The sequence below is a fragment of the Abrus precatorius genome, unplaced genomic scaffold, assembly GCF_003935025.1.
Source record: "Abrus precatorius isolate BTA unplaced genomic scaffold, Abrus_2018 Scaffold3, whole genome shotgun sequence".
NCBI classification, from domain to species: Eukaryota; Viridiplantae; Streptophyta; class Magnoliopsida; order Fabales; family Fabaceae; genus Abrus; species Abrus precatorius.
Genome location: NW_020874373.1, coordinates 20,791,426 through 20,863,514, shown reverse-complemented (window position 1 = coordinate 20,863,514; position 72,089 = coordinate 20,791,426). Strand labels below are relative to the sequence as shown.

At 31.9% G+C, this 72,089-nt stretch overlaps 4 protein-coding genes across 7 annotated transcripts in view; 3 read left to right on the top strand and 1 right to left on the bottom strand.

Moving 5' to 3' along the window:
* The first annotated feature begins 2,237 nt into the window (after window positions 1-2,237).
* Window positions 2,238-3,322, top strand: LOC113862324 (myb-related protein 315). The gene is made up of 3 exons (XM_027495414.1): window positions 2,238-2,370; window positions 2,476-2,605; window positions 2,776-3,322. Exons 1-3 carry the CDS (start codon window positions 2,238-2,240, stop codon window positions 3,320-3,322), a joined length of 810 nt encoding a protein of 269 aa, XP_027351215.1.
* Window positions 3,323-20,408: 17,086 nt separating this feature from the next.
* LOC113862687 (peptidyl serine alpha-galactosyltransferase-like) lies at window positions 20,409-31,288 on the top strand. The gene is made up of 8 exons (XM_027495814.1): window positions 20,409-20,958; window positions 21,837-22,007; window positions 22,420-22,663; window positions 22,822-23,022; window positions 23,278-23,753; window positions 29,320-29,484; window positions 29,652-29,895; window positions 30,234-31,288. The coding sequence occupies exons 1-8, from the start codon at window positions 20,654-20,656 to the stop codon at window positions 30,861-30,863; spliced, it is 2,436 nt and encodes an 811-aa protein (XP_027351615.1). The 5' UTR covers window positions 20,409-20,653; the 3' UTR covers window positions 30,864-31,288.
* A 7,272-nt stretch (window positions 31,289-38,560) lies between these two features.
* On the bottom strand, window positions 38,561-50,068 carry LOC113862656 (protein RAE1). 2 transcript variants are annotated; one of them, XR_003504471.1, is made up of 12 exons: window positions 49,834-50,068; window positions 49,662-49,748; window positions 49,499-49,576; window positions 48,962-49,155; window positions 47,883-48,024; window positions 45,973-46,053; window positions 42,538-42,666; window positions 42,359-42,436; window positions 41,541-41,612; window positions 39,751-39,831; window positions 38,978-39,176; window positions 38,561-38,869 (listed from the first exon to the last, which is right to left on the bottom strand). XR_003504471.1 is itself a non-coding variant. In XM_027495761.1 (11 exons), the coding sequence occupies exons 1-11, from the start codon at window positions 49,879-49,881 to the stop codon at window positions 39,126-39,128; spliced, it is 1,041 nt and encodes a 346-aa protein (XP_027351562.1). In that variant the 5' UTR covers window positions 49,882-49,977; the 3' UTR covers window positions 38,689-39,125. The 2 variants fall into 2 exon arrangements, 1 of the variants encoding a protein (XP_027351562.1); XM_027495761.1 differs by having other exon boundaries at window positions 38,689-39,176; window positions 49,834-49,977.
* Window positions 50,069-67,772: 17,704 nt separating this feature from the next.
* LOC113861049 overlaps window positions 67,773-72,089 on the top strand; it is a 20,988-nt gene continuing 16,671 nt past the window's right edge. For 2 of the 3 annotated variants that reach the window (XM_027493652.1, XM_027493650.1), the window contains exons 1-5: window positions 67,873-67,985; window positions 68,184-68,789; window positions 69,479-69,727; window positions 70,520-70,710; window positions 70,787-70,958. In XM_027493652.1, the coding sequence (XP_027349453.1) occupies window positions 68,499-68,789; window positions 69,479-69,727; window positions 70,520-70,710; window positions 70,787-70,958 (903 nt within the window). In that variant the 5' untranslated portion in view covers window positions 67,873-67,985; window positions 68,184-68,498. Of the gene's footprint in view, window positions 67,986-68,183; window positions 68,790-69,478; window positions 69,728-70,519; window positions 70,711-70,786; window positions 70,959-72,089 lie in introns of all 3 variants that reach the window. The other variant, XM_027493651.1, reaches the window with a different exon arrangement.

Genomic DNA, 72,089 nt, shown 5'->3' with positions numbered 1-72,089 from the left:
TTTGCACCTTACAATAATGCTTGTTATGTAAAGTTGAACGTGAAAAATGAACTTAAAAGATACTTCTTAACTCTTCAAACAACATGAATGTTCGTTCCATTTGCACTGAGTGGCAGCACACCTTTCTCAACCTTCAATGAATTCATGACATTTTTCAGACTTACTTATCAACAACGACAAGGAATTCGTATTTTTAATACCACTGCCCTTAAGTCAGTGTGAGGAGCCCTTTTACCTGAAAAAAAAAAAGTGTAAATATAAATTGTATAGTTATATATATTATTATGATTATAAAACTTTAGAAATCACATAACTGCATGATATTTTTACAATGCATATAATAAGATATTTTATAATACTCTTAATGAAAACAAGATAATCAAATGTATTTGTTAATTTTTATACCACAACTTTAAATGACTTTTTTTTAAAACCAAAGAAATATTGTATTATAATTAAATTGGAATACATTAATGTATATATTTTTTATACTATTATTTAACTATAAATTGTTGTAGCATTTTTTATATTAATAATGATAAATTAAAATTCAACTATCATAATATATCTATGTCGTGTTTCTTATCTTTTAAAAAAATTATATTATTATTTTTTTTCGACATTGTTTACTACTAATTTCTCCTGTGCAAGAGTGTGATTGTTAATTAATTTTTAGTTTCAATATATGTTTAGTTCTTATACATTATTTGATTTAGTGCATATAGTTTTATTGAATTTATGTTTTGGTCTCTCCATTATACTATACATTAGTGCAAATAATTTTACCTTGCTGGGCATGTACTTTGGCATATTGCTGGTAGCAGAGATCAAAACCAAAATTTTGAAATAAGGATAAGAAGTTCAACTTTTAAAATATAAGAATCAAAATCAAAATTGATTCAGGTTTAGTTTAGAGAAATATTTCAATAAATATAAACAAAAATTAGGAAGTAAAAAGAATAAAAAAATTCAATTTATGTTGGTCAATTTTTATTGGAAGCCATCTTATTTATTTTTTAAAATATAAAATGTATAAACTAATTTTAATTTATAAAGGAATTGTTTCTTTATTTCTGTTCTATGTGAAAATTTACCTAAATTAAGCCGAAAGGGATCCAAGTTTTTCTTTCTTGTTCATTTGAAGGTCCTATGATCCTCTAATTTCTTGCCAAAACCATTTGTCGAAAGCTCATTGAGAGAAATAATGAACATTTACAATTTAGCACATTGCTTAAACCAACTCTAGTTTTAAAGTTTTACAACGTGGTCATTTTTACCGATAGGCACAACAAGTACATAGTTAATTCTTTCTTAACAATATTGATGATCTATAAATTAACAAAGATATTTATATGATATTTTTATTATTATTATTATTTTCTTTACATCATAACATTCATTGTGAATTACTTCAAGTTTTTAAATTTCTTAGAGAAAGAAGTAACAGGGCAATAAAGATAACATAGCTGATTATGAAATACTTTTTAATGATATCACTTGTTTACACCTTTTGACAATTTACATATACACTGATGTCCTTTTCCAAGTTGCATATAAATTTTGATCAACACCTTTACAATATAAGCTAAGGTGCGTCGTATTAACCACCAACTTGCTTAATTCATCAGAAGTAGTTCTCATTTAATTTCTCAAGTGAATCCACAGGTGGAATTTCAGGACCTTGGGTATAATGGGGTAAAGCATCTATATGCTGAAGGATAATATGAGGGTTGCCTGCAACGACAAAGCTGGCCAGCTTTTTGGGGTCCATGGAATCCCATCAAACTCATTTTTTTATGGGGGGCTACAACTTACATTGACTAGTACAAATAAGAGAAGATTTTGGGTACCAAATAATAAACTTTGTCAACGGCTGCTTCTTTTTTCTTTTTCCTTTTTTTCTCACGTTTCGGTTCTGTAGAAGCTTTAATGATTTAAGTGGACTCTTTCTATTGTCTCAACAAGGGTGGTGATGAGTAGTGACCAACATTTTATAATGACAACCCCTTCCATGCTTTTCTAGCCTTCAACTCAAAGTGCTTTCCGAGCAATCATTTATCTCCCCCCTCTAAGGACATTCTGCTTTTATTTTAATGTCTGAATGAACTGGCAGCATCTTTGCTTCAATCTTAAGCTCCTTTTTAAGTGTCCTGCTTTTAATGTTTCACACTTTGTTAATATAATTCTATCAAGGGATATATATATCTTATTTCCTAAGGTTAATTAAAGCTTCCATAATGGGAAGACAACCTTGTTGTGATAAGGTTGGTTTGAAGAGAGGTCCTTGGACTATTGAAGAAGATCACAAGCTCATGAACTTCATCCTCAATAATGGCATTCATTGTTGGAGAATGGTTCCTAAACTAGCAGGTAGTAATTGATTTCTTAAAAACTTGTGTTCACATGCTATATAGTTTATTACTTGGCAATAAAGGGGTGTGTTTCTAACTTTGTGCATTTTGCATGCTGGTGAAGGTCTTCTAAGATGTGGAAAGAGCTGCAGACTGAGATGGATTAATTATCTGAGGCCAGACCTTAAAAGAGGTGGCTTCACAGAAATGGAAGAGGATCAAATTATACAACTACATTCATGTCTTGGAAACAGGTAAAACTTGCATTTCTGAATTGTCAACAGGTCAAAAATATAATATTTGAACAATATTGTGTTTGTGTGAAGGAACCTGTTATATCATCATGATGCTTGGATTGGTACTTCTAAATCATGATGCATAGTGTATGTTTTCCAAGAGTTAACACAATGAAGCACATTTTCAGGTGGTCTAAGATTGCTTCCCATTTTCCTGGGAGGACAGACAATGAAATCAAGAACCATTGGAACACACGAATCAAGAAGAGGCTGAAACTCCTTGGTCTTGACCCTCTTACCCACAAGCCAATTGGGCAAAAGGAACATGCTGATGAGGACACAAATAAGACCAACCCACAGCCAAATATTTCAGGAGGTTCTGAAGAAAATGTAAAGATTACATCCTTGGACAGTGATGGTACCATTGGAATGACAAAAACAGAAGGGAAAAGAGAAGAAAACAAGGGGACTTGTGATGATACCACAGAACTTCTAAACAATTTCGAAATGTTATGCTCACAGTTGAACTTGGGATCTTGGAAGAGCCAAGAAACCAACACTAGTACTAATTCTTTATGTAGTTCTTCTGTCTCTGTGGATGACACAAGCCACTTTTCTATGGATGAGTCCTCTTACCTTCAGGAAAGTTCCTTACAGCAATGGGTGGATAGTATGGATTCCATTCTCTCATGGGATGGCTTCAGTTCTCTGGACCAAGACATTTTCTTCATGTAAAATAAGGAATAAGCTTAAATTAACCACCTCTTATAAACTGCCCCCACTTTTACAATCTCTCAAGCAATAAAATGTTATAGAAGATCAATATAGAGTATATTAGTGTCACTTATATTCTTGCATTTTCTTGTTTTTGACAGCTTTGATGCCTAATGTGAAAATGATTCCATGTTGAATGCGAATTTGTGTTTATATGTAATTGGCTGTTCCTAAAATATATTGCTTGGATTGAGCTCTTCAACAACACCCTCCAGTCCCACCGCATGAGTGGGGCTAAAGGCTGCAGGGTTGATAAGATCGTCTCTTTTTCTTGTCTCCTCTGTAACTGTTGATTTGATCAAAGTAGTCACACTCATCATCATGATTTGTCCAATGTCTTTTTACGGGCTAATATTTAAAGGGGTTATTTATTGTATGTCCACGGTCGTATGTGGTAAAAGGATTAAATATCTTTTATCATATATTTTAACTTTAGAAAAATCATATAGGAATAATTTTGGTTTTTTAATATAATAAATAGTTTATAATATTATTTTATTTGTAAAAAATAATTATAAATAAAATAAATAGATCAAATATGTTTTAAATTTGTTAAGATGAAATATATATATATATATATATATATATATATATATTAACATTGAGTGTCAAATTTATACACTTATTCTAATTAATAACTTTTTATAAAATTTGATATCAGTAAATATAACTCTTAAGTTATATTGTATCATCTATTAAATTTTACATAATTTTAAAATTTATAAATATATAATTTAAAATTTAATCTTTTTTATATTTTAAAAATATATTATCTGTTAAAATACAATAATGTGATGAGGTATTTATTATTAATTTTATTCTCATATGAAAGTTTGTTGAGTTAATTTATTTATAAAACTTTTTAAATTAATAGTTAAATTAGTTAATATTTTATCCTATTAAAAAATTATTAAATAGGATAAGTTTTAAAGTTTACAGTGTATAATAATGATATGTAGTGCGGAAAGAAGCCATAGTAATATCATATATAAAGCTCCTCAAATAATTAAGGATGTCGGAACAAATCGATGAGTAGGTGCAACTTTAAGATGTACATTGGGCAGATTACTTTAGAAACAATTTCTTTAATTGATATTTGGATTTAGATGATTGCGAATGAGTCGTGCCAAGCACTGAAAATTATTGATTTAGAAGAAGCACACCTTTTAATTTATATGCATGAATCTGTGTGCAATCAAGTTATGGGAAATAACGAGGAACATGAGCTCCACGACGGAATAATGTTTCACATTGGATTTATACTATTGACAGGCACACCACTGTTCAATAGTCAACGGTTAAGCACACCCAAATATGAACGAACCAAGTCTTGCTTCCATAGTATGATGGTAGATGCCATGTATCCATTTTTGGAGACCTAAGAATAGTTTTTCAACTAAACACTTTAAAATGGAGCCAAAAGGTTTCAAGGGTGATTCCCTAATACAATAGCAAAGCTGAACACTCAAAGGTTGTGATGTAGAGAAATAAAAATTTAACTTTTTAATACATTTAACATTGTACGGTTAGAAGATGTATATAACAAATTTTTATTAAAAATTGTAACATTTAGTAGTATCAATTAATTTTATTGTATAATATTTTAATTTTTTTAATTAAAAATTACTATATATTATGTGTTATATTCTTTTTTGAGACATCTTTGAAATCTGGTGTTTTAGATATTTTTAAATTCAAATAACATAATGTTTTCTTTTTCTCTCTTTTTCTTTTTCTTATCGATATTGTTTTTGCTTGGCCTCTGAGATGAGATGGTGAGTACTTACAAATTGATAAAGGTATATTTAGGTTAATAAAGGTATCAAGCAGATAGTTCAAGAATTTTTTAAATTTGCTTACAAATCATGAGTTAAGAAAACTCACTGGGCCTACGAATAATTTATTGATTTTATTTAGGAATCCAATTAATATTTTTATCGTATTTTATTTTGAATTTCGATAATGATTCTTTTATAGTTTTAATTTGTAAATTGATTAGGATTTTTCAATAGTGCTTTTGAAAATATATTCAGGATTTTTTAAATAAATATTAACATTTATTAGTTTCTCATTTACATAGTTTTTTAATAGTAGTGATTGTACATGTATATATAATCAATTATGTAGATGCAACTGGCCAGAGTTAAAATTTTATCTAGAATTGTGATCAACATGTCCAACCACATTTGCAAATAAAATCTGTTAAAAACTCTTACTAGATTTCTAATAAAATTGGTGAAAATCCTGATAAAATATCATATCTTGGTAAATCTCTTTGCAAAATAACATTAAATATTTCTTTGACCTTCTTAACTCGTAATTTTGTATGTGGTCTCATAAGAAAAATTAAAGAAATTATTTGTTGGAACCTACATGACATCATCAAAGATGGACAAGTATCATGTATACCTCTATTGTGTGCATTGAATTTACTCATATGGTCCTTGTGATGTTAAGGATATTAGAAGATGAAAGGATTAAGAGCTCGTTTGGAGACTTTCAAAATCCACTCTATTAAAAAATCTCGAAACTTCAGGACACATTTCACTAGAATGAAAAGTTTGTGTTGGGAAAACTTCATTTTCTATAGCTATGCAATCAATGCAAAGTGCAGGCCTTAAATAATTTTATTGATATCCAAGTTCATAGAGGATAGGTACAATTGTTAAGTCTACAAAATTCCATTGCCTCGACAAGAATTTTCCATAACTCTAGCATTGATGATGGAAATGATTACAATGACTTGTCTAGTCCCGGTGGGAGGGATAGTCTTTGAATTCAAAGGCATGGTTGCAAGTTTTTTTTATTGATATTTTTTCTTATAAGTTGGTATGAAAAAATGATAAGATTATATTTTGTAGTGTTTTTATAGCTCATTTTCATTGAGCTTTACTTGACTGGGATTTGATATTGATTTTACTATGAATTATTGCAGTTTAGATGAAAAGATCACTAGCAAATTATAGAAATATTTTGGTCACAATTGGAGGTCACTTTCCCTTCCCCTTCCCTGTTGGACACCCCTCCCTCATCCCATCTAGGAATGTTTATCGAATCGGATAAACCAATAAACTCGATAATCTAAATCGATACAAACCAAAAAATATCCAAACTGACACTTAACGGGTCCAATTCAATTCAAACTGATCAAACCCAACATGGTTTGGTTCGGATAATAGATTGACATTGTGCCAACCCGTAGACCCAATGACATATCTCAGTAACCCGTTGACTTAAAAAAAACACACACCTTCACATGCAGTGAAGTGCATTGCGACTTTTCACTCAGTGCCACAAGTTAGGGTTTTATTTCACATTTCAGAACACAAAAATAGAACCTCCACGCTTCGTCTTCAACCTTATTTTCTGTTGTTATTCTGCTATAGCTCAACTTGCATTTCTCTCACTTCTGGATCTCAGATCTAAATCGAGGTGAGTGTGTGTGCAATTTTCTCTTTGCTTTTTTTATTTTGTGGGTTGAAGATGCATTCAAACATAATGGTTGTGCATTTCTAGTTTTGTTTGTATGCATAATCTACTTTGAAATCTGTTTATTCCAAAAAAAAAAAAAAGACAAAAAACACTAAAATCTAAATAGTTTATAATAAGTGTAAGAGATTTAGTCCTCTCATCCCTTAGGTCATTGATTAACTTTGATTTTCATGTGTAAATTATCTACCTTGTTTGTTTAGTTATGTTTAATTTTTTGTATTCTGTTAAAAAAATATTTATGTCTTTTGATTGTTTTTTATGAATGATAGGAATGTTGATTTTAAATACAAAACAATCATCAAAGGGAAATGCATCAATGGTATGTTCTAACTTTGAGGATTAATACGAGCTTCAGTCTAAGTGCAGTGCATTGTTAGATGCATGAATTACCTCAAAAAAAACTATCTTTGATTGAACATCACTAGATTTCACTTTATTTCACAATTAGGGGCACATATTATGTACTTATGAATTATGTTTATGATTCTGCAGCCCATAAATGGCAAATAACAGTGAAGTTGCTAAGAGTGTCCCAACTAATTCTAGTGGCATGGAACTACAGCAAGGTGGATCTCAAGGTCTAGAGACTCCATTGCAAGAAGCTCCATCACAAGGACTAGAGACTCCTACACAAGGACAATGGACTTCTACACAACAAGAGGATCCTACACAAACACAAGGATCCAAGGTATTGAAAAGAAAACCTAGGAGACCGCCATCCAATGCATGGGCACATTTCACTATACAAAATGATAGCGCCATTTGTAACTATTGTCAAAGGTCATATGCATCTAATAGTTCTAGCCATAGAACTACAAACTTGAATAAGCATGTTTTGTCTTGTTAAAAAAACCCAAATAGAATAGTGGATAAGAGGAAAAAAAAAACACTTGCACTTGGAAAGAAGGGTGAGAATGCCTCTACTGTTAATTTTAAACTTGTTGATTTTAATTAAGAGCGAACCCGGATAGCACTTGCTAGGATGATAATTATGCATGAGCAACCTTTTAAGGTTGTTGAGGTCTAGGATTTAGAGAATTTATGCTTAAGATTCAACCGAGATTCAAAATTCTTTCTCGACAAACTATTGCTAGAGATTGCATGCTACTGTTTGAATCGGAAAAAGAGAAGTTCAAAGTTATATTGTCTAAGAATGATCAAATGGTTTCACTTACCACTAATTGTTGGACTTTAATTCAAAACATGAATTATATTTGTGTGACTACTCATTATATTGATGCTGGATGGGAATTGAACAAAAAGATATTAAGCTTTGGGTTGATTATTGACCACAAAGGTGACACCATAGGTAAACACCTAGAGAAATGCTTGAAAGATTGGAGAATTTCAAAGATTTATTGTGTAACTTTGATAATGCAAGTGCTAACAACTTGGCTATTTCATATTTAATTAGGAGCATGAGTGATTTGAATGATAGAACTTTATTAAATAGAGAGTACATGTATATGAAATGTTGTGCCCATACTTTGAACTTAATTGTTGGTGATGGTTTGAAGGAAATTTGACGTTTCAATTGCATTTGAGCAGATTTTGAGTGTGGAAGTTACTACAGATTCTGGAGATCTCTACCTCGGATCAGACGATGATCTCGATCTTGAAGACCTTACAGAAATAGATAGATGAAATAGGAATGACTAATATCGTCTTCAGTCTTTTGATTGATAGACTGCTCATAAGGACTTGTTATATTCAATATCTTGTAAATGTTGTAAATGAATCCTAGTGTATTTTGATCTTATATTTTGCAAAGGTCAATCTCTTCTTGTAAACGTATGAAAATAATATATATTAATGTTATTTCATGTTTACTTTTAAATTGTTTAATTCCCATTACCTTGTCATTTAAATTTTATAAGTATAAGTAAATTAAATAAAGGTTTTATATTTCCACTCTTTGTATTTTGTGAGTAAATGAACTTAATTTAATTTTTCTCTCTAAATTTTGAAAATATTTTTCATTACTTTATTTAATAAATAAGGATGTTTGATCGCGAGTATTGCTCTCGGACAAATTAATAAAAACTGAATTGTATAAAAATTATGTAGTAAGAAGTGCAATCTGAGTCGTCTCTCAACTATGATGACGTTATACAATTATAAAATTTTTAGAGTGGGTTTGATTTATAGAATAACTAATTAGAATCAAAAGTTAAAAATAATTAAAAACTCTAATCCAAGAATTTAGAAGAACTACGACCACGCTATCACCGGATTCCAAGGAGATGCATCAACCAACAAATTAGTGATTAACATTAAATTCGAATGAAACCTCAATTAAAATTAAGCATTCACACGAGAACCCTCATGCATTCGATTAACACACAATTCGCTCAAAGTTCAGAAACTTTTAGAACCTAATCGATTTGTGTTAATTTAATTCACCAATGTCATTAATCTTAGATCTCAAATCTGAAAATCTAATTCACACTCCTTCAAGAATTAATTACATACATCAACTAAATAATATGTAATTAAACAACTGCACAATTATCAATCCAAACGAAGAACTTCAATTCGAAATTATAATTAGCAAGAGGAGAAAGAAGGAAGAGATGAAACCGATTTTGTTGTTGAATAAATTGTGAAACCGATCCTCAAGAGTGTCTCAGCCCTTTTTCAATCCTTGAATTAGATAGAAATCTAAGGCTCCATTAATGGAAGAAAACAACAAGTCGTAAAGGTGAGAGGGGCTAAGAGAGAGAAGAAATTAAATTCAAAATTCAAAATTCTGTTCGTCACTTTGTTCCATTTTTTTGGCTATGAAAACAACCTCTTTTTGGTTTGTGGCCTAAAAGACAATTGTAGCCTTGGATGTCAGCTTCAAAACTCCACTGGAATGGGCTTAATTGGATGCCTATGGACTGAGATATGGCCCAAATACTGCACCTTGCTCAGGATCCGCGACTGCACCGCTTCAGTTCACTTCTAGGTCCAGTTTCAGCTTCTTAATATCAGAATTGGGTTCTGACCTCTTCATAAGAATTGTGTGACTTTCTCTTAGCTTTCTTAAAAATCAAGAATCACAATGAAAGGAGTTCTACAACTCAAGATATAGTCCAGAAACCAAAATAGTATCAGAATTTGCCAAATACTGGAAAAATTAAATAAAGCCCAAATAAAATTCAAGCATCATAAAATGATCCAATTCAACCAATTAGGCATAAAAGAGGATTAATAAGCTAGGAATTAGAGGAAATAATGTTATAAAAATCCAATTGATCAATGTTACAGAAAGCATTTAGTCGGGTTGAGTATGATGATCTTGCCTATTTAATAAATCTTGAGAGAGAAGGAGGAGTGTCCTAGTAGCAATGATTGGACTTATGTACGTGTGTTTGTGAAGTTTCTGAAAATTTTCTTTGATGCAACTCTTTCCTTTTCTAGATGATTGCATGTTACATCTAATGATTTCTTCCATAAGTTGAAAGATATTCAAAAAACATTGAATAAGTGGAGGCAAAGTAATGATGTTGTATTACAAAGGATGACAAAAAATATACAAGTCAAGTTTAGCAAATACTGGGAGAGTGACACTATAAATTATCTCTTATTTGTGGCTGTTTTTCTTGATCCTCACTATAAGCTTAAGTACCTTGAGTTTTGTTTTAAGTGGATATATGGTGCGGAAAAATGCAATTAAATGAAGAAAAAGTAAAGGACCTCATCAATAAATTGGTTGAACTTTATATGGCAGAGTATCCTATTGATGAATCTAGTAGTGTTGCCGCTCAATCTAATATTGATGTTGGCAATGATGGTAATGATAATAATGATGATGATGATGCATGGGAGGATAATTTAAAATGAATGTGAAAAAAAAAAACAAGGTCAAGTGAAAAGGAATGAGATAGAGAGGTACTTGGAAGATGATGTTGAAGATAGTGCTCCTGGATTTGATATTTTACAATGGTGGACATCAAAGTCCATGAAATATTATGTTCTTTCTCATATGGCTAGAGATATATTGGCTATTCCAGTGTCTACTATATCCTCTGAGTCAACATTTAGCACACGAGGTCGAGTTCTTGACCCATTTCATAGTTGTTTAAGTCCCATAATTGTTGAAGCTTTGATTTGTATCCAAAATTAGATAAAAGCTAGCAAGAAGGTTGATTTATAAGTTGAAATGGATCAACTTGCGATGCTCGAAGCAGGTATTAAACTTGTTAATTTTTTAATCTATATCTTCAATGTTCTATATTTATTTCATTTTGAACTAATTTTTTTTCCTTTTTTATGTTTATGTTTGAATTATTTTGGCTAGAGATGCCTGAGCCTGAAGCATTTCCAAATGTTCAAGTTCAACCGAATACATCCACTTCTTAAGGTTATATTTAGAAATATAATTACTTGATGAATTCCAATATTTCTTTAATTAGCTACTATTTGCTAATTAATGGTTTATGTTATTGTAGGGTGGTGAAGAGTCAAGAGTAGATGAAGAAATGAAGAATAAGTGTTTGTTATTGTAGTGTTTGAATTATTTTGGCTTTAAAGATGCCTGAGACTTGTTTTGAATTTTTTTTTTGAATTTTTGTATTTGTGTTGGAATGTTGTGTAATTGTGTTGAAATTATGTGTCAAGAATTATTCAAATGAAAAAAAAATGATGTTTTTTTTTTCTGTTTTTTGATACATTTGTTGTTTTAGGTTATTTAATCGGACAATCCGATGATCTAAACCGAATTAACCCATTTGTGTTTGGTTCAGATTGGTTTGAATTTTCAATTTTTTTTGCACAAATCAAAACCAAACCAAATCAATCCATTTTGATTGGTTCATATTATTTTTTCTTCTAAATTTGAACCAAACCGATGTAATGCCTTATATTTCTTTTATCAATATATGATGAATTTTCATAAGAATTTAAATGATAAAGTAAATTTCTTTCAAAAACTCTCTAATAAGAAAGAACAATGAAATGATATAAGGTTCATAGAGTAAAATTTTATTAATTCATAAGTACTTTAGAAAAACAAAGATTCTAAAATTTTCATCTGCAACAAAAAGAAATAGTAGTTTTACAATTGTTCCAAAAGAATGCTATAGAACTAACAATATCTATTACGTAACTTAAAATAACTAAGTTCTATAGAAGTTTTCATCCATCCATGCCCTGTGAGCCTAGTACTACTCGTCCTAATTTCCTAAAAATGTTGTGTAAGGGTGAGTCTCTACCCTACTACTCATACATAACACATATTCATCATAAAATGCATCTTATCACGATTAAAAAAAACATCATGGTATCACATATCACAGTTTCATATAAAGCAAGTTCTCATCTCAACGTATAAACACATATTATATTTCACAGATTCACAATTTCTTTTTCTTTTATCTGCGCCTACCGCACCCTGTGGCCATAGTTATCCGATGGCTCTAGTCTTACACATCTATGTAAATAGTAGTCGGATCGCCCAATGCAATACAGATACAATGCATGCAATAGACAACCCCTTAGTAAATGTAATGGTCAGAAGTCAAGTCAGGAAATGAGTATGCGATCATGTGATGCATTCGTACACAATATTCTGTGCATAACACTAAATGTCACTCACCACACTACATTTCTCCAAGATATCCCATATCGTCTCCATCTTCCACCCCAGTGTATCTCTGTAACTATTTACATCATACCCATTTCCATCTCATAATCTTTTTGAGTATATACACATGTTCACATGTTATTTCTCATGTTCACACATATTTTTCATTATATTTTCACATACCATTCATCATATACATCAAACCATGGCATATTCACAATATATATCATTTTTTTACATGAACCGCAATATATTCAAACATAAAGCATCTATCTCTTTGTACATTTCATATCACAAAATCATATTAATCATCCTCAATATACCTTATCATGCACTATTTGAACATAATAACACATTTTCACCATATATTCATCATAAAATCACATAAACAACCAATTATTCTCACTTTTCACTAGTTATTTTTCACAAAACAAGGATTATTCCATATATAATCACATAGATGATAAGATCTATGAGAATACAAGTAATAAACATAACAAAATGATAAAGTAGAGCCCCTTACCTTAAGATGAGGATTTCTCAAAGATTTAACCAAAAATTTCGATCTAAAATCAAAGTTTATCTTTGAATCACTTAGAATGAACGTACGATCCCAGATTTGAAGAAAAATCCAAGTTTATGAGGTTTAGAATGAGAGAAAATGGTAGTATATGGCTTTGGGTCTCTCTAAAACCTTTGAGAAGTGTGAAGAATGAAAATTTCATGCAAGGTCCCCTATTTATAAGCAAAATCTTGAAAAAAAAATTTGGAATGTTCATGCGCCTACTGTTCATGTCGGAATCACTGTTCATCGCCAAAATTACTATTCACACTTCCTTACTGTTCACGCCAGAATTATTATTTATGACCGATTTACTGTTCACTTTTTTTTAAATATTTTTTTAATGAATTTCAAACTCCATCTAAATTTATTCTAATCACACTTAATATTACATAATTCTTTAATTAATACTTAAAAATATTGGATGTTACAACCGGCTCGTGGAGACGCCTAAATTTCCATATCTTCCCTTCCCTACAATTTTTTATATTTATCCAACACTTTAACACATCTAATCCTGGTTGAGTTTGAGATTGGAAGCATGTGCATCAGTTGTTCTATTACCTCACTGGACTTTGATGTGATCATATAATACAAAACCTAGAGAAACACCATTTTTTAGATACAAAATTAAAAACCTTAGCAACTCTAGAGATTACATAATTCAAAATGGAAAATATGAACTTTGTACCACTACCAAGCACTATTGTACTAGTAGCCAAAACACAAAATACCTAATATCAATCACAAATTTAGTTATATTATACCTTATTGCCAATCCATCAATCTGATCAGACACAGTTTCATAAAACTGAGTAGTGTACCTATCAACCATTCCAACAACATCATTCTCCTCCATCCACTTCTTCACACTAATTCTCTTAGCATAATTGCTCTCTTCCACATGCAATTTCAGCAAAATCACTACACCTTTCTCTTCACCACCAATCTTATAGGAGAAAAACATCACCAAAATCAAGAACCCAACAATCAATCCAACAACCACAATGATTTTCAACCTTCTGAGTATTCTTTTGGTGAAAAATGCACCAATTGCAGTGCGGCCAAAGCTACACTCTCAAATGGAGACAAAGTGGAATCCACATTGTTCAAACTGAAAATAAAGCCTAATACAAGAAGTGACAAAGACCCAACACACCAAGCCTTTCATAAGCAAAAACAAACACCCCAAAAGACAAGAGCAAACGAAGCACAATGGAAAATGCCCCATGTTTCCTTGAAGAGGGATTCTCAGCCTTTGGTTTCATGAGAAGAAACTTGAAAGAAGCTTCTCAAACATAAACCAAAGTAGCAACAAAGACCTTGAAAATGGCGAGAGGAACAACAAAGAGGGTGTGGGTGAGGCCTAGTTTGAGGGGTTTAGACCAAAAGGAAACGATTGTTTAATGAATGAGTCTGAGAGGGATAGAACAAAGGACAACCCATTTAAGTGGTTTGAGGTATTATTCGAGGAGTTTGCAAAGAGTGTAGAGAATGAGTATGGCGAAGGTAAGCCCAACATGACCGATGGCTATGTAAAGGGCTAGGTGTACCTGAGAGTCAACAGAGAATCCAAGGTGAGTTTTTTGACATATGCAGATGATAACATTAGATTCCTACATATGATTTAGAGTGTAGAATTGTCATAATTTATCTCCTTTAAAGAACCAAGCTTTCAAACACTATGGAGGTGGGGTGGAGAGGGGGAAGGTGAAGTGGAAGTGAGTGTAAGAAAAGGGGAAGGGAGAGGGGTGTGTGTGTCATACCCCAAAATTTCCTAACTTCTAAGTTAATTACTAATTGTATCAATATAAATAAATTAGAATTAGATCATATATATATAGTTAGGAATTAAAACACACTTAGTTAAATTTACTCGAAAAATAGACGAATTAAGGAAAAATCAGGTACGAATTATAACATAATCTGAATTTGGGAAAGCCTCCAACAACAAAGTTACTCCACTTTAACCTATCTAAAAGGTTGTGAACCCTCTGTCCCATAAAAACCAAGAAAAAAATTAAAAAGCATTCCCTAAATACAAGGCCTAAATTCATGTGTAAATGGAGGAAATTGGAAGATCTAGCAAAAATTCCTAAATTCAGCCAAACCAAACTCTTCTACTCACCTGATCACATTCAACACATGCCAAATATAAACCTCACCACTCAACCATGTCACTCTCCAAGCCAACAAAGTAGGAAAAACTCCAAAAATACCAAATAACCCCACCACTAAATTTAGCAAAAGAACTTCAACATTTGAGGACCTTTTTGGAAAAACTCAAAGCTGACTTGGAAGGGCAGTAAAGAGGCTCAAACCAGACCAAGAAAAGAAGAGAAAGAGGAGATCAAAACACCCTTGCAACCTCACCCAAAAAGGCAAAGACAAAATCAAGTAAGGGAGGGGAGTATAGTTAATAAATTGGGAGAATACTTTTGCTAATTAATTGAGTCAAGGGAAACCCTTAATCCTTTATATTGAATGAAAATTTCGTGGGTCTAATTGATATATGAAAACAAAATTTACTTGCACAAGAAAATCCAAGAAAAGCATTAAAAACAGCGAAAATAGAAAATTCTGCAGAAAAATCTTAACCAACTATAAGTGGGTATTTTGAAGGAATTTTATTGATGACTTTGCTTGTTATGTGTTATTGTTACGATATTAGGCTGATTATATGTGAATCCATACCTTGAAATTAATTGAAGATTTTGTTAAAGTTTTTCGTTTACAATAAGGAGTTTTCTGTCAGAAATTGTTTACTATTTCTGTAAATATTCTTTTGATGCATGATCTGAGTTCTAAGTTTTTGTTTAAGTTTTATATAGCATAAATACTATAAAATTAGTGAAAATTTTGTGATTAGGCTTTGGTAGAACATAAAAATGAATTTTCATAAATTTTTAAGAAGATTTGCAGTTCTTAAATAGTTATAATTGTTTTTGTGTTGATTTTTATTTTTTTCAAATTTTTAAAAATCATGAAAATTTTCCTAAGATATTAGCTTGTATTATCATTGTATTCTTGATATTTTGGATTTATCTTGACTTGAAATAATATTTTAAATGTATTTTTAAAGATTTTGAATGAAAGGGAAAAAGGAAAATAATTTAAAAATAGAAAAATTACTAAGAAATAAGCTTTAGACTCTTGGACAGTTTTTGGAACCTTTGAAGTATAAGAATCATACGAATATTGACCAAGATATGCAATTAAATTTAAAGGATTGGACCTTTAGATGAGAAAATATTATGATTGGACCATAAATGGACTTCAAAAAGTTTAAATTAATTAATCACATGAGTAGTAGGACCAAAGGAATGTTTTTGACCATATTGAGACCTGGACAATGACTTAGAGGAAAAGAAAAAATGTGCTGGACAACCTGAGTTCTTAAATTTTTGGAAAAAGGACCTAATTACAATTAACATAAAGTAAAAGGACTAAACTACAAATAATGTAACATATGAGAAAACCTTTGCAAAAAATTTTGTTAGTATTTTATTCATGTAGATAATTAAATTTTGAAAATTTTTCCACTGGTTTATTTTATTTGGATTTAAATTGTATTAGTTATGATTTTTCTAAAATTCTGATACATGAAAATAGTATTCTGGGGGCAGTATGACTTAATTCAATTTCATTTTAATATCTCTGTGTGAAGTTATTTTATCTTTATTTTTGGTATAAAAATAGACTTATTAATGAAACTATTCTCACTAGTTTCACTTTATTTGTAATTGAAACAAAATAGATATGAATTTTTGAATATTATAATGTGTGAAAATGATTCCTGAGAACAACTCACTTTAAGTTCCTTTATTCTTACAATTCATGCATGATGTGATTTTATTTATATTTTTGTACAAAACTATACTTCATGAGGAAACCATAATCACTGAGTTTACTTAAATTGGAGTTAAAACAAAATACTTATGATTTTCTAAAGTTTCTATTATATGAAACTAATGGTTTGTGCATATTGCTGAGAAACTTGATTTCATTTTTAAGGATATATATGGTGTTATTTTATTCATATTTTTTCATGAAAATATATACTATAGGGAAAATATCCTCACTGGTTTGATTAAATTTGGATTTAAAATAAAATATTTATGATTTTTATATTTAACTGATTCTAAGAAGTGAGTTAATGTGAGCAACAGAGAATAATTAGGTCTATCTCTGAGATATGAAAGTGATGAATTTCTACTTGTATTTTTTTGTGAAACTATATAAGCAAACTGAAAGAATTCCACTAATTTCATGAATTTTGGTGGTGAATTGAATAACTTATGATTTTTTATATATGCAGTTGCAGAATTATGCTAACCTGTGACATGTACTGATAAAATTAAAGCACGAATTAATGTATGTAAACAGTTTGAACGTGAAAGTATTTTTAGTTTAAAATAGACATAATACTAAGAATAATCTCACTGGTCTCATATGTTTTGGAAGAGAATTGAATTTATTACAAATTTTACAATTTACTGGATTGTAAAAGTGGCATCATATGAGCAGTAGAAAGAAACTAAGTTAAATGTTACTTTCTGTATAAAAATTATTTATGTGCATTTTTTTTTTTGAAAATTAGACACTTAAAGAAAGAAAACCTAAGTGATTTCATGATTTTTGGATTTGTATTGAATTAGTTATGAATTTTACAAATTGATGCATGAAATCTGGAAAAAAAATCCGAAAATAGCCATGTCCATAAAATGAATGATTCTCTTGTTTTAAGGGATGAATGATTATGAAAGTGTGTATCCAATGGGCAGATTAATGACTAGAATTCATTTTGTGATTATGAAACAGTTCATAGGGACAGTGGTTGAAAATGCCAGGTACATGCGAGGGGCAAATAGTGTTAGTTTTACCATAGGGGATAGTAAGGTACCCAAGTCCAAGTAAGAGACCAAACCTAGAAAATTTGTGTCGCAGGCAGTGAAAAATATGCTAAACTATCCTGATAGGCACTAGAGCATACCAAGATTGGTTAGAGTGTGAGCCGCTATGAGTGACCATAAAATTTGAGCATGGTTGCTCAGTTCCCTATTTGGGATGTTGTACCTATGGCACTATCTGGATTGCGGGCACAAAACTCCCAATCTTCAACCCAGAAAATTAAATGGATAATTAATTACTCTATGGAGAAAAGAAATAATACTAATAAAATACTATGAGATGCTTATTCATAAGTTATGTAGTGGTTATTTTTATTCAGCAATTAATATTGCCTTATAAAATAATTTATGAATGATTTACTCACCCTTTCTTTGTTTGTGTCTATTAACTATGTTATGAATGCAGAATGAGTGCTGGAAGTATTCCTATTCCTGAGCAGAACATGACCTTTAGTATGGGATTGGGAACGTGGAGCCATAATAATGCTAATCAAACTATTATCTTTACTGGTTGTGTGATACTAACTGTTACTACTATTAACAACTCCCATATTGCTCCCATAATTATACAGAGTCCTGTTAGAGTTGAGATTCCCTACCCCATGTATTGTACAGCAGCTTACCTAGGCCTTCATGCTGATCCTCCTCCAGATAGATTAGATGACTAGAAGAGAGATCTGCTCGTAAAGAAAAAAAAAATAGTCAACAATGGGGTATATGTAAATTATGAGTGCTTAGGATCTTTTCGCCTGACCTTCATTTTCCTTTAGTTTGTAAAATACTTGAATAACCTAGGAAAGGTAGGAGGTCTGTATTAAATTATCTACTGTTGAACAACAACTCTATATATATGTAGATGTACATTATGTGTGGGATATATGCCTTCATTTATGTTTATTGAACATGTTAAATTTATTAGAGTCTCTAAGTTGAACATAATAACATAATAATTAGGATGAAGTTATTAATAATAACTAGACGTCTCAGTGTGGGGAAGGGGAGGGAAAAGGGTGTGCAGCACATAAGGGAAGAGATGGGGTGGAGAGGAGTGTCCAACGAAGAGGAGAAAGGAAAAGTGAAAAAGACTTTTTTTGCAAATGTTTATAATATGTTTATAGATTATTTACAAATATTAATTTTAAATAATAAATTATTATTAAATTAAATGACGTGACATGTCATGACATGTAGAAGTATTGAACTAACTCTCCATCAACCAACTCAATATTTAACAGAAGAGAGTTGACGGCAAAGACTAAATCCTAACTTCTTAACTTTTTAGAGACTAAATCTTAACAAAAAAATTTATAAAATCTTATTATAAAATGTTAATATTTATAGGGACTAAAAATATAATTAAGTCTTTTGATATGTTATAGTATATCCATACCAAGATTGAATCTTACCAATCATGAGTTTTATCTTAAAAGAATGGTTAAATTCTACCATTAGCATGATATATTATATAATTATTTATGCATTCAACTTTCTATGATCTGGGAAATTATTGCACTTGTATAACAGTGTGATTTGTTATACTTTCAAATTTTTTAAAATTATTTGTTCTTTCGTTAACTAGCTGGAATAAGTCATCCACAATTTATGTCATAGCTAATATATTTATAATAAAATGTGTTTAGTGGACTCAAATACTTTGTAACAAACAATATAAGTGTGTGTGTTTTTTTTTTTTTCTAAAAGTTCATATTCTCGTACTTTTATAAGAAAAAGATATCTTTAAAAATTAACAAATAAACCTATATGTGTAATTGAATCTATGGGTGTGAATTGGCATGCGTGGAGAAAAAGAAAAGAAAGGTTATGCACATGAATTTATAATAAGAATGAAGAAAATTTTGGTATAATTTATTTTACGACTCCAAGAGAACACAAAATTTTAATTATTTTACCTATTAAATTCATAAATTGTATTAATAATAAATACTTTAGCATGAAACTTAATTTTATAAAATACATTTTAAATTTCTAAAATTGTTAAAATCTTCATACATCTATTTACATATATACAGACATGCAGAATTATTTCAAATAATTTTCTAATCACATACTAATGTAACGGTTTGCGTAAAAAACCGAAATGTTACGCTCTATCAATGAAATGCCTCCATATTTGTTGAAACTCTCTTGTACATTTTCTTAACAGATTCGTTATCCAAATTGGAAAAATTGAACTTGCAATGTCTGATCAGACAGTAAAAACACATTCCTCCAAAGACAGAGTCACCCACCCGTCATTTTTTTGGATCTGAAACCAAATTACAAAAGTTAAGACCCACAAAATATAAATCTTCTATTATATATCTAAATACATACAACAAAAATTTATACAAAATAATTTTAATCGAAATTATATAATTTAATATTTTATTAATATTCAATATTACAATTTTAATAAAAATAACTATTTATTTAAAAAATATTTTTTTTTTGAATATGTTAAAAAATCATAAAATAATGTTAAAGAAAACAGAAATTTTGAAGCGTTGAAGGCTCGATGCATATTTCGTATTAAGCATTCAGCAATCACTCCCATACTTTCTAGTTTTTCCCTCATTTGTACAACTATTTACTGCACCGCTCAACTAAAAGCATTAACAAGACTCCGAAGTTTGACTTAGCATTCGGCAAGCTCTCTTGCTACTGGTATTATATGGCATCCATCGAAGCCATGGGATTCAGATCTTGTACACAAAATTAGACAACGCCCATCTAATATTGGACCCTTAAATTGAGTCACAATGGAGAAATTCTTTACTTTGTTGGTTGTAGTGATGTTGGGTCTGGCCATTAGCACATTGCAGATAGTGGAAGCAGCTCAGAAAGCTCCTTGGAGGATTCACACCCTCTTTTCTGTGGAATGCAATAACTACTTTGATTGGCAAACGGTTGGACTCATACACAGTTTTAGGAAGGTGAAGCAACCGGGGCACCTTACACGTCTTCTCAGTTGCACTGATGAGGAGAAGAGAAGTTACAGAGGGATGCATCTTGCTCCCACTTTTGAGGTGCCCTCAATGAGCAGACACCCCACAACTGGTGACTGGTAAAGTAGAATCACTGTTTGTAGAACAGTTAATTCAGCTTTGGGAGTTTCAGTTGGATTGAAAAATGTAGATTTGTTTGTGTGTTGTAGTGTTGTTGAGGAGTGACGTGCTATCATTGACTCTGCTTCTGATTGTTCTATGTTAGTTGTTGTCACTGTTGTGGTAGTACTTTTTATTAATGCATGATATGTAAATGAGTGTGATTGTGTTGATCCATGGAACCTGTGTTTGCAAATTTTTGTGATAGATAGATTATTCCTCTGAATGTAAGTCTTGGTATGTGTTTACATTAGTCATGTATGCTGAAATTTGTGCACACTGGATTTGTATGAGGTAGACAAGTTTGCAATGTTGATGTATTTTATTAAACATTTTGTACGAGGATATCTAGTTTTTTTGTGAGTAAATACCTATACCTATTGGCTTTTACAACAACAATATACGCCGCTTTGGATTGGGCTCCTCTAAAGTGAGGGAATGTGTGGAGTGCGAAAATGAAAATCTTTTCACCATTGATTTCAAGTTAGTTATATTTATAAAATATTTCAATTTAAATCAATGGTGGATAAAAACCTCACTTTCCCACTTCACACCTTCCTTCCCTTTATTGGAGCTCAATCTACTTTTTTCAGAAATTAATGGAGAACGTTAGTGAAATAATTTCACTACCCTTGCTTTTTAATAATGGATATATTCCTGCTAGGCTTCTAGTGCTTTTGTATTGTAATGTGTAAGTGGTTGATATCTGTCATTTCCCTTTTGGAGGGATGCGAGTTTTTAGTCTTTTGCCAAATAAGACACAAGAATATTATATTACAGAAGTGAAATCCTTTCCCGTAATAGGAGGGATAAGATATAAATTCTGTCCATTATCCAGGTACCCTGCAATAAATAAACCTGCTGGTGTTGTACATTGGCTCAAACATAGTCCAGAAGCAGAAAATGTTGACTGGGTTATCATCCTGGATGCAGACATGATAATTCGTGGCCCAATTAGGCCTTGGAAACTTGGCGCAGAGAAAGGAAGACCTGTTGCTGCCTACTATGGGTATTTACAAATATCTTATTTACTCCAGTTTCTTTTTTTACTGATTTAGCATTATAAGCTAGATATTCAACTGGTGGATGGATGTACTTATACTAATGCAGCTTCATATACAAGCTTTGAATGCCTGTTTCCTATTTATCTTGATCACAATGTACTCATTTCACATTTATGTTTGGTGGGAGAAAGAGGGGGGGGGGGGTTGTTTGAGACATCTATTGATAAATTAGAGAATATGGGGTTTGTTAAAACCCCAAACTTGAGAGATTTTGTTTCTTGACTTTGGATCATGTTATGAAATTCACTTATCTGAATCTCCTGAAATAGTTCGTATGTCTTGTATTTTATATTCAGCGTTTATATCTCCAGCTCACCATAAAAGCATGTCATAAACATGACAAAATTCTTTGTCCAGGTACTTAAAAGGTTGTGACAATATTCTGGCTAAACTGCATACAAAACACCCGGAACTCTGTGACAAAGTTGGTGGACTTTTAGCCATGCATATAGATGACCTGCGAGCTTTGGCTCCCATGTGGCTTTCAAAAACAGAAGAAGTGAGGCAAGATAGGGCTCACTGGGGAGTAAACATAACTGGTGATATATATGAGAAAGGATGGATCAGTGAGATGTATGGGTACTCTTTCGGTGCTGCTGAAGTGAGTTTGCTCTCTTAAAATGTTTTTTTTTAACTTTATAGAGAACCTAATTATCAATCACTTCATTTCCAGTTTTTGAACTATTTACCCTTCGCTTATTGTTTTGCCTTTTCCCTACATTTCACTCTTTCCTTTGGGTTTTACACTGCTGTTCACAGGTTGGGCTCCGGCACAAGATCAATCAGAACTTGATGATCTACCCAGGTTATACTCCTCGGGAGGGAACTGAGCCAATTCTTCTTCATTATGGGCTTCCATTCAGAGTGGGGAATTGGTCATTTAGTAAGGCTGAGCACGACGAGGATGACATTGTTTATAACTGTGGCCAGCTCTTTCCTAAACCTCCTTATCCCAGGGAGGTATGTAACTAGTGTATTTATCTGAGGAAACTTGTGTCTTTTAGAGAAATGGGTTCTTTTTGCCATGGCATACTTGTCTCGTCAGAGAAGAAATTTCTTTATATACTTTTACATAGAGTACCATGCATTTTTTACTATGGTGTGTATTTGTAAAACTCAGCATTTTAAGCTTCATGTTTTAGTCATTATGCTGAATTTATTAATACATCAGGTTTTTTCCAAATTTTACTGAAATTGTGAAGTTCCTTATTGTAGGTAATGCAGTTGGAAACAGATCCTAATCTAAGGCGAGGACTATTTTTAAGTATAGAGTGCATAAACATTTTGAATGAAGGTCTTCTGTTACATCATGCTGCTAATGGCTGCCCTAAACCCCCATGGTCTAAATACTTGAACTTTTTGAAAAGCAAAGCCTTTGCTGAACTAACTAAGCCGAAATACGCAACTCCTGCTACTCTAGAAATGATGGAGGATACAGTACAAGAAAATATTGATCATGATGCTGCTAGTCCATATCCTAAAATCCATACTATTTTTTCCACTGAATGCACCCCATACTTTGATTGGCAGACTGTAGGGCTTATGCATAGTTTCCATTTAAGTGGACAGCCAGGGAATATTACTAGACTTCTCAGCTGCTCTGATACGGACTTAAAGCTATATAAGGGGCATAACTTGGCTCCCACCCATTATGTCCCTTCTATGAGTCAACATCCGTTAACAGGCGATTGGTAATTGAATGAGTGTGTGTATGTTGTTTCAGTTTTCAATTGCATTATGTTTACTTTCTTATTTAGTTGTAATTTCTGGGCTGACATTTAGCTGTGACAGTTGGGACTTAGGAGTCACTTTTTCAGCATTTCTTTTTTCTTTTTTGAAGATTTTAAAAATAATTCAGCTATAAACATTCATCTTGATGAGCTCATCCTCATGATAAAGTTGTTATTTTAATTGAAACTATATTTGCCATGGTCAACAAGTTATCTACCTTGGTTGATTTTTTCTTTTTGAATTCTTTTTCTCTGATTTCTATTTCTATTGAATAATGTGTGCTTGCTAACTTGGAAATTGATGATGATTGTTTATTATTATTAATTAGTATGTTTTCTTAATGTTGTATATTGACTGTTAGTATTATTTATTGTTTGATTAAGTCCCACATCGCTTATTAATTGTTATTATGCAGTTTGATTAAGTTTCACATCCCTTATGCTTGAGTGACTTCTATCTCATCGTTATTATATAAGTAATACCTTGTAATGCATTTATATGAACAACAAAAAGCTAAGCATAACATCGATGTAGGTACATACTACGTGTATCAAATCACGTTAAATCCTTGTGTTGGTACTTCTCCCCCTTTCACTTCCTTTTATTTTCTCTCAACATCTAGTATCAACAATTTATATTAGTATTCTCTTTTGATGTAGCTTTGCCTAATCTGCTACATTAGAAAATATTTGATTTTCCACAAAGATCTTAGTTTAGAGGAAGTAGTGAGAGCTTTTTTTTAGAGAAAGCAATATGAACAATAGCGTTGGAAGAGGGGAAAGTAAGGATTGAGAAATTTGATGGCAAAAACTATGGATTCTAGAAGATGCAAATAGAAGATTATTTATATCAGAAGAAGTTGTATCAACGCTTGACAGGGAAGAAGCCAGATGACTTGGAGCAAACAGATTGGGGTTGTTGGATCAACAGGCTCTTGGTGTGATCAGATTGACGCTGGCCAAGAATGTTGCGTTCAACATTGTGAACGAGAAGACTACTGCAAATTTAATGAAGGCGTTGTCAAAATATGTATGAGAAGTCATTTGCAGACAATAAATTATATTTAATGCGCCGACTATTCAACTTCAAGATGGGAGAAGGTAATTCTGTAACTAATCACATTAATGAATTTAATACAATTCTTGTCTAGTTGGTGTTGGTGCAAATCATGTTTGATGATGAGGTGAAGGCGTTAATTCTACTATCATCCCAACTGGATAGTTGTCCTGCAACTATTATTGCAGTTAGTAATTCTACAAGGAATAAAAAGTTAAAGCTCGATGACATTCGTGACTTGATCTTAAGTGAAGACATTCGCAGGAGAGATTCAAGAGAATCTTTATCCTGCTTCTAGTTTGAACATTGAATATTGAAAGCATAGGAAGAAATAGCCAAAAGAGTCAAAATCAAGGCCGAGACAGATCAAAGTCTAGAGAAGAAAGACAGACAAAAGTCCAGAATGATATTATTTGTTTTAATTATGACAAGAGAAGTCACTTTATCAATCAATTCAAAGTTCCAAAGAAAAAGAAGTGCAATAAAAATAAGCATGATGATGATGAATCCACCAATGCAACAAATGATGAACTTGCATATGCATTAATTTGCAGCTCAGATAGTCTTCTTGACTCATAGATTATGGACTAGTGTGTTATTTTACATTACTCCTTCCATAGAATTATTATCTAATTATGTTTCTAGAAAATTTGGCAAGGTTAACCTTGCAAATGACAAATCTCTTGATATTGTGGGAAGAGGTGACATTGACATCAAAACCTTTAGTGAAACCCTAAAAACATTGCACAATATCATACATATCCATGCCTTAAAGAGAAATTTAATATCTATAGGGCAATTGGATGATTAGAGGCTTTACACCACTTTTGCAGATGGAGTGTAAAAGGTGACGAAAGACAATTTGGTTATAGCTCGTGGAAAGAAGCAAGAGTTTCTCTAAATGGTTGCAAAAAAAGGATATGGTAGTAGTTATCAAGACAGAAAATGGTTAGTTTCTCAAAGTAAAGAAAGACATCTAAAGTCAAAAAGTTGGAATTGGTGCATACAGATGTTTGAGAACCAACTCCAAGAAAATCCCTAGAGGCTCATGCTATTATGTTACCTTAATTGATAACTCTACAAAAAAGGTATGAATTTATTTTCTTAAAAGTAAATCTGATGTATTTTTTGTGTTCAAAATTTGGAAAGCAAAAACAGGTTTAAAGGTTAAAAGTTTAAAATTTGATAATGGCAGAGAATATAATAGCCAAGAGTTTAAGGATTTTTGTTCATAAAATAGAATCAGAATGATTAAAACAATACTAGGAATGCTTGAACAAGTGGTCTTGTAGAAAAGATGAACAAAACCTTGAACGAAAGAGCAAGATGTATGTGGATACACTTTGACTTGCCTAAAGTGTTTTCGATAGGTGCAATAAATACAGTAATCTTTCTCATAAATAAAGAACCATCAATTCCTTTAAACTGTTACCTACCTGAAAAGTATATTCTAAAAATGAGGTAAATCTTTTAACTTTGAAAGTTTTTTGTTGTCTCATGTTCAGACAGACTCTAACAGTAGAGATAAATTGCATCTTATGGCAAGAAAATGTTATTTTATCAACTATGAATCTAACATGTACGACTATAGGTTTAGTTTTGGAATGACCAAAGCAAGAAAATCATCAAAAGTAGAAATGTCACTTTTAATGAGAACATGTTCTCTAAGGACAGGTCTACAAAATTTACATGTGGAAGTAAATTGCTAGAACCTTCCAAAAGAGTTGGAAGAAATTTTAAAAGTGATATAGTCAACGGAAACTGGATACAGAGGTAGAATTTGAATTAGAACCATAACCAACATTTGAGTCAGAATTAAAACCAACAACAATGCCAGAAACCCTTATGATCCAACTGAGAAGATTTAGTAAAATATCAGCAACATTAGAAAGATATTCTCCTTCATTGCATTATTTGTCATTAATTAATGTCGGTAAGCCAAAATATTTTGCTGATGCCATATAGGGAAATGACGCTATCAAGTGGGATTCAACAATGAAAGAAAAGATGAGATTCCTTCAGAAGAATAGAACATAGTCATTAACCAAGTTATCAAAAGAAATGAAAGCTTTGCAAAACAAGTGGGTCTATAAGAATCTGACGACAACAGAAGATACAAGACGAGACTTGTAGAGAAAAAGTTTCAGTAGAAACAAGGAATTGACTTCATAGAGATATTCTCTCTTGTTGCCAAGAAGACTATTATTAGAGTCATCTTGAGCATTGGAATTGCAAAGAATCTTCAATTGGAGTCATTAGATACTAAAATTGCATTCTTACATGGAGATTAGGAGGAAGATATTTATATGACAACTAGAAGGTTTTGAAGTTCTAGGCAAAAAGAATCTTATATGCAAGCTTCACAAAATCTTGTATGGCTTGAAACAAGCAACAAGATAATAGTACAAGAAGTTTAATGAGTTTATGAGTAATTCTAAATTTCACAGATGTGACATGGATCATTGCTGCTATGTTAAAAAGTATGTTGATAGTTATGTTATCTTTACTTTATCTGTTGACAACATGTTGATTATAGGGTACAGTGACAGAAATCAATAGGTTGAAGAAGCAATTGGCAGAAAGTTTTGAAATGAAGGATCTTAGTCCAACCAAACAAATTCTCGGCATGAGAATCTTTAGAGATAGATCAAAAGATATTTTTAGATTATCTCTAAAGAAATATATAGCAAAACTGTTTGACAGGATTAATGTTGGAGATACCAAGACCATAAATACCCCTTTGAGAACTTACTTAGAGTTTTCAAAGAGGCATTCATCACAAACAGTTGAAGAAGAAAGTTACATGTCAAGAGCACCATATGCATGAGCAGTAGGAAGCCTAATATATGTTATGGTGTGTACTAGACCTGACATAGCACATGCAATGAGAGTTGTCAATAGGTTCTTATCAAATCCCGAAAAGAAGCATTAGAAAGGTATGAAGTGGATATTAAGATATCTCAATGGCACTTTGAAAATGTGATTTGTACTTCAGCAAAAACAATCCCACCTTACAGGAATGCTCTGATGCAGATTTGGGAGGAGATTTAGATGGCAAAGAAAACACTAGAGGTTATATTTTTACCTTGGGTGGCACTATTGTAAATTGGAAATCTAAATTTCAAAGTAGAATTGCTCTCTCAACCACTGAACCTATATATGTGGCTATCTCAGAAGCAGTCAAGGAGATACTATGACTAAAGAATTCTTTCAAAGAATTAGGAAAAGAACAAAATGATTCTCCATTATTTAGTGACAAACGAAGTGCTATATGTCTTGTCAAAAATTCAGTCTTTCATTTCAGATGCAAACATATTAATATGAAGTATCATTATATTAGAAACTTGATAAGTAATGGAGATTTGTCTTTATTAAAGATCTCAGAAACAAAAAATCCAGCTAATATGTTGACTAAACTGTCACAATTAATAAGTTGAGACTTTGCATTGCCTCAACTGGCCTTCAAGAATAATTGATGATGAAGGCACTATACTAGGTGAAGAATAGATAAGTTCATTGTTTACAATGAATTGTTGTAAATCAGACTCCAAGTGGGAGAATTGCTAGTATTATGTAGTCTAATCAAATCTCACATCGCTTAATCTTAAGCAACCTTTGTCTTATAGTTACTATATAAATAACACCTTGTAAGGCTTTTATATGCATAACAAAAAGATACTTCTCTTGTGCAGCCGTGGATGTAAGTACGTACATGTACTAAACCACAATAAATTCTTGTGTCGTTCTCTCTCCCTTGTTCTCTTCCTTTTATTTGCTCCCAACAGATATATCCTGTCAAATTTATTTCCCTGTTAAAGTAAGTGGATCCTTCTGCACCCAATGTCTAGAGCCGCTGGTTGTGACTATCTGTTGCAGCAGATTTTGATGTCCTAAAATTAAGGATCTGGGTTTGGTCTATCTTTGTATGGTAGGACTCACATCAAACTTTATCTATGTATCTTTAACCTTTAAAACTACCCACTGTTAGCAAAATTAATAAGGAATGTCTACATTAGGACGAATAAGAGTGTATGTAGGAAATCAGAGCTTTAAGCTGCATCAATAGAAATACAGAATAACGGTAGTAACTATTTAGGAAGTTACTGTACAAAGGTTGTTAGCGGAAGTAGTTGAAGGGTATCAATTCAATTGTTTTGAGAGATAAAGAAAGGAGAGGCCAGTCCCTTAAATTCCTGTGAGGGAGAGAAATTTTCTTTGTACTACTTAGGTATTACATTGACTATAAAGACTGCTCATTTGCGAAAAAAATTACTCATTAATCTCATGTTTGGGTCCAGATCTATACTCATCTTTGTGTTATGTTTGCTGTACCCTGTTTAGTGATATACAAATAGCTTGCTCCATAACACCACATGTGCAGTTATTGAGATCCTATCACTTTTAAATGCTGTATGTGGATGAATTATTTACCCTTTAAGCAACAAAGTGAATTTCTTTGTCTTATTTAAGGTATCCAGCAATTAACAAACCAGCTGCAGTCCTCCACTGGCTTAATCATGCAAATATTGATGCTGAATTCATCGTGATTCTAGATGCTGATATGATAATGAGAGGTCCAGTTACACCATGGGAATTCAAAGCTGCCCGCGGCAGACCAGTTTCAACTCCCTATGAGTAAGCCTGGTGAATTTGATTTATCTTTGTGAAACCTGTTAATGTATGTTGATGTAAATGTAATGTTTTGAAGGTTGCATGAATGCATACATCTATAAGCCGGCTTTGTCTTGCAGATGCAGTATGACGGTTGATTTCTTGATTATTTTTTATTCTTTTCATGCTAGCTACCTTATTGGCTGTGACAATGAGCTTGCAAAATTGCATACTAGCCATCCTGAGGCTTGTGACAAGGTTGGTGGTGTAATCATTATGCATATAGATGATCTGAAGAAATTTGCTTTACTTTGGCTGCATAAAACTGAGGAGGTTCGGGCTGATAGAGCTCATTATGCCAGAAATATAACAGGAGACATATATGAATCTGGTTGGATTAGCGAGATGTACGGCTACTCATTTGGTGCAGCAGAGGTATTATGTTTTTGAATTCTTAAAATTCATAATCTACATGCCTGTTCGTCTAAGCGCTAGCATGGGAGACACACACTGCAGCACAGAAAAATGCAATTTTTTCTATTGAAATTTTATAAAAGATAATTTGAACATGGTTGCCTTTCATGAGTGCTCATGTGATTATACGATGCATACATAACAATAGATTAATTGAGCTTCCAATTTCATCCCTATCTTGCTGTGCATTTATCTTTAACATGGTTAGTTACACACCACTCTGTGCATTCATCTCGTGCACATTTTCAAATCCTGCTTTTAATTATGGTAACCTGATATAACGTAATGCTGTGATGCAGTTGAAATTAAGGCATACTATAAACAGAGAGATAATGATATACCCAGGATATGTTCCTGAGGCAAGTGTCAAATATAAAATTTTTCACTACGGATTACAATTCAGTGTTGGGAATTGGAGTTTTGACAAGGCAGAGTGGCGAGAGGTTGACATGGTCAACAGATGCTGGGCCCAGTTTCCAGAACCACCAGACCCATCAACACTTGATCACGGTGACGAGGATAGTTTACAGCAAAACCTTCTCAGTATAGAATGTGTAAAGACACTGAATGATGCATTGCATCGGCATCATGAAAGAAGGAACTGCCCCAAAGCTGATTCCTTATCCACATCAAGAGAGGACACAAATCAGGAAAATGTGATCTCTAGGAAATTTGGCGATTTCAGTGGAAAATCTGATACAGAAGGCAATCATATGTCAGCAAATGATTCTGATTCTGAGGAAATGGCAAGTGTCCAAAAAGATGGGACAGGGATACCTAGTTCTTTCAGGTTCTGGGTGTTATTTTTATGTGCATTTTCTGGATTAGGTTTCTTGGTCGTCATCTTTGTGGTGCATTCAGGTTATAAAAGAAGAGGAACCAAAATAAAACACCATAGAAGCAAGAGAAGAAGCTTGTATCCAGGATAGATGACTTGCTTAGCCAAGTTTTCATAAATTGATAGATTATGATTTCATTCCCACATGAAAGACCAGAAGACCTCCTGTTTCAAAGTTTTGAGAGTGCTTGTACTATTTTGTACAACAAAACATTGAACGAGTGACTCAATTCTGCGTCTTCAAAGTTAATCTAGCTGGCGTTAAACTAGGATTATCCTACAGAGTAGGGGAGTGAAGTACTGTATAATCACATGGTTTTGTCACAGCAAAGGCATTTGACGAGATGTGCCAAATTCTTTTTGTTATCATTGTTGTTTGTTGTAACATTTTGTAATATCTTATCCCTCTCAACACTTATTGTAAAGGGCTCGTGCTAAAATGTTCTTCTACATCTGAATTGTGAACCAATTATTTTAGATCTATTATTACAACCATATGGAAGCATTCAATAAGGCTCACAGCTGTTTCTCCTTTCTAAGGCTTGTTGTGTCTATATCTGTGGGTTGGGTGGCATGTATCGGATCTGTACTTCCTAGGTTGCTAGTCTTTAGCAGCACAGGTTATCATTCACAAACCGACTTCATATCAAGACTCCCGCAAAATCAATAAAACTACGGAACATGTTATTTTGGAACAGTATCTTATCGAACCTTTTAAAATATATCTCTTATCTTAAATATAAAATACTTTTAACTACTTCTTATTAAGTAATTGACTTCATTAATAACATTAAATATATGAATAATTTGGATAATTTTTCTAAAATTGTCTTTAAATTTATTAGGACCCACTGCATTTTCCTCTTCCGATTTAAACAATTACTTTAGCACAACTAAAGGTATTTTTGTGAAAAAATAATTAATGTTAAAAGTAAATATAAGGTTTAAAAAATAATCATAAACAAATTCTTTATGTAGTCAATGAAGATTAAAAACTATGTAATAGAAGTAACAGAACTTTAAGATTTATTAAATGTCTCACTTAAATTTATCTAGAGTATCAAATTAGACTTAATTAGATGTACCGATTCGCCTAACCTATTAAAAATGTCAAGTCAGGCCGAATACTTTGAACTCATTGATCTGTCTAGCTCACCCTATTTAGTTTGTCTATATCCCATTGGACTCATTTTTAATTTTTAAAAATAAAAAAAAATTATTGATTAATTAAATATTAATTTTTTATTAATACAAAAATATTTTTAAAATATTTTTTGTAATTCTTTTTTACTTTTTTTAAATTTTAGGTGGATTAGCGCATTAACTCATTGGCCTATCAACTCTTTCTTTTCTTTTCTTTTTGTCTTTAGCGGGCTAGCCTGTTACCCCACCAGTCTACTTTTAAATGGGCTGAGCTAGAAAATCTAGTCTGTTTTCTAAATAAAATGAACTAGCCTATTTTTTGGACTGACACTCCTAGGTCTATCTTGGTGTGGCTTTTTTACTAGATTGTATAAAATTTTAAAATAATTGTCTAAAAGAGGTAAAACAAAAAGAAAAATACTAAAATAAGCCTTTAGAACAATTACCAGACTCTAAAATATAAAAGCAAATGGTGTCAACACTATCTTCCATCACTCACTTTTCTAATGTTTTGTAAAATAAAATAAAAAGGTGTTACACCTCTATGCACACCACGCGTCACACATGCATGTGTGGGCCTAGTCCAAAGGGTGTTATACAAAGCACAGAGACACATTTCATCCACATGATATTCTGTTGGGTGCCACACACATGGTTTTGACATGTGTCAAATCTTGTGTCGTCCAAATGCATTTTAAATATCTTATCTTTGTATCTAGAAAGAGAGATCTACATTAAAAAATTGTATTTCACTAAAGCAAAATATTACCTGTTTAAGAAAGAAAAAAAAGTTTGCTTAAGTCAACTAAGAGTAAATGAAGTGAATAAAAATTTGCTTAAATAAAATACATTTCACTTAAGCGAATAATGCAGAAAATGTGATTTTTACATAGAAACAGATAACATGCAAGATAACATATTCAATCAATTGAAATGTAAGGAAACAATTTGAAAAAATCGATAATAACTCCATTAGTGAAAGTACTATTTTGTAGATTTAATTTAAGTGTTCAAAATGAGAAAGCACAAGTGCAATCCATTACAAAATAACAAATATTTGAAATTTAAAACAAAAATGTAATTCATAAAACTAATTAAAAATAAATAATGTCTATAACATTGTTCAATATAAAATTCAGGTGTTTAAAGTGATCATGTCTAACACATACTCCTCGTCCTCTATAGGCTAAACTTGATCACTCTCATTATTTGCAGCATGATCCTCATCTTGTCTCCCTCCTTCTTCATCTTCTAATCCATCCCCTAGTTTATGACCATCACGGTCCTCCTAAGCTGCTCTAGTAAATGATTATGTGCATGTTCTTCATGAGTTAGGAAGGTAGGACTGTCTCCAGACCATGATACAACTATTTTAAAGTTTGTAGGTGTAGGCCATAGGAAAGCAAAAGTCTCACCACGATGTTGATGTAGTATGAACCCATGGGAAGGGAAGATGAATGATATAATAAGAATTTTAAATACTAATTAAAATGATAAATGATAAAAGAAAGATCGTTTGCTGCCATTTTTTGCTTGGTGCCAGTGAGATGGTGTATGATGCAAGAATCCATGTGTCATGTTATGTATGGATGTTAATGGTGGTGGTCATGATGGTCGTGCTCTAGGTGCTGCTCCAACAACAATTTGCTTTATTTTTGGCTTGTTGTATATCATAAAGGTTTGAAACTCCTCCTTTGATTGAATATATCATTACTACAATCAACCAAGAAAGATTATGAATAGTTATATTTGATCGTTCCTCAACTACTATATCTTTCTCTTGTAAAAAGTTTTAAACATTTAGCATACTTTGTTCCTATGCATTAAAAGTGTTTGAAACCAATGATATCAAGGTTGTCCTTGACAAATACATACTTCAGAGATGGATAACATAAGGTCATTGTGGAATTATTCATAGTGTAAAAGGAAAAAAGGTGAAGGAGGATCCTAAACTTAACTCATCGATACTGCCATCTAGCATGTAAAATGATTAGGTTGACTTATGAGGTATCTAGTTTACAAGAATATTGAGTTGGTAGATGAGTATTTAATACTTTAATCGGCCAAATCACAAAACTTCACTTACAAGCACAAACTAATGACATGAATAAAGACAATGTCCTAATTGTGGTCAATAATGATAGTACATAACCTAAGAGATTCAAGCAATGATAAAGTATCAAGAGAACTAGGTATAAACAATTGAAAAAGGTAGTAGGTTAAGCTACAAGAAAAAAAGAAAAAGAAAAAAAAAGGGTCCAATTTTAGGTCAATAGCATTCCAGATTTTTAATAGGAATAAATAGATGAATGTTAACATCCATAATATAACCATATATGTATTTTTACATGAATATGTTAAGGATATAAACCAATACTTTCTTATCAATTTGAATTACATTGCTGAGGACCTCCATATTATTATCTACTTCATACATGAGTAAATCAATTCAGTTTCTTAGAATTGTTGACAATAAGATTGCTCAACTTAACATTACATCATTTCATTTTAATTCCTTTGTTTTTCTTTCTATTTAATTTCACTAGTTTATCTTCTTATCTTGTAGGAACACCTGGGTGATATCCATAGTTCAATCCTTGATCAAAATTGATTGAACAACTATCAAAATTTATTTTGTTTCTTCATTAAATTTTTATTTATCAAGTCATTTTTTATGTATAATGTATATTGAAACACTATAGAATCCAATGTATTTGGTCCAATCTTGCATGTTGTTTGTGTTTGTATAATAATCACATTTTTTCCATTATTTGCTTAAGTAAAATATTATTTACTAAAGTGAATCTCTATTCGTTTCATTTACTCTTAGTTGATTTAAGCAAACTTTATTTTAGCTAAACATATAATATTTTGCTAAAGCGAAACATATTTTTTCAATCTAGAGCACTATGTCCTTTTTTTGCTTAAATTTAATAAATTTATTTAGATGCACTTAAGTCGTTATCTTTTCATTTAAGCACATTTGTTTTACTTAAACAATCAAAATTTATGGCATGCTAAGTTTCACTTAAGTTATTTTAAATAGCTTAAACAAATTTTTTTTTCAACTGAGTCTAAATTCGCTTTATATGAATTTAATCTAAAAGATCAATTTTATTTTTTTTTGCACCAAAACAAATCATCTGCCCCCTTATCATATTTTAAAAAGAAAGTTATTTAATATTTTATTTTAATTATGTTATTTTGTTAGTGAATTATTAGTTATGTGTTATTGAAGTTATTATCTTAGTAAAAAAAAATTTAAGAATAAAAAAATATAATACAATATTCACATTTTATTGTTAAAGTAAAATAATAAAATAGAATTGTTTAAATATTTTAACAAATATGTTCATATTAGTTCTAAAATATCATGTGTCGTACATGGGAATTTTAAAAGGAGTTTTGGATTCAACCAGCAACTCTTTGTGTGAAAATACTAAGCGAATTCAAGCTTCTTTTTTTTATATAAAATTTGAAGAAAAATATATGTTTATTATTTTTAAAAAGTTAAATAATTTTTAATATTTTATTTTAATATATAATACTATTGTTATGTGATATATGCTGTTATTTTAGTAAGAAAATATAAAACCTAATGCTTCGATGTTATTATAAAATAAAATGATTAAATAAAATTGTTTAAATAATTATTTTTTTGGTCCAAAATTTATTTTATAATAATTGTTATGTTAGTAAGACAAACTAAGAAATAATCTTGTTTCAGTAAAATTTGCTGTAATTATAAATTTAATTATATTTTCATGTATGTTTTAATATTATTAATTTAAATTTTATAAAACATAATATTTGCATGCTATTATTAAATAAAATGATAAAATATAATTGTTTAAACAATATTTTTAATAGTATTAAATTTTTGTTTATCAATTTAAATAATTACTTTTATTGAAAACGTGCTTATTTTAGTTATGTTTTTTGTAAAATAATTGTTATATTCGTAAGAAAAAAATAAGAAATATTCTTGTTTTACTAATATTTGCTGTGATTTTAAAGTTAATAATATTTTTTCATGTAAGTTTTAATATTAGTATTTTAAATTTCATAAAACATAAAATTTGCATGTTATTATAAAAAAAATTATATTTGTTTTACTAATATTTGCTTATAAAATTATTTAATTTAAAATTATGAATATTAAATATATAATAGAAATGACTTTCTCTTTGTTACTATCATGTATCTAAGTTTATAAAAATGTCATGTATCTAAGTTTATATAGTATAAATGAAATGGCATTGAGGATAAGATTCTAAAGTTGAGGGAAATATATCATCTACGATAAAATGAAAATAATTTCACATTTGTGATGGGCAAATTTTTCAAGCGTTGCTTAACAGGTTATTTTTTAAACTTAAACAAACTTATTTACTGTGTCAGTGGAGAGGTGAAAACTAGAGATACACACCTTTTACTTACATCTAAAAAAATGTACAATTACATTACAGTATGTTGCAATGCAAGTTGGTCTATATATTGATGGTTGACCAGTTATTAGAAGCACGTCATGTGAAATGTGGTCTTCACTTGGTGAATAGTTATTGGACATTTCGCCTCTAAAATAAGAATTGTATGGTAGGACAATGATGATGAGTTAGTTAGTGTGTAATTTTTATAATATAAATTATCACCTTTGTAGTGAAGAACAATTAGAAAGATTTACCCAAGCATAAATATTATAGAGCTTAATTGGAGGTGATATTTTCATTAATCACTCAACCATAGGGCATCGTTGAGATCTTCCTTTACTAGCTAATTTAGATTAATGTAGAAAATATAGTTGAGATTCTATTGTCCTAACAAATCAACAATTGTGCATAGCTACTAATTATCACCACAAGAACGTTTTGGGATTAACTCAATTGATTCAATTATAGGCATGTCATAGATTTCTATGCATTGCACCCACATATCCAAGGGTTATACAGTCAAGACAACCATTCAGTGGCAACTATGTTTATTAATGATAAGTTTGATATATGATTTATTTATAATATTTATTAATTGAATGTTGAATAATATTTTACATGGTTGAAAAGTCATTTTGTTTAAGGCAATGAGGCAAGATATGAAATTTTAGACATTTTTTTGAAAGAAAAAAAAAAGTTGAGGTAATGATTTTTCTTGAAGTTTATTACATAATAAATATTTTCAACATAATTACCAATTTGTTGATAACTTTTATAGATTGTACAGGAGTCGTACAACTCAAAGTGAAGCTAATCATACAATTTTTTATCCACATTCAGCCATAGGATGCATTTATTTAATTATTTATATTGACAATATTGTTATTACTAGAAGCTATCACCATGAAATTACACAATTGAATAATCATTCATGTCACAATTTTTAAATAAAAGATTTTGGTAGATTCCAATACTTCTTGAGAATAGAGGTAGCGCAATCCAAGAACAATAATACCTATGATCTTTCCTTTGTTTTGTGTGCCCCCTATCAAAATGTGATCTCTTCTCAATCTTAGAGAAAGTATGAATTGAATATCTTAAAAGAAATGAATTTGACATATGCCAAATTTGTAGATACTCTACTCTTATGAATCCTAATTCCAAACTTTTGCCAAGTCAGGAAGAACCTCATTCTCATCCAAAAAAGTACTAGAGATTGGTAACAAAATTGGTTGAAAAACTAAACTATCTCACTGTCACTCATTCAATATCTCTTTTGCTGTCACTCATTCAATATCTCTTTTGCTGTCAATATAATAAATCAATTCATTAACTCTCCTAGTAAAAGACATTATGATGCATTGTTTCATAAATTAAAATATATTAGAAGCCCTAGAAAAAAGTCTCTTGTATTAAGACAAGAGTCACGCTAAGTTTGCAAAGTAAAAATGATGCAGGTTATGCAAGATATTATGATGAGATATATTTCTAACTATTGCATTTTGATAGAAGATAATATGATTTTGTGGAAGAATTAGAAGCAAAATATGATTTCTCTTTCTAATGCAGAAGCAAATTATTGTATCATGACCATAACTATATGCAAACTTATGTGGATAAAGCAATTTCTTAAAGAATTAAAATTTAAAGTTATCTCATAAATAACACTTATTTATAATAACTAATCAACCTTACATTCTCTTTGAATCCTGTCTTCTCCATTAAAGAACAAAATACATTAATTGACATTTGTATTCACCAAGTGTATTAAGTACATGAAAGACAAGCTTTGTGTATATGATTTATAATGGTAACATTGAGAAGAAGTGTTAAATATGTGTAATGATGTTAATAGAGTACTATCTGTCAAATATTTGTATTATTGTACTCGCTTTTCTTAGTTGGTATTTGGGCATAATTGTAGCAAAACTAAGCATACATGATCATACCATATACGGTGACTTTTATATATACATTGCACGCATTTCTTAATAGATTATTATCTCTGGCCCTCTAAAATATTAGACTTTTGAAAAGTTTATAATATTTTTCATAAGATTTTTTATAAGTTATTCCTTGTATTAATTAATTATTTTATAAAAATATCTTAAGATAAAATAATAATTATGTCTCAACAATTTTAATGAGAATTTTTTCCATTCAAAGTTAGAAAGTGTTTCTAGAACTCCTCTTTGAGGAAGTGGAGTTCATTTCAAAAGTTAAACGTTTCTTCAAAACTTTCGATATTAAAAAGCTTCATGTGTTACGTACGTCCATTCCAATATCCACTCTAGGTATAATCTAAACCCTAAATATGAAAGCATATGCTAAACCACGAATTTTATTCTCTCTTTTGTCCACACAGCTCCAAGGAATTAAACCTCTAGCAATCAGGATGGCTGAGAAACAGAAGCATGAAAAGATTAATAAGGATGATAACATTGGGATCAAGAAATGACGAGGCAAGCCTCCAGCATCGCTTCTCAATGTTAAAGAAAGAAGACTCCGTCATGATACATCCACACTGCAAAAGATATCAGCATCATTTGAATCTGTCCATTATATAAAAGAGCAACAGCCTATCCCTAAATCATGATAACAGTACACCTGTAGAGTAGAAAAATGGGCAAACCTAAGAATTTTGGATGAAAATCCGAAGTAAGAATTACAATCTTCTCAATTTAGCTGTTGAACCAAAATATTAAATGACCAATCTGCTGATTCCAGCTTCAAAGCCTCAATGGTAGCACCAAAACAAAACGGATCTTCGGGGCAAAATTTCACTTTCTACCCGTTGTTCCAGCTCTTGGCTTACCTTTAACCTCAGTCTCCTGCTCAGATGAGGAAAACGGTTACTAAACACTTGTTGAATGGGAAAAATACAAGGCGAACCTAGTCAATCCTGAGCGTGTGTGTGAGAAGAGATTAAATTATATCCATGTAAGTTACACCATTATTAACTTCATACAAAATGTGAGTTTTGTCAATCCAACCATTAATTTACAAGTCAAAATTGAAGAACTATAAAAATGTAGTCAAAAGATCCTTAATTTCATATATTTCAAAAGTATATATTACATTAATTTTCATGTTTGAATGACGTCAAATAATTTTGAATTGATACAAAATTTTGCAGACAATCTATATATAGAAGCTTTTAATCCAACAACTGATTTCAAAATAAGATTATCCAATAAAAAATCATTTGACGATGTAATTACTGGTGCAACTTGCACCAATGTAATCTGATCATTTTCCTATATACATATATACATCAAATAAAAGTAAATTATTGTTCCCATTCTGTAGCATTCTTTTACATTCATTCAATCTCATCCTTCCAATGAGTTATGTTCATAGAAAAATTATTCAACAATATTAACAAGCATGTATGTACAAGCATACCTGTGGTAGGTGCAAAAAGATGTAGCTCTTTGCTGTAGTTGGATTGTGATTTTCTGCACCCTTGCTCCAATCATAACAGACCTACAGACATGCATAAGGTTTCAGAATCAAATAACTGGTAATTAAATGGAAGGGTTGCATTTGCATCAACATCTCCATATAAAATAAATGCCAAGTTTGTACATATTTTTGAAGCATGGTAATTTAGAATATAAAATGCACAAAACTGACAATTTAACCCCAACCATATCATATGAGGGGCAGATGGGATTCAGGCAATTCATCTCATACTATTTTAAATACTCATGCATTGTATGCTAACCTTAGAGAGGGAGGAGGGGGAACAGAATGCATTCTCAACAATGTCTTTAAATTCATAAATTTAGCATTTTCAATACAAGTCAATATCACATCCTTCTACCACAATCAATTTTAGTAGCATATGTAAACCTCTTGGCTTGAGAAAAAAAAAAAAAATACGATATGAATTATCAGTATTGAAAATTCAACTTATCAAATATCAATTTAAATTCCAGGATGATAGGAATTGTGCCCCGCTCTCTAGATGGGGAAAGGTCTACCAGCGTAGATCAAAGACTATTGGGCCTTAATGTGTGAGAGGGGAATTATTTTGTAATAGAATAAAGAGTTAGGGGGAGATGGGGAAATTTGTGATTAGTTAGAGCTAATTCTGTTATATTGAGTGCTGCTTTATGGAGTGGGGTATCTGGTGATTGGAACTGATATTTGGGGCAGAGAGATTCTCTCTTGCTAGGGGAGCATTGCTCTCAGAATCCTTCACTCTATCTCTTTCTATTTTCTCTTTCTATGTTCTGCAGGCCTCTCTGATACTATACGTATCACAGGACCTAAGCTTTATTTTATTTTATTTAAGGTGGGCAGGGGGAGGGGGAGGGCAATTAGACCCTAATTATTAGAATACGCTACTTTGAGCAGAGTAATTTGTCAAACTAGGTAGACTCATTTAAGAATGCCAGCACCTATCTTATCCAGTTACAAAAGTCAAACCTAAGACGTTAAGGAGAACCAAATTTCATGCCACTAGGACTACAGTAGGCATTGGTCAAATTGACAAGGACCAACAAGCATATTTAAGTTGCTTTCTAGGGAACATCATTAACTAACTACGAAGATAATTAGCAGTGTATACAACATCACCAACAAAGCCTTATCCCATTATTACATGAAGATAATTAGCATATGTTTTTACAAAAAAAGAGATCCACACTGACATGGTTAAGTCAAGATTTTGAAAATAATTAGATTATTCATTTTATAAGTAACTAGAAACAAAGCCCATACAAATTATTTCTTTCCCGAAGAATGCTAGCAACACACTGCTTTTAAATTGTTCGATGATGTTGAGCCCACTAAATCATGTAGGTACTACTCCTTATCTAGTGGGGGAAGCATAAAATTCACCCAAAAATAGCGTATTTAAAAAATGTATTGCTAGCATTTCTCTTTCTATACTTGGTAAGTATGTAAATTCTGAAAAGTATCATCAAAGCTTCCCCCAATAAAATAATATTCAACATCAGAAACAGCTAAGTTGGAAACCGAAGTACATGTTTGTATTTTAAATATTTACCATGCATTGGTGTAATGTGATGCAGAGAGAGAGAGGGAGAGAAGAGGTACTTCAGTTAGGAGGTAAAAAACGTAGGTTTCCTAACCTATGAAAGAATGGAATATGAAATGGTGAAGAAAAAATATATGTAACTCCGTAAGTAAATAACTATGACTTGTCAAAACATCATTGACCATACCGCGTATGCAAATATTGAACCATCATTATTGAATGTACTGCAAGGTATGGGCTGACTACACCTTTGCATAACCTGCAAACACATTAATTTCTTATAAGTAAATGGCAATAACAACAAAATTTCAAAAAGATTGAAGGTAGATAGAAGACAATATATTACTTTCAAGACCTTCATACATGATCAACACAGTAATCAGGTCTTTAAGAACCCAAAAAGAAACACAAACATCCAAATCTGATATTGAAAGGGATTCATCCTTCCATTTCCCTATAAGTGATGATAGGACAATTGGAGACCAAGGGCCCCAAAAGGCCCACGCCGCCCCCCCCCCCCCCCCCCCTCTCCAAAAAGATAGTACCCAAGAAAGGAGAGTAACAACAATGATAGCTAGTTGGCAGGCTGGGTGTTCAGCCATACATACTGTTTCCTTATAAGGGCTAGAGTAGTCCCCATCCTATAAGCTAGCTTTTGGAAGTGAGTTATGCCCAAATTTCTTAACATAGTATCAAAAGCCTATCCAGTTTGAATGTTGGGCTGCCCACAAATGTCTAGTCCTGTTGGGTCACCCGTGCAGATGTCCAGTCCTACAAATTTCACACAAGGGCGTGAGAGGTGTGTGTTTCCTTATAAGGGCTAGGATAGTCCTCCTATGAACTAGCTTTTGGAAGTGAATTAGGCTTAAGTTTTTTAACACATACAAACAGATCCTACTATGAAACAAGTAAAAAATAATACAAAAGTATGTTTTGGACATTTCAGAGATCAGTTTCAACAAACAAGGAAGAGTGAGAAAGAGAGTTTTAGAGAAAAGGGGAAACCTTGAGTCTCTGTTTACTGTCCTTATCCCAGAAATTGAAAGCACCATCAGATCCAGCAGTTGCAAAAGTATGATGTATCTGAATGCAAAGACATCAAATAAGAACTTACATAAAAGAATATTAAATCCACATGTTCGAAAATTAAATTTACCAAATTTTAATATCATATGGTGTATTACCGGATGGAAATTTAAGGAGTTGACTGAATATATCTCATTGTTCTCTCTGTGGCATTTAAAAGTAAAATTCTTGCTTTGTTGTGCATCATCCAGGTGATGTACTCCAACCCTCCCTTCTATTGAGCCAACCTACATAGAAATTATCAGAGCCCAGAAATAATGTTCAGTGAATATAGTTAAAAAATACATAAGTGACACAAGAAATATAGATATAAATTGATAGAATAAATCATATATATATATATATATATATATATACACAGAATAAAATAATAAAAATAGAATAATAAATAAATAATCAAATTTAATTCAATATAAATAATGGTAGTTAAATTTGCAATTTTACACATAAGATCATATGATTTTACATCTTTCTCATGCCTCAGCAATCCTGATCACACTCTCTGACTCTTTTTTTAGGATAATAAGATCTTACTAGTAAAATTGTAGGATCAAACAATTTTTCCCTTCTTGTTTGAACTCATTTCTTTTGAAAAAAGCCAACAAATTTGACCCATTAGATTAAAGACTTTTAACCCCATTCATTTTGGCGCTTTTCTTCACCTTTTTTTTTTTGCTTTATGCACACAAAAGTTCCAATCGCCTCCTTGGTTTTTCAACTTCTGGGTTTGGCACTATTCACTTCAGTTCTTTCTGAGTTGGACACTTGGTTCATTTTCTTGTGGGTTCAACTACTACTTGATTTGGTTCAGTTGCTACTCTATTTGGTACCCTGGATTCAAGTTTCTGATATCTGCTAGGTTACACTCTTTTAATCTCTTTAGTTAACAGAAGTCTTTTCAGTGGGAAAGAGTTGTTACTTGTTAGAAAGGGTAATGGGAGTTCAGGTGGTGCTAGAGTTGGAGGTTCTGAATTTGGAATGGTTTTTACTTATAAGTTTGTGGCTGTTAGTAATTTAAGGCTATTTTGTCTTATTTTTATTAATTGTTATGCATATATATAAATTCAAAATCATTTTATATTTTAAGTAGGATATTACGATCCGCATTATGATTACAAGATTTACATGTTTCCTTAACTTTTCTGATCCTAGGTAGGATCTTGATTTTGACAACCTTGATATAAATAAATAATACAAAATAAAGAAAAAATTGAATAATTAACAAACTAACTAATAAATTTAGATTCATTTTAATACATATAAAAAGATAGATTTGAATAGAATAAATAGAGATAGGATATAAGCTGATTAAGTTGAAAGAAAAGATAAAATTGATGATGTTTGAGTTTGTAATGGCATGTTGAAGATCAAGAGAACAAAAACTGTCGAAAAGTGAGAAAGATAAGACAAGTTAAGAGAAAATTTAGAGCGCTAAATGTTCTGATTTCTAAGATACAAAATTGAACCATAGTCTGAATTCCGAATACATGGGAACCTTGTAGGAGAGACTGTTGGAACTATATCAGATCAGTTGTAACAACTAACAAATACTGTTATAACAAGGTTGCAACAGAAACAGACTAAGCAGTTAGGGGACCTGTTAGTTAAACTAACAAATTAACATGTTCTACCAGCACAGCATGTCAAAGTCAAGACAGTTGACCCCTAAGACAGAATGTCATAAAATATTGATGTATAAAAAATCATTATTATTTACATGAAAGTTATATTATTATTTGATGAGTTTGTTGAATATTTCAGTTTAAACATGTATCTAAGTAAACTCAAGGCATCAACTACTTAAAGATAGTTTGCACTTATGAAACAACAGTATATGCAAGAAAATCAGCAAAAAGCCCCTACTGTGGATGGTCTGCACAAAATCAGCTAAAAGCAACCGTTGACCAAAGAAATGGAACTTTATCTCAAAAATTACAAAACCATACTTCTTTGATAAAGACAAAAGTACATTATCACATATTTTACACCAAGCACATTCTTGACAAAGCAATAGAAAAGGAAGAATTCAAAAAAATACTTTTGTTGAAGTGGAAGGAGTGAAAGACTCTGGGTATATGTTATATCAAACGGACGCATGATTGTCTCTAACATACACAAATGCATTATACTCTATAAAGAGACATGTAACGATGCAAAAAGCACAAGAACAAACACAACAATAAGATAAGCTACCAGAAACATTTTCATTTATCCTTATAGCTCATAGCTTATATTCTCTCCGGACTCGAATATAAGCAAATTTAAACTCGTGTGATTGTCAAAAATATAAGCAAATATTAATTAATTCCACCCTATTTAATGAAATCATCCCCAAAATACCCTTTATTTAATTCAAATTTTATTTCCAATGACTCCTTTTATTCTTGTGAGACTTTCAAAAAAGAGAAATAGTATTCCCATTTGTAACAAGTTCCATGAAGGGCAATTTAGAGAATGAAGTTATTTTTTAAACGAGATTAAGAAAACTAAATGAGGTTAACTACTATTCTTAATTAGGGTGAATTAGTTATTTTTTGCTTATATTCGAATCCGGAGGGAGTATCTCTCTAGCTTTCCTGTGTATCATAAGAGCTTTATCTTTTATCTTAAAATTTACTGAGTGAGGCTTAAAGCTGTTGTAAAAATACTTGAATAAGAAAGTCCAGGGAGGCAGTTTTTAAACGAAGACTTGGATTCAAGCACAGAGCAACCTGTTAAAAAATACTTAGATAGTGACACACTTTTGGTGTAGAAAGCATTTCATAGGAAATTAAAAATTGATATGTTGTCAAGGACAGGACGTAGTTCTATAATTGTGGGATGAACCAATATAAATCTTGATGTTCTTGCTTTTACAACTTTCCTTCTAGTATCTTAACTAGCTGGAAAGGATTCTAAAATTAAAAACTTCTCAAAACAAACTTTGATTGAATCATTTGTTGTTTGATAACCGATGGTTATTGAACAAAGAAACTTTTATAAACCTATATTTCAAAAGGTAAAAAACTCGATTCAACATCCCCTTTCTCTTGTTTTCTAATCTCACTTTCACAGCACACTAACCACCACAATACAACACTATGGCATACAATATAAGATTCCAATTACAAGGTAAGTGACTTGAGTCTCATGATTCATATCAGAAGTATGAGATTCTGATGTGAGATTTATAAGACTTTGGGTTCTCCAACTTCAATGACTAGTTTTTATAGTATAGTTCTTACAACGTAATATCCCAATAATTAAGGCCCCAATATAGTAATCTAACAGGTTCAGTTAAAAATCCTTCTGGCAAATGATACATACATAACCGAGTTGTCTAAATTCCCATTGGATGTGCAAAAGTTAGAGCATCCTTGAGCCATAGAGGATCTTCACAACATGGTCATGTAAGGCTCAAATGAAACAATCACCCCAAATCAAATGCAGAATCACCCAACGTCAAAGTAGTAATGAAATTAAATAAAACAAAAAAGGCAATAATTAAGACCTCTACCACTGTATTTGATTATATGTGAGAGGTGAGTTCATACCAAAAAACCTTGCTGATCAGGAAAAGCAGCAACACATCTTGTCTGATATTTCAAGGGAGATACAATTCTTTTGTACTCGGTCTGTTGGGAATTCAACACAAATTTAGAAGAAAAACAAATAATATCGACATTCATTGAAATCAAAATGCTCCTCAAATGTTAATATGAAATCAGCACTTCTTAATTTCACCTCGTCAAAATCATAGAAAATCATAAATAGCAGAATAGGTGAAATACTTAAACATAAACAAATCATGTGAGCCTGACCAGTAAGCTTGGATAAGGAACTATAAACAGTTGTTAACAGAATATGTCACCATAAAAGCAAAAAAATAGTTAAACAAGGGCATTCATATTTCATATTCAGTTTGGCTTGTTGTATGTTCCATTTCATTTTATATCTTCCCCATTCTTGCAGCTATGTGATAAGTTCAATATTTTCCCTTATTTACTTAATCCTTAAAGAGAGAAGATAAGATGTACTCCCCATGGTGGAACAATAAATTTGTTATAGTATTTTTTTAATCAAAGTAAAAGATAAAACACAGACATCAATGTTACAGAGCAATGAGTTTAATTTAACATGATGCATTCCTGGTACTGAACAAATAAACTAATCTTAGGGTTTGTCTCAAGGTGTGATACTACTGAGTAAAGTTCAGTGAAAGAAACTGATCAGAATATGAATGAAAAAGTGTATCATTATTGAAGAACTATAATCCTGATCTTGTCACAATGAGGTGCAACACCAAGAATAGGAAGAATGCCCAGAAAGTAAATTAATTCCCTGAATATTCTAGAGATCTATGCATCTCCCAAGTCCCTATTACACTTCTGAATTTTCAAATTTCCCCTCTCTGGCTTCCCTCTCCTATTTATACTAACTAATAACAGATTCTATTATTTTTTTACTGGTTTCCCTCCCCCTAATTAATAAAAGATTCCATTACAACATATTAAGACCTTTGTTATGCTAATCCTACTTCTCTTACTGTAGACTCTAGTTATTGGAGGATTCCTATCATTCAAATGATTTGGACCTAGTTCCTCTAAAAAACATTGTACACTTTAGAACGGCTGGTGGTAATTGTCAATCGTGAATTTAGGCTTAGGCCTAACTCAACCCAAAAGCTAACCCATAACATGAGGATTATCTTATCCTTTATAAATTCTACTTTAGTCACATTTGTAGTCAATATAAGATTTCAATACATCTCACGTCCAGGATCAAACATCTGGAATGTGAAAATTGTACGTCTGATTTTTTATATACAACGAACTGAGAGAGTTGCAGAACCAAGTAGATTGCACTGAAAGCCGTGAGTCAAGTTAACTGCACTGAAAAAAATCTGGGGGAGGGGGGGTCGTCCAAGTTGTTCTTTTTTATAGTCAAGGGTGGCTCAACATTGGATCTTTAATAGACTCTGACATTATGTTGAATTTAGGCTTGAACCTAAACCCCAAAATCTAACTTGTAAGATAAGAATTGCCTTGACTTTGATTAACTCCACTTCAGTCCTATCTGTAATGAACGTGGGATCTCAACAATTGAAAAATCAAGAGACTGTAATAACTAACAAAATCATTGTTTGTTATAAGAGTTTTTGTATTATACATAAATATAAACTGCTGATAACATTTGCATGGAGCAAAAATAGACAATCCACATTTCACTTGATGTAGCAAAATCATACTCAAATTAGATACTGCTGAATGAATCTTGTAGAAATTTCATCTCCATGCAACAACTACAGTAGGAAAAATTATTTTAGTACATGTTTGATTCAGCTTATTTTTGAGAAATAATCACTTATTTTGTTCAGCTTACAAAGAGAGATTTTGAAAAACAAATGATTATTTCCCTAGAATTAAGCTGAACCAGACATGCTATCAGAAAAATAAAATATCACCTGAGGGTTTTGCAAGTTGAAGACAACCAGATTCCTATCTGCAGTTCCCACAACCATCAGAGGATGTTTCACTGTCATGGCATAACAGCGATCAGGAAGTTGTTGAGTATGCACAGGATTTGACTGCCTGGTGTCCCAATACCTAAAATATAGAAATTAAAGCATAAATGATTACATAAAGTAGTTAAGACTTCAATGCAACCCATCACACAGATGACAAAATAGGAATTAGAATAGAAAATGCTTTTTTATTACCAAAATTTTAAAATTTTTTATAGCAGTTGCCAATGTTTCTGAGAGATAAAATCATAAACTTCTTATAGATAAAAAACAAAAAGAAGGAAAATAACTCATTTCACTTGTGAAAGCTTAAATTTAAGAACCAGATATTAGGTGAAGAAACATACATGGTTTTATTAAATCTTTACACACTAGCCATTTAGCAATTCATGAAAGGACAGAAACAAAGTAGAATAAACTATTGCAAATGAAGCAACCTATTCAAAGCTCTACGTTTTTAAATAGAAAATTATAAGTGCAGTTCCATTTTTATGCTTCCTAACAATCAATATTGATTGTGTTAAATAGTTTAAATAGTAGTTATTGTGTTAGGTCTGTTATGATTAGGATTGCTATCATATCGTTTTGTTGCTGTTAGGGGATTATTTTAGGGATTGCTATCCTAAATCCCCTTCTCACATGAATCATTTCCCTAAAATGCTAGCCACCTGCTACCTCAGCTAACTCTAAATCAATACAGGGCACTCTTATTGTGTGTGTGTGTTTTCAGCTTATTTTGTAAAATTAGCCAATTTCAACATCGTAAGAGAGCTTTTTGAGAAAGCTTAATATAAAAATGCTATTAATTCTCTAAACTAACTCACTCCCATACAAGCCATCCTTCAAGCCATATTGTGGATCCTTTCAGTTTCTGGTCCTCTTCTTTACTATACCAGCTTCAATCAGGCCCTAACTCATAAGCTAGAAAAGACACCAGCAAATGCAATTCCTACTTTGAATTCACAATGTTACCAGTACCACAACATGACTGAACATAGAAAAAGAATCAAGACACGTACTTCAGGGTCTTGTCCCAGCTTCCTGTGGCTAAAAGACTCATCTCTGGTATCCAGGCAATATCTTTTATGGGAGCATCATGCATGGCAACAGTCACCGGTTGTCCACCAGACAAAAGAGGCCACATCTTGACCTGCTTGTCACAGCCTCCAGAAAAAACCGTCGTTCCATCATCCTTCCAAGCTGAGCACAAAACCTTCAATAAAACAAACTAGACATCAAAAAACTGAAAAAAGTGCAACCAATGCACTTGAATCACAAAGAATAACAACATAATAACAATAACCAGAAGAACAAAAAATAGGTGCAATACCATAGATACTTTTGAAACTATTCTCCAATTAAAATTGGAGTTCCACTTCAATAATTCACGCAATAAAGGTCAGCATTAAAGGTTAGCACAATTTACTGAACTGAAACTCCAATTTTAATTGGTAAACAGCACCAAAAACCCCTATGGTCCTGCACCTAAATTTTGTCATACCCATAATCTTTTTTTTTTTCTCTTAATAAAATGTTTTGGAATTTAAATTCATTACTGGCTGGTCATGAGAAATTGAAGCCTTGGGAGTACTGTTGACAACAGTCCCATTCCTCGTTATCTCCCAGCACCGAACCTGTTGTACAAATTGTCAACCAAACACGCAGAAAAAGAAAAAGTAATAAATGAAATGCAATACAAAAACGTAAGAAATGTGAAACCTGGTTGTCCCATGAAGTAGCAACGAGGAAATTGGCCTTGGGACTGAAAGAAAGGCTCGAAACAGAATCAGCGGGTGGTTGAGCTACCTGAAAATTGGAGCGTTAAGGCGAGGAGTAGTTGATAATGAACCAAGTATGCCACGCGTTCGGCATTCAGGAATGGGAGCGTTACCTCATGGGATTTGTTTGGGTTCGTATTTGCGGCACCAAAAGTGGACATTACGATCAAAAGATAACAGATGAGAGATAGAGAGAGGTTTGGACTTAACAAAAGGATGGTGCGGTCACATAAGCTTTAAACACAGATCTGGCGTCGAAGGCGCAAGCTCACCTGCCCAGGAACTTGAAGAGAGGGTAAGGATGCTCACTTGACCGTTTAGGAGAGTTAGGGTTTTTTACATTTTCTTAATTTTTTTAAAAGTTTGATTACAGTTGACAATTTTATGTTGAAAAGAATATGTGAATATTTAATTTTATCCTAAAACTCTTTAATTTTATTTTTATGTTTTTTATCTACTTAAAGCAATATATTCGAGTTAGATATAACTATTTTTTATGCTATTGAATTTGATTTAATTAATTAATTTGTTTTAAAAATTAGCCTGTCTTTTAATAACATTTAAAATAAACTGTGACGTCTCTTGCAAAAAAGTAAAAAAAGAAAATATATAAGATGCGATAAAATGATTATTAATATATAAAGCCTCCAACTTCAATAACATACTTGTGTGATGGGGGTAGAATATAGACCCCTTATCACTCAAAGAGTGTGTAAATTTAAGTTCCCACATTATTGTAGGGTAGGCCTTGGAGCCCTCGTCTGCATGTACATGGAAGTGCGATGATGAGCAGCTTTGGTCGAGGGCCTGCAGGCAGCAGAAGACCCCGCCGAGTAAGGCTTAGGGACCACTCATATTGGAAAAGGCAGGTCGAACAGCACTAGTTCCAGCTCAACCCGGACAAAGGAAAAGGTTTCAGAAGTCTAACATCCTAACTTTTCTTTAATCTTTATTTATTAATTTTTCTTAAATTAGAAATAGGAAATAGATAAGAATTTAAAATTTTGAACATAATTAACGAAATTGATTCAAAATCAAGTCTAATTAAAGAAAGATTGTAAAATGCATGCATAGTATAATTTAGTTAGAAGTAGAAATTATTTTTTTTCAAAATCACCTTACTTGATTTTTAATTATGTAAAATAAGGTATACTAAAAGTATATTTAGTTGTGAGAAAATAAAAATATGAATTTAAATACAAGTCACAAAATTAACTAAAAAAAGGAAAATAGTTCAAAATTGGCCTAAAGTGTAGTCCCATTTCATTACTAGAAAAAAAAATTCATAATTTTTATTACATTTAATTTAGTGAAAGAACATGTTGAATGTGCAAGAGGGAGTCCAAAAATTCGAAGGAAAAATTCACCATAAATATTACAGAAGTAGCCACCAAATGACGTGAATTTGGTCCAATTTGAAAACAAAATTGTCAACAATTCAAGGCTTTAAATTCCAATCCATTTGCATGGCTAAATCACTTGAAAGAGAAGTTAAGTGCATATAATTGGAGCATGAGCTCAGTTGAAATGTAAGCCAACGAGAGAAGAGCTTCAGTCAACCAAAATTCGAAGCTATGATGCAAGGATGTGGACTTAAGTCGTTGTATTATCACTTGCTAACTTATCTAGTTAAACCAAAACTAAAACTTTTCCATTTTAGCCAATAATTAGAGCCATTATAAGTGAGAGAATCAAACTCAATTAATTAAAGAGTTAAGAACAAACTAAAGCAAGTACAAAATCCTAACAACATGACATCATGGTTGAAAAATTTCTACGCATGATTAAGACTTTGAGGAAAATTATTTCACGGGGAAGAAGAACTCAAGGGGACAACTTACAAAGCAAAAACAATGGCATGAACTCTAGTATATAGTCGTAAGCCATTTAGGGAGAATTAGCCAAAAAAATGCATGCAAAAGGAGAGAACACTTTCACTTTAATATAAGGGTACTATGAGGTAACTTGACTTATACTTCCAAATTCAGCAAAATTCAACTTCCATTCTCACTAGAAAACAACTATCAATAAATTAACCCTACACAATCAGCCCATGTCATATTCTACCACCAAATCCATGAAAAACTCAATAAAAAAAAAGACAATCACTAAACCACCTCACCAAAAATCAAGTAGAAAATATAATATTTTAGAAAACCATTTTGCATTTAGAGAAGCTGACCAGGAAAGAGGAAATTTACAGAAAGGCCAAAGAGTATAAAATAAGTCATTAAGGGCATGAGAAGGATCATCCACTTAAGTGTACAACAAGAAAAACAAGTCAAATCAAATAAGAGGCGAGAGTATTGATTCACAATTTTGGTGTTTTTTTTATATGTAAATACTTCTACTTGCTATGTTAAGGGCATGATATAAGTTCAAAACCTTTGTTTAATATATTTATGGTGTAAATACATTGAACACTAATGTAAATCTTGTTATTTGATTTTCATATGCCTTTGGTTATGCATAAAAAAGGAAATTTTATAGAATTTTATGAAAGTTTATAGTTTCTTTTGAGTATATGACTGTTTTTGTTGCTATTTTTATTCTTAATATTTTACTAAAATTACAAAAATTTACTGTTGGACTAGGACACATAATTTTACATCTTTGGACTTGGTTTAAATATTTTGAAATTAAATGGTATTTTAAGTGATTTTTTGGTAAATTTAGAATAAGTTATTAAGTGAAAATAAACTTAAAATGGTAAGGGGCCATGTAAATAAACTTTTAAACCCTAGACTAATTATTATATCATAAACAGTGACTAACACATGAGATATCAAAGGAAACTCGACTAAATTTGAAAGATTAAACCTATAAATAATGGAAGAACCATGATTTTGACTTTAAATTGACTCTAAATATGCATGATATTTGAAATGTGTTATTAGGGGACCACATAGTTATATTTGTTAATGTTTAAGGTTTGAGAATACTTTAGAATTTTGCTAGAAACATACAACATAGCAGAGGTTGACAAACTTTTAATAAAAAGGATTTTTTGTAATAAATAAAGTTTAGAGACTAAATGTAAATTCTGTAAATTTCAAGAATTGCAAGAAATACATTACATAAGTATTTTATTTAAATAGAGGACTATTTTAGGAGTAATTAATCACTGGTTTGGTTGAAATTGGATTTAAAATGAATTAATTATGAAATACCTACTAAATTGATGTTGAAAAATGAAAATTATGACCAACAAAGAAAAATTGTAACTCGTATTAAATTATGTGAGCATCTGGGTTATGATTATTGTCACAAGCTTAGAGAGCATTAACTAGCAAGTGTACTAGTGTAGTTATAGCAAGTTATAAAATTTAGAATTCGTTTGAGTTACAAATATTGTCCTTAGGAATTAGTTCTTTCAATTACCACTTCATAAATTAATAACTATTTGAGTTAAACAAAATTTGAGAATTTTGATGCATTTTAAGAATTAAAGTAATAAAACGCAGAAAATTAGAATGTAACAATAAAACAGAGTGTAGAGATTGAAAATGAGATGATATGTAAATGGAGTTAGGACTGATTTCACCTATTTAGCAATTGTAAAACTGAAGTAAATCTGAACTATAAGTTCCTTAATTGATTGATAATCAATTTCACTAAATTAATCAAAGTTCAATTCCTTGATTCAATGATCCTAATATTCAATTAACTACTCTAATTTTTTAGGCGTAAACCAATTAAAAATTGCATTAAGCATGAAAAATTAAGAGATCACAAGATTATGAATACTTATCCCTAAGATATCAATAACCTAGACATTTAATTCAGGTTTAAGAAATTAACTCGACTTCTATTGATAAAAATCCTTTAGGTTCAATTCAATTGAATAGCTAATCCAAGAATTGTATTAAGAATAGAATTAAATATTCAACACAATCAAAGTCTTAAAATTCATATTCATAATCAATTTATAATATCAAAATTGAATCCATTAATCCTTAACCAAAAAGAAATCAGAACATGTTCTTAAAAGAAAAGAGAGAAAGAAAGAGTACAAGAGGAGCTGCACAATTTCTTCATAATTTCAATCCCTAGTTTGATTCTTTAAAGTTCAGAGCTTGGAAGTCACATCCATTCTTCCTCTCTAACTCTCCTAAGGTGTAGAAATGAAAAAATAACAAAAGATCCAAAAAAAAATTGAGCTTTTGGCTTTTTATAAAATTTTCACACTTCTAACATGGTTACTATCTATGCAGAAAGTAACCACGCACGCAGGGTATTTTTCCTAATAGCACTCTGTATAATCACTTTATGTGAAAATAATAGTCATGTGCATAATCACTTTATATGTAAATAGTAGCCATGCCCAACTTCATCCCTTTAAAGATACTTAGGCGTGGTTACTATATGTGCATAAAGTAACCATGTGCATTCTTGCTCCTGAACTACAGAGCTAGACCACTTTTTACAAAAATAGTGAACACACACGTTCTTCCTCTTAGACAAAGGCTCTGTAATGATCACTTCATACAGAAATAGTGAACATTTTCATTCTTGCTTTTCGACAAAGTCTATGTAGTGTTCACTTTATACAGAAATAGTGAACACTTTCATCATTCTATACTAGATTAACCTCAAATTTGTCACTTTATGTGTCAATAGTGATTACACCTAGCATCCAACTTTGGATTCTTCACTCTTTATGTTCAGATTTGCTATTTTCTTCTATTTTCTCTTCTTGAATCCTTATCCTCTAGACTTTTAACTTAGAATCTCCTCCAAAACTAGTTCAATCCAAAAATTACATCAAAATTTTATTAAATTCATATAATTTGAGTTACTAAAGATAAAAATTGACTTTATTGAACAATTATATATTTTTGTGCAATTTTCACCTAGTAAAATCTGGATTTATCAATTCTAGTTCTGTATCAAAATAGATACTTAAAGGGAAGTAATCTTACTAGTTTCATAAGTTTTTAATTTGAAATGAATCATGTATAAATTTTTTAATAAACCAATGTGGAAAAATAAATTTTCTTGACTTGTAGAAAGGATCTATACCTTGTACTATTTTTTATAAGTTTTTTATATATACTTGTTCTTTTATATGAAAATATACACTTAGAGAAAAATAACTTTACCAGTTTCGTAATTTTTAGTTATATTAAATTAGTTATGAATTGTCTACTGAATTGGAGTTAGAAAATGATGTTTTGTGACCTATAGAGAGAAATTGTGACGCATATCTTTTTCTATGAGTATCTTATTTATGCTTTTATTTTTGTATGAAAATAGACAGTTAAATAAATGTAATACCACTAATTTTATGATCTTTGGATTTGTAATGAACAAGTTATGAATTTCACAATATAATGCATGAAATCTAGAAAATTTGAAATTAGTGAAGTCCATGATAACGATGAATATTTTCCTTGTGTATGGGAATTGTGTTTGATTCAAATTTGTACCATATGGACTAAATTATGGTTATAATTTGTCTTTGATTGATTTGTGATTGTGAATTAATTATACAACAAAGTGATTGAATAATGCTAAAAACAAGCATGGAGCAAAAAAATAATTAGTTGAAGTATCTACCGATTAAGATAATAAAGTATACAAGTATTAATAAGAAACAAGTCTAACTAAGTTGTGTTGTAGTAGAGAAACTATATTGAATTATCCTGACTAGCACTCAAACATCTCTTGATTTGTATAAGTGTAAACAATTAGAAATGACTACATTATGAGATGATTGTGCAGTATAATTATAGTCTCAATAAATGGTGCATAATGATCCCCCTCTAGGTAGACCAGAGGAGTAGGGAAAGGAGGGTTCTAATATGTTAATCATGTTTATTTTAGGGTTACCATCTAGTGTAACATCCTTAATTTATATTGCAAATCATGACATGAATTATATTGAAGAAAAGCAAATAAAGTATAACACTTTTACTTTTATGGTTAAAAGAATTGAAGAAAGGTCAAACTTTCATTTTCTATTATTCAATTTTATGAAAACTTGAAGGTACTCAAAATTTTCAAAGGAAGCATTTATAAAATTTAAATTTGTAAAGATAATGAAAACTAAAACTTTCTTTTTAGGAATTTACTCAATCCACGATACTTACACGTAAATTTGAAATATAAACAATATTGTCTTCTCGCAAAGTAAATTTCTATTTAAAATAAATATAAACTACGATTAAAATGATTGACTATCAATATTACAAATACACTTCAAATTAATATTCACAACTAAACTTATCAAAGTATTATAAATTCAAATATCGATATTTAGAACAATTACATAATTTTGTCAATTTGAAATAAAAGTTAAATAAAATATTACATGTTTTCAGAATACTCTAGACATTAACAAAGTAGTCCTTCCTTACAATCTCACCGATAATATGATTTTATATCGGGTTAATCTTCTTTAATTTCTTCAAATCTATTTCCTATAAATAGTTAGTAAGGATGAATATTCTCCGCTCGACTAAATCTCTTATTTGACAGAATAATTGAAATGATACTAAAAGCAGTATCTAACATATTTCAATATATATTGGTTAATAATAACACATATAGCATATAACTATGATCATAGCAGAACACATATACTAAGTCAATCACATTTATAAAATTCATAACATACATTTTCAAACTCGCACGTTCTCGCTTTAGGGAGGGAAGGTGAGAAAATAGAGAGAAACTGGGAGGGAAGGCTGTTTGGTTTAAAATGAAAATCCTTGAATTGAAGTTCCTTAAATACACCTCCAAACTTGCACGTTCTTGCTTTAGGGAGGTTGATTCTCGCCTAAGCGAGACCCTCCTTGTAACACCTTATTTTTTTTTCAATTTAATAAGAATTTCACAAATTTAAATATCCAATTTTCATAAAATACTTCAAAATAAGGAAAGGGTTACAAATTAATATCAAATGACTACTACAGGACTAGTTCAATTACAATATTTTCAAAATAAATTCTATGTTCTATAGCAGTCCATCCGTCCCTTCACTGAGTCCAGTGCTTATCATCTTGATTAGCTGAAAAATAAATGTAAGAGTGAGTACTCTACACTACCCAAAAACACACAATAAACGTAGAGTCTCACCTCCAGAATATTTCCAATACACACAAGCTCCCGAACGGCTTTGGAGGCAATTTAATCAGTGAAAAAGGCTTTGGGCATGAGAGGATCGAAGGGAGAGGGAGAAATAACTCTCCCCGAACCCTAACCCCCTTTAAATCCTTTTTTGGTCGCGACACTCTCGCTACAGCAAAATATTCTCACTGCAGCGAGGGGATCTCGCTGCAGTGACACGCCCTCCCGCTACAGCAAAAAAAATAGAGAAAACTACACTCTGGTTTCTGCAGAATGTTGCTACAACGAGGCCCTCTCGCTATAGCAAGACTGCAGAAATGCATCTCAAACTGTCGCTCTGTCGCTACAGCGAGACGTCTCTTGCTACAACGAGAAGGCGACAGTTCTGGTCCTTTCTCCCAGGGCCCTTTCGCTACAGCGAGAATACTCTCGCTGCAGTGAGAACAACTCAATATCATGCCCTACATTTAGGCACTTAGCCCATTTTAGCCCTATCCAGTCATGCATACACACATATATGTCTAAAAAAAATACACACATAAATATACATTTAGATTTATATACTTATCAATAATTAATATTACAAAATTCGGGGTGTTACACTCTTCGCCTGGGTGAGAAAACTAGATAATGGTTTTACCCAATTTTCTGATATTCTCGCTTAAGTGAGAATATCTCGCCTAAGCGAAAGACAATCTCACATAAGTGAGAGGCATTCTCGTCTAAGCGAGAATGGATTCAAAGAGCTCCCAGTTTTCTTGCGAGTTCTCACTTGAGCGACATCCATCTTGTTTGGGCGAGTAGCTTCTCGTTCAAGCGAAACCCCTTCTCGCCTAGGTGAGATCATAATTGGTGTAACTTTATCCTATCTCGCTTGAGCGAGATTCATCTCGCTTGAGCTAGAATGCTCCATGATGCCTTATTTTAGAAAACTTTATCTCGTTTAAGTAAGAAACTATGCACCAAAATTCCTATTTTTCCATACAAAGGTAACAAAATCGAGGGTGTTATATTTAGACCTTTGTTTTCTCTTATGTTGTATTATATTTGAATAATTAGGAGAAATTAGATACTTCGATAACATATTTCACTCTTTGACATTATACTTTTGTATAAAGTACTTTTAAAAGGAGAGATAGTTGAAGAATTTAGACATAACTAACTCTAATATATATCACAGAATTTTAGATATGAGAATCCCCTATGAAAAATTGTAGAAAATAAAAATGAAACTATTATTGATTTAAGTAGGACATCTTAAACTTAGCACCAAGTTATACCAAAATCTAACTAGTCTAGTCTAGTATATTGAAGATGAGGGATTTCTTATGAAGGAGGATCAATCATGGATGCTTTAGACATAACAACCAAACCCCGTAGGATAACTAAGGGAATCGACAGTTGTTCTTGTTGATTAGTCTGCTTGTTGAGACATGGGAAAGAGAAAGGTTACTCTGTATCCAAGGATAATCTAGATTCAAAATATTACTAAAATTTCATACGCATATACTAAATAGTATAGACTTAAGCTGCTTTAATCTTCTATTGCAAGTCCTTCTTAATTGGAAGGATCAAACCCTGATTGGTATTCTGACATTTTCTTTGGACTAGATAGGTTGACCTGTTGGAAGGAACTGGTTGTCAGGGTAGTGAAAAAATGATATTACAAGGAATGTTAGAAATCCTCAAGGGTTATTATACCCTTTAAAGTATTATACCGTAAGAAAATGCAGATAGTCTTTCCTTGTCCATGTCACATAAGTTATTGAATTCTTCCAATATTAATCTTATTTATTCTTATGGTAGGCCTTAAAGGAATGTATTTGCAAATTAGTGAAAAAATAAGATTAACCTTGTTATTATTTAATGACATTTTTTACTCGTCATGATCCTTAAACTTTCCCCTCATTTTGATCTTCAATATTGGACCCTTCAATTGTGGTGGAGCTACTAGCAAAACACCTTCACTCGAAGTTAAGTATTTAACTTTGATCAAAGTACTTTATCGCCTCTATTCAGCTGACCTATAGTAAAGGAGATTATCCATTGATATCACCATTGATTATGACTACAAACAATAGTCATTCACTCACCTCAAATGAATCACCATTCAAGCCCATTTTGGATGATTTATCACTTAAGCTCATCTTAAACTTGATTATAATAATAAGCATTAATTATTACATAAATGCCTCTTCACTTCCTGATAATTCTGACATTCCTGACATATTGTTAGCTTTATTAAATATGTCATGCGTGTTGTGTAGGCACTAAATGTGTTTTCATTGCAATATCAGGTGTACATAATGACAAATTCACTTAAGTTCATAATGCCTATATATATATATATATATATATATATATATATATATATATATATATGGATGGATGGAATTCTTGGGCCCATGTAATTTAATAATCTTATATCCTTACTTTAACTAAATTTCTACTAACTTAATTGAGTGTATTGTGTTAGACTAGTGATTTATTATTGAGTAATCTATAATATTTTATACTTGTTCAATGTTAATTGAAGAAATATTTGGTATTGGAATAGATTTAGATAGAGTTTAAAATTATTTTTTTTTTTAAAAAGGTGAACAGTACCGTATGAACAGTATCAGATGAACAGTAAAACTGTCTATGAATAGTGCAAACTGCGTACAAACCGCGTATGAACAATAAAAGCCTCGTATGTACAATGGCCGCTGACATCATTAGTGACATCATCCTAACGTCATGACTGACGTCACATACGCGTACAGTGCGTGTACAGTACACGTGTACAGTGTTTTCGGCATGAATAGTATCCTGAACAGTGTTTTCAAAGTGAACAGTAAGACGGTGAACAGTGTTTCCGACCATGAACAGTGTTTCTGAAATGAACAGTAATTTCCGGCAATGAACAGTAAATTTTAAAAATTTTCTATAAAAATGGGGCTTCACACAAAAACTTTATTTCTTTACTCATATCCAAGGTTCTCAAAGGTTCTAAAGCCATATACTGCCATTTTCTCCTATAATAAACCCTCCTAAACTTAGATTTCTCGTCAGATCTGAGATTCTACGTCTATTCTGAAGGATTTGAAGTAAGTTTCTTTAAGTTTGAAGCTAGATTTACCGTTCATTTCTCTTCTCCTTCTCTTTCTCATAGAAGTTCATGGTATTCTTAGAAGAAACTCCGTTCTAAAGCCGAATCTTCGGTGAATCTTGCATTAAAACAAGTAATATTCGATAGATCTGGTGTGAATCATTATTCTGAGGTAAGGGGAGCTTACTTCAACCTATGAACTATGTTTTGAACGGTTTAATATGCTATTTCAAGATATTTTGATATGATTTTGTTAGATCTATTGAATAAAAGCTATTTTCTAAGCTGTAACTGCTGTTAATTGATTTAAAATGCTGAGATTTTGGCTGATCTATTATAAACTTGCCTTAGTTGAGCTGTTAAAATAATTTTGGCGATGTGCATCATGCTGAGATATATGTTTTGCATCATTATAGAGCCGAGTTACATGTTTAGGTGGGTAGACGTGTAACGGTAAGTTCATGCTGAGCTGTTTGGATCCAGATACCGGAATGAGTCGCTCCCAGACCGGCTCGGTTCCTTCTGGATTACTTAGGCTGTGAAACTAGTTGGAAACCGTTTTCATGTTGTGCATTAGATGGGCTAGAAATGCATGGGGTTATTGCTGTGAGAAATATTTTGCTATATATATATGATTTTATTTTATGTTTGGTAAGCTCACCCTTGCATTTCTTTCTATGTCATTGTGTGTGTACGGCGATGATCGTATGGTGGTACGTGAGCAGATGTAGCAGGTGTTGCATCTACTTCACAGGCTGAGGGGCCAATGGAGAAATGTTAGAAGCTGGAGTTGAGTAATCTTGCATTAAAGTCTCTTTTTCTTTATATTTTGAGACCTCATGTTGAGGGAGCTACTTAGTATAATTTTGGGTATTTTTAATATTATAAACTAAATGTAATATTATGTTGTTCTGTTGGATATTTGTTGTAAGGAACTTTATTTTACTTTGAATAAGAAGTAAATTTTATACTTATATTCTCTATTATTTACCTATTTTAAATAAGTATGTGGTGTAAAAATAATGTTCTCAGTTCCTTATAAAAGAGGTCGTGACATATTGAGGCAACTTTTTTGTAGAAATAACACCCCCTTGGAGATCACCATAGCACTGTGAACCATTATTAGCATCATCTCATACCACATAGTATTCGAAGTTTAGGTTGGTCTCAACCTCCTAGTAAATAAGGTTTGTGGAAAGGGTTCATGCATAAACATGAAACTATAAATGCACAGAGGTGTACAAAGGGCGCAAGTTTAAGACTCCAAAACTTTGTTGTCATCTTCAATGTCAGAATAATGACATGAACAAAAAAAAAAGAGGATGGAAGTCCTTACAAGCAAATCAGTGTATATTTATATCATAACACTTCATCTTTCGTGTTGGTTATAAACGGATACATGTACTTACATCATTGAACAAACAATGAAGAATTGAAAAACATTCTTAAATATTAAGGTATAGTAGAAAACATATAAAAGAAAAGTAAATTCAACATAATTTCTTTTCAACAAAATAGAAGATGCCATATAGAGTTTTGTGGAATTATTTTGTCTTATTGAATTTGGCCAAAGCCATTAATATATACAAAAATATTCTTACATTCTTTGTACACTCAAAATATTTCCATAAATAATAAAAACTAATCTAGGAAGCAAGTAAACTAATATAGGAAAGTATATCAAAGATATTGTAGCCTAGAGAATATTTAGATAGCAATTTTAAAAATATTCTACTAATACTTCCCCTCAAGTTAGAGCATGGATATTGCAAATGCCCAACTTGCGAAGAAGTAAAGAAAATTGTGATTTTCCGAGAGCTTTGGTCAAAATATTTGCGAGTTATGCACCAGTTTGAATATAAGACGTAGAAATAGTTCCATCTTGCAAGGCATCACAAATAAAGTGACAATCTATTTCAATATTTTTTGTTCGTTCATGAAAAATCAGATTAGCTGCTATATGAAGAGCAACTTAACAATCACAAAACAATTGTATGATACATTTATGTTGTATCCCAAAACAAGCCAAAAGGGATTTCAACCATTTTAACTCACATGTAGTAGTGGCTATAGATCTATACTCAACCTCCGCAGAAGATAGGCAAATTGTTGGCTGTTTTTTCATTTTCTAAGAAACTGGAGAAGAACCTAATAAAACAAAGTAACCCGTCAATGATTTTCGAATGAGAGGGCAACTTGCCCAATCATTATCACAAAGGGTATATAATTGAAAGTTATTCTCCCCACGCAGCAGAATACCTTGTCCAGGACAACCTTTTAAATACTACAAAACTCTCAAAGTTGCATCCCAATGATGTTCACCACAACGATCACCCATGAACTAAGCTAATATATGTACATAGTAACACAATTTAGGTTGTGTAATTGTCAAGTAGATAAGGCGCCCTACAAGCTGTTGGTACTTCTCTGGATCATCAAAGATGACGCCATTGGTGGTGGCAAGATGGTGATTCTGTTCCATGAGTGTAGAAACAGAGCGCGCCAAGTAAGTTAGCTTTTCTTATAATATCAAGCACATATTTGCATTGTGAAAGAAACAAACCATCCTTTCCACGTACTACTTCAATACCGAGAACATACTTGTAAACACTCAAGTCTTTCATATGAAATCTCTCATTAAATTGTTGCTTGAACATTTTGATTGCCAAAGAAGAAGAGTCATTTATGATAATGTCATCAACATATATAAGGACATGTAAAGCAACATCACCTTTGGAATAACTAAATAATGAGTAATTAGCATGAGATTGCTTAAAACCAATTTCCTTCAGAGCAAACTTGGAGGGAGTTGCATATAGGCCTCCTCAGAAAGATCTTCATGTAGAAAGGCATTATGCACATCCATTTGATGTAGCTCCCACTTCTTTGCTATTGCTATAGCCAAAAATGTGTGAACTGTAACCATTTTAGCTATAGGGGCAAATCTTTCATTAAAATCAAGTTTAGCAATTTGTCGATTTCTATACACCACTAGGTGTCCCTTTAATCTTTCAATCATACCATTAGATTGATACTTAACTTTATAGACCCACTTACAACCGATTGCTTTCTTTTTAGGTGAAAGGTCCTCCAAAGTCTAAGTCTCATTTCTCTCAAGTGCATCTATTTCATCTTGCATAGCTTTTCACTAATCGGGATTCTTAACAACTTCTTTAAAAGAGGTGGGTTCAGTTCCTATAGTGATTACTGTCAAGAATCGAGTATGTCTCACAAAAAACTTATCACAATTTACATAATAAGCAATGGGAAAAGGAGTACCTAAGTATGGAAGGTTTCTTTATTTGATGACCTCGACCAGTTTCAAGCAAAACATTTTGTTCATTAATCGCAATTGGTCCAATGTCCAAAGTGGCACCAAGTTGTTGGACGACATTCGTGTCACCACTTGAGTGCTCCTCACTCCTTTTTTGTAAGGGAGGATCCTCAAAATAAGTCACAGTATCATAAAACTTCTTATTTTCAAACACATCATTAGTATTATGCGAATCTACTTTAGTAGAAAAAGGAAACTGATGTTCACAAAAAATAACATCTCGATATATAAAGAACACTTTTTCCTCCAAGTCATACAAACGCCAACCCTTTTTACCAAATGGATACCCCACAAACACGCATCAACGAGAATAAGTGCTAAACTTATCCTTCACACGAGGTTGATTCTGGGCAAAGCAAAGACAACTGAAAACACAAAGTGCATCATACTTAGGAGGGGAACCAAAAGAGAATTTCGTGGGTGTTTTATATTGAGCAACGGGATAGGGGTTCGATTAGTGACATAAGCAGCTGTCATTATACTTTCCCCCCAAAAGAAATGAGAAGATTAGCTTGAAAAAGTAATGCCTGAGCTACATTAAGAATATGTCTGTGTTTATGTTCGACCCTTCCATTTTGTTGTGGAGTGTTAACACAAGAGGTTTGATGAATAATACCATTGTGAGCATAAAATACATGAAGACATGTAAATTCCTTTCCATTATCACTTTGTAGAATTTTAACATGCTTATCAAATTGACTTTGAACCATTCTACAAAAATCCTTAAGAAGTTAAGACACTTCAGATTTGGCAGTCATCAAATAAACCTATACAGCTCGAGAGTAATCATTAATAATATTTAAAAAATAATGAGCACCACAGCTAGCAGGCAAAGTATACGCTCCCCAGATATCACAATGAATTAAATCAAAGACATCTTTTGCTCTACTCGTACTCAAAGAAAACATGTTTCTAGTTTGCTTGACTCTTAAACAAATATCACAAGGTTCATGGATAACATTAATATCCTTATTTTTATCAGGAAAAAGAAGTCTATTTTTCGAGAAGGGTGTCACAGCCGTTGATGCCATAATTCTCTTTTATTGCCCACACTTGCTTAATAAGCTTGTAATTACCGTAAAGGCCAAAACTAATAAACCCCATCACATTGCTCACCCACTCCAATCAGAGTCCTCAAAGCACGGTCCTGTATGATGCAAAGCTTATCAGTAAAAATGATAAAATAAGATAGATCGGTAAGCAAGTGAGATACTAACAACAAATTACAAGTAAGATCTAGAACATATAGTACATTATGGAGCATCATGTGTTTGTTCAAAGTTATCGTGCCTTCCTTAGTGGCAATGGTTTGTTTACCATTAGGCAGCCTAATAGAGGTAAGAGAAACATTGAATAATTGACTAAATAGTTTAGCATTACCAGTCGTGTGATTTTAGCATCTGGTATCGATGATCCATTCAGTAGAAGCATCAAACTTACCATTCAACTTTTCGGTTGAAGAATACTGCTCTTTTGTAGAGTTAAGCATGTGTACAAGTGTAGCCCATTAATCATCTGATAAACTAGGAATGCCACGACGATTTGAATCCTGGATGGGTACTTGAGCAATAGGCTTCAAGATTGTGGCGACGTTTGCTACCTACCCACGGTCTCCTTTGTCAACATGCTTCCCTCTCCCCCGTCCAGGCTTGCCTCCGCCTCATCTTGGCCCTCCATTGGTGCGGTTCTCAGAATACCACCAGTTTGGGTACCCAATTAATTGAAAACAATTTTCTTTTAAATGTCCAGACTTGGTGCAATAAGAGCAAACACCATTGATTCGAGACCGTTCATGTCGTCCCTTAGCAGCCCCTTGTGCCGCAAAACCAACAACATCAAAATTGGTTTCATGGGCACGAGGAATAGTTTAGTGACGTTCTTCGATCACAATTTTAGCAAAGGCCATGTTCAAGCTCAACAAAGGGTCCATTATGAAAATGTTTGAAACAACAGTGCCATAAAGAGTGAAATCCAAACCAACAAGAAAAGCATGTACCTTTGCATTCTCTTTTTCTTGAGCAAAGGTAGTAGTAGCAGCATAAATGCACGTTGGAACTATAGAATATCCTGCAAGTTCATCCCATATCTTTTGAAGTTCGTTGTAGTAAGTCACTATCGGCCGCCCTTGCTACTTGCAAGCACCCAAAAGAGTTGTCAATTCATGGATTCTTGGACTGTTTTCTATCGAGAAATGTTGTTAAATATACATATATCTTTCACATCATCGGGTTGTAGAATGGAAGAGTGGAGAGCGAGATCAAGAGTATTATGAATCCATCCTACAAGTGTTGAATTAATCGACACCCAAAAGGATGCTTTAGGAGTTCCTTCCTTTGGTTTGGTTATGGTTTCATCGAGGAAGCCTAGTTTGTTCTTTGCACAAAAGTTATTGCACATCGAACGAACAAATTCGTTATAGTTCTCACCATGTAACATAATGGGACAAATTGTGATGTGTGGTTCATCCGAGGGATGGAGGTAGTATGGTGAGGTGGAGTCGAGAGGTTTGGTAGTCATGTTATCACCCATGACAAGATGACTTTAACCAGTCTTTGTAGTGGAAGATCAAAAGTTTCAATTGCAGGAGAATAATTAAAAATAAGGTCGTTGACTCCTGTCTTGGAGTTAGTATGATATCATATAGAGTTTCGTAGAATTATTCTATCTTTTTGAATTTGGCTAAAGTTATGAATATACACAAAAATATTCTAACATTTTTTGTACACTCAAAATATTTTTGTAAATAATAAATATATATATATATATATATATATATATTTTTTTTTTTGTTTTACCTTTTCATAATACTTGTACAATGAAATTTATCTATTTTAATAATTTATTTTAAAATTTTATTATTTTAAAAATTAAATTTAAAATTTCAACGTTCTTAGTAAAAAACAGTATTTAACATTTTACATATAAATTTTATTTTTAAACAATTTCTTAAATAATCTCTCAAAAGAATCAAGGCATATCACTAAAATAATTTTTTTTACTAAACTTTCAAAAATTAATTTTTTTTATTGATCACATTAGTTTATAATTTTATTATTTAAAGTTAGTAAATCACGTTTTGTAACTTGTCATCGTTACAAAATTTTTCAATTTGTTTCAATGATAAATTTTATTTTAATCTATGTATATAACACTTTTTCTTTAAGTCTCTGTACATAATATATATATTTTTATTATAATCCCTGCAATTGTAGGTATCACATTTTTTTTTATCCTTATAGTGTTTTTGTTTTCATATAAGGCTATAACTAAATCTGTTATATATAATAATAATAAAAAAATTATATATAAAAATAAAAAATTATTTAATTATAAGATAATAATGTTATCCAAATTTTAACAAGAAAGATTGTTTTAAAATTTTTTTATTTAATAACTTGTTTTTAAAATTCTTTATAGAAATTTTATAAAAACATTCGTATGTGAACTAAAATAATATTTAAATAAAAAATTAGTATCATATAACGTAAAACATCCTAAATTAGAAAATAATTTATTTTAGATTATTTTAACATATACTTTATAAAATTATATTTATTCGATGAGAAAGTCAAAATGATAAAAATGAGATGAGGGGGAATTTTTTTTCTTTTTTAAAACGGTGCGTATGTGTATCTATGGTATTTAAAACAGAGAAAGGTTGGGAAAAGATTCGATTAGTTCACAAAAACATGACGATCCCTGAATAGTAAATAATAATACTTGAGAAAGATGGGCGAACAACCCAACACTTCAGTCACCGCGTCACATTTCGTGTCAAATAATTGCCCCTACTTAAACAAAATAAGTGCAACAGAGCAAATTGTGTCTACTGTACGCAAAATAAGTGCACTTTCTAAATAAAATACGTGACAAGGAGCAAATGGCCATTTAAATACCAAATAAAAGGAACCTAAATCAATAAAAATACAAATCGAAGTGTCAATTTTCGTTTATCAATATTATCAATATAATCATTTTGTAAATACTATTATTATTTTTGAAATTATTAACCTATTTTAAAACACAAAATGTAGTAAGAAATAAAAAATTACCCAATACAAATTCAAAGCTCGTTTGTTTAAAAGTTAAACAAAATTAATTATAATATAATTAAGTCTAAATTATTTAAAATAACTATGATATATACTACAATTAATGTAAATTATAATTTTTTTATTAAAATGTATATTCTTTTTGTAAAGAACATAAAATTTATTTTTTAGTTTTAAATTAAATAGACGCTCAATTATTCTTATATTTAGTAAAAGAGTTGGTTCAAATGATACATGCTTCCTTTTTCTTTAAACAAGATCCCAACTTTTAATGTTGTGTATGAACAGTTATATTTGGAAAACTAACTCTACAGTGTTGTAACTGTTCTCAATTATTTCTTATAAAATTATTTGTGCTATAGATAAAAACAAGTTATTCTCGTTACTTGTTTATTAATTACCTCAACGATAAAGTAGAAGAAAATGGTGATGCCCCATAGTCCCAAACACTGGGAGCGAGAAATAGATCCTGCATTTAATTAGGTCGTATTCCATTCATTGCCCGAAATGATCATTGGAGGAGTTTTGGACGGAAGCGTGACTCTGTTATTTTACTTTGTCACAGTCACACAATGACGCACGCTCCTCCTTGCTTCATTTTCCTTCCCAACTTCCATGAACGAAATTTAAAATAAAATTCAGTTGCACCCTCCGTCTCCGCAACTCACACGCCACTTCCCTCATTTTCATCTTTCACTCTCTCTGTTTCCCAATTCGGTAATCCTTCTCTCTCTCTCTTCAACTTCTTCTCCGCCTGCGGCAACGCCGCCGCGCCGGAGTTGTTTAAGATCTATGCACCGAGATTGAACTTTTCTTCTGCTTTTTTAAAACTTTGATATCTTGCTATAATCACTTTCGCTTCGGTGTTAGTGGATTTTGTTTTATTTTTCATTTTTTTTATTTGTGGAATTGTAGATCTCTGTTTTAGCTGTGGAAATTTGATCTGTTTTGGCAACTGAAGCTGTTCGATCGATGCCTATTTGAATCTTAAGTTGGAGCGATAGTTGAATCGGTTGCGATCTGGTTCCGGCGATGGAAGAGTTTCTATTTTGGTGCTTTGTTTAACTACGTTACTTCGGTGTTCGTGGAGCTTGAAGCTCTGTTTCAACCACCGGCACTTGTTGTTTGATTTCGAGCATTGGTTGTGGTGAAATTCTTAGTACGTGCGTGCTCAAGAGCGAGCTAAGTTTGCAGTGATCTGAAGACTTAGAAGTAGAAGCTTCGTTCACAATGCCGGGTTTTAGGGCGAAAATTAGGGTTGGAATTTTGATTATTATAGTCGTTGGAATTTGTCTTTCTGCTTTGTATGGTTTGTTGAAGCCTATTTCTAATGGGTGTATCATGACCTACATGTATCCAACGTACATTCCTATTTCCTCGTCCCAAAGCGTTTCACCAGTGAAGTATGGCTTGTACTTGTACCACGAGGGATGGAAAAAGATAGATTTTAAGGAGCATCTCAAGAAGCTCAATGGTGTGCCCGTGCTTTTTATCCCAGGCAATGGTGGTAGCTTCAAACAGGCAAGGTCCTCTTTCTTCTTGTTTGGATTTAGTTGAAGTTGGTTTGGTGTTATGGTTACTTATTTAGTTGTGGGTTAAATAATTTCAGGATGCAAAAGAAATATTGTATAGTATTTGGTATAAAGTTTGAAAACAGGGAAAATATTACTTCTCGATTTGAGTGGTTTTAATGATCTAAATATGTTCTTACTTCTTAGATATTGGAAGTATACTTTTTTTCAATTTCTTTGGTAGTATGTTGGTTTTGTTGTGAAAGGCTGATCTGAGAGTGTTTAATATAATATGATGACATGTAGACAAAAATCTACATATCTATTTTCAAAGCCTGAGGCTTGCTTCTGTACTGACTAAGGTATTTGAATTGAATCTAAATTCTAGGGTAACTTGACTCTCAATTTGTTCTTGAATGGTATTGTATATTGAGTTTGTGAAATTCCTCTGGATAGGGCAATGCCACTTCCTTTTCATTTGTGGAATTGAAAAACCAGGAAAAGAAGTAAAAACAAATAAAAAATGGAAAAATATAGCATAGGTCCCATATGATTTAGGAAACTAACCTTAATAATGATCATTGGTTCAGCTGTTTCTATCATTGTATTTTTATTTTATTAATTCACCACTTTTGTAACGTAACAGCCCAATTTTTGTTTATTTTATTAACATTTTTTTTATTTTTATCCACATAATAGGTGCGATCTTTGGCAGCAGAATCTGATAGGGCATATCAGAATGGCCCCCTCGAGCATGCATTTTATCAAGAAGCTTCCCTAAGACCTGAAGAACGGGGTGCAGATATAAATTTATCTGGTTTCCAATTACCCAACCAGTATACCAGCAGGCTAGACTGGTTTGCTGTTGATCTTGAAGGTGAACATTCTGCCATGGATGGTGCGATTCTTGAAGAGCACACTGAATATGTTGTATATGCTATACACAAGGTATCACTATTATCATTTTTAGTTTATATCATCGGGAAGAATATGAGTACTGAATAAATATAACCAGATTGTAATCTTAACTCTTGAATTAGTTTATTTTTGGTTTGTATATGGCTGATTTATTTTGAATTGAACGTGTTATCATTATCATTCAGCCAACCTGTTCACAGTAACGGTATAAATATTCTTGATGAATTGAAAGTGTTGTTTCTTACTATTGATTTTTTATTATCATCATCATTAAAATTCAATGAATTAATGTAGTGTTAGATTGACTTAATTAAATCCATAGCTCTGTTTTCAATATCTTACTGCATGAAAACTTTATATATTGAATCTAGTTTTCGATCACAAGTTAAATCCTTAGCTCTGCTTTTAATGTCATAGTGTGAGTATACCTTATCTATTGATTCTATTTTTAGACCATCTTGTGGTAGGAAATAAACCCATTGGCTTTGTTGAAGCTTTGAATAACATTCTTTTGTTTTCAAATTTAGTCTTTATAGGTCTGTGCTATGCACTCCTTTCTTTCTTCAGTTGGTGAGTATACCTGATCTATTGATTCTATTTTTCGACCATCTTGTGGTAGGAAATAAACCCCTTGGCTTTGTTGGAGCTTTGAATAACATTCTTTTGTTTTCAAATTTAGTCTTTATAGGTCTGTGCTATGCACTCCTTTCTTTCTTCAGTTGGTGCTGTCTCTTATGTTTGTACTTTTCTATCTGGCTTTACTTTGCTTGAAGCTGGTAATTCTTTATTTGTTCAATGCTTATGATGTGGCCTTGCTTGCAGATTTTGGACCAATATAAAGTGTCTTATGATGCTCGAACAAGAGAAGGTGCTGCAGTTTCTGGGAGTTTGCCAAAAAATGTGATATTGGTTGGTCACTCGATGGGTGGTTTTGTTGCTAGAGCTGCTGTTATTCACCCTCGTCTTAGGAAATCAGCAGTTGAAACTGTTCTTACACTTTCAACCCCACATCAGTAGGCTTTCTTTTTCCACTTATTGTATTTGGATGCTCTGCTTAAATATTTGATGGGAGACATATATTTTCTTCAGATCACCTCCTGTGGCATTGCAGCCATCATTGGGTCATTACTTTGCACGTGTAAATTCAGAATGGAGGGAAGGATATAAGGTTCAGACCACTAACACAGGGCGTTATGTGTCTGATCCTGTACTCTCTCATGTTGTTGTTGTATCTATTTCTGGTGCATACAATGATTACCAGGTATTGTTAATGTGTTTTCACCTTTCCCTCTATATGCCGTAGATGTATCAGCAATGATATTTAATAGAGAAAGATGCCTCATGTGCTTCAGAAGATTATTTTGCCTTATGCTTTGTTCAATTTGAACATTTTTCTTGATTGTTCATAGGTAGTTCTCTTGTCTTCCCATTTAGGGACATTCTTAACTTGTGGCCACTTTTTTGAGTTACTCTAAAACTATCAGTAAAATGGCATCTTATGTATTTTCTTGAAACAAAATTTGTTAACTTTTTGAGCTAAATGAATATTATCTCCACACGGGGTTAGATGGTTCTTATGGAAATTGATCTTTTGTCATAACCATGGTAGTTAAAATCGGGATGCGAATCGTAAAATCCTACGATTTTACGATTTATCCCAGCCAATCGATTTAGAGCGCAACAAAAATCGGAGCTGACTGAAATCGGTGTGAAATCGCGATTCAGATCGGGAAATCGGTGAAATCCTGATTTACTCCCGATTTCAGCCAAACACGGGTCGGATCGTCAAATCGGCCCAAATTTTATATAATTCGAGCCCACCCAGCTTTTTAATTAGGCGCGAATGAAATCCTGAGCCCGACACAGCTTTTTAATTAGGCGCGAAGGAGTCCTGCGTTCTTATCTTCTTCATTGAACCTTAAGTGCACTGTTAGCTAAGTGCTCTTCTTCTTCTTGGCGATTTCTCTGGTTCTCTCTGCCCCAACCTACTCATTAGCTATTTTTTTCTCATCTTCCTCTTGTTTTTTCGTGGATTATGCTTAATAGTTTTCTTATGAAATATGAATTATTTAAGTACTTTTAGTGATTTAATATTTTTTTTTTAATTTCAGCTATTTTATATGCAGAATATGAACTTATATTCATGTATATATAATTTTTGTAAAATCTTACGATTCGATTTACGATTTTTACTTCTCTTAACGATTTTAAGTAAAATCCCGATTTTAACTACCTTGGTCATAACCACTATGGATGTCCAACTTGGTACAGTCTGAGAGTCACATTTCCAGTTCTTTGTTCAAATATCTTCATATTTTAATGTAATTCCAATTTCCCAAGTTTACACAACTGCTACATATGAACCTTGACATATTTTTGATTTATTTTTTGT

Coding starts and splice junctions, on each gene's coding strand:
- LOC113862324 (XM_027495414.1), top strand. CDS start 2,238: ATGGGAAGACAACCTTGTTGTGATAAGGTTGGTTTGAAGAGAGGTCCT. Junction 2,371..2,475: donor AATGGTTCCTAAACTAGCAG/GTAGTAATTGAT, acceptor ATGCTGGTGAAG/GTCTTCTAAGATGTGGAAAG. Junction 2,606..2,775: donor CATTCATGTCTTGGAAACAG/GTAAAACTTGCA, acceptor GCACATTTTCAG/GTGGTCTAAGATTGCTTCCC.
- LOC113862687 (XM_027495814.1), top strand. CDS start 20,654: ATGGAGAAATTCTTTACTTTGTTGGTTGTAGTGATGTTGGGTCTGGCC. Junction 22,008..22,419: donor CCTGTTGCTGCCTACTATGG/GTATTTACAAAT, acceptor TTCTTTGTCCAG/GTACTTAAAAGGTTGTGACA. Junction 22,664..22,821: donor ACTCTTTCGGTGCTGCTGAA/GTGAGTTTGCTC, acceptor TGCTGTTCACAG/GTTGGGCTCCGGCACAAGAT.
- LOC113862656 (XM_027495761.1), bottom strand. CDS start 49,881: ATGTCCACTTTTGGTGCCGCAAATACGAACCCAAACAAATCCCATGAG. Junction 49,749..49,833: donor ACCCAAACAAATCCCATGAG/GTAACGCTCCCA, acceptor TCCAATTTTCAG/GTAGCTCAACCACCCGCTGA. Junction 42,437..42,537: donor ACTCCTTAAATTTCCATCCG/GTAATACACCAT, acceptor CTTTGCATTCAG/ATACATCATACTTTTGCAAC.